At 30.0% G+C, this 72089-nt stretch overlaps 6 protein-coding genes and 1 pseudogene across 6 annotated transcripts; 3 read left to right on the top strand and 4 right to left on the bottom strand.

Moving 5' to 3' along the window:
- The first annotated feature begins 5698 nt into the window (after positions 1 to 5698).
- Positions 5699 to 7001, top strand: LOC149054131 (uncharacterized). The gene is made up of 4 exons (XM_089230639.1): positions 5699 to 6559; positions 6629 to 6727; positions 6786 to 6875; positions 6930 to 7001. The coding sequence occupies exons 1-4, from the start codon at positions 5864 to 5866 to the stop codon at positions 6999 to 7001; spliced, it is 957 nt and encodes a 318-aa protein (XP_089086765.1). The 5' UTR covers positions 5699 to 5863.
- Positions 6859 to 8052, top strand: LOC149054132 (uncharacterized; annotated as a pseudogene).
- A 122-nt stretch (positions 8053 to 8174) lies between these two features.
- On the bottom strand, positions 8175 to 9446 carry LOC149054133 (uncharacterized). Its single transcript, XM_089230640.1, has one exon. It carries the CDS (start codon positions 9444 to 9446, stop codon positions 8175 to 8177), a length of 1272 nt encoding a protein of 423 aa, XP_089086766.1.
- Positions 9447 to 10635: 1189 nt separating this feature from the next.
- Positions 10636 to 11493, bottom strand: LOC149054134 (uncharacterized). Its single transcript, XM_089230625.1, has one exon. The coding sequence runs from the start codon at positions 11491 to 11493 to the stop codon at positions 10636 to 10638; it is 858 nt and encodes a 285-aa protein (XP_089086751.1).
- A 748-nt stretch (positions 11494 to 12241) lies between these two features.
- Positions 12242 to 14497, top strand: LOC149054135 (uncharacterized). The gene is made up of 3 exons (XM_089230641.1): positions 12242 to 12791; positions 12952 to 13263; positions 13797 to 14497. The coding sequence occupies exons 1-3, from the start codon at positions 12242 to 12244 to the stop codon at positions 14408 to 14410; spliced, it is 1476 nt and encodes a 491-aa protein (XP_089086767.1). The 3' UTR covers positions 14411 to 14497.
- A 759-nt stretch (positions 14498 to 15256) lies between these two features.
- On the bottom strand, positions 15257 to 18293 carry LOC149054136 (uncharacterized). The gene is made up of 7 exons (XM_089230643.1): positions 16928 to 18293; positions 16757 to 16867; positions 16391 to 16701; positions 16199 to 16330; positions 15957 to 16134; positions 15791 to 15895; positions 15257 to 15735 (listed from the first exon to the last, which is right to left on the bottom strand). The coding sequence occupies exons 1-7, from the start codon at positions 18291 to 18293 to the stop codon at positions 15257 to 15259; spliced, it is 2682 nt and encodes an 893-aa protein (XP_089086769.1).
- Positions 18294 to 18310: 17 nt separating this feature from the next.
- Positions 18311 to 21203, bottom strand: LOC149054137 (uncharacterized). The gene is made up of 2 exons (XM_089230642.1): positions 19277 to 21203; positions 18311 to 19158 (listed from the first exon to the last, which is right to left on the bottom strand). The coding sequence occupies exons 1-2, from the start codon at positions 19320 to 19322 to the stop codon at positions 18311 to 18313; spliced, it is 894 nt and encodes a 297-aa protein (XP_089086768.1). The 5' UTR covers positions 19323 to 21203.
- Between the last annotated feature and the right edge of the window lie 50886 nt (positions 21204 to 72089).

A 72089-nucleotide genomic window follows, 5' to 3' on the forward strand; every position in this document is an offset into this window, starting at 1 on the left:
CGGACCCGAGAAATTACGGAGTTTTCCGAATTTCGGGCCCGAATAGTGGATCTGGAGGTAAGCTTCAGGGCGGCAGTGTTAGACGATCTCATTGGAGATGTCTTCCTGGGCCATGATTTCCTCGTGGAGCAACAAGTCGCATGGGACTACAGTGGTTGCATAATCCATCTGGGGAAAGAAAGACGTGTGTAACATCTCGCACGGGGCCATACCCAGATTCGGCGTGGAGTGCACATTGACGAGGCTAGCATAGGTCGCCAACCCACAGCCGAGATTCGGAAACCGGAGCATATGGGATTTTTTTTTACATATAAAATGAATAAGTGACTCGGAAAAGGGGAAAAAGTTAAAAAAAAAAAAAAAAAAAAAAACATAGATATGGGGAGTGATTATTTAAAGTATATTAGGAATAAAATTTTAATTTATGACCAAGAAAAGCCATACGGCATAAAAACTTGGCCGCCACTGAAGGTCACCGATCAGATACAATAGATCAATATAAAATATAAATACATAATAGAATAAAATATGGAATTTGACTGTATGTCAATTTCAAGCATGGCTCCGGATATCGGTCACCAGCGTATAAATAAATCAATAATAACATATCCACATAAAACATAGTATACGTATACGGATCATCAGAATATTATAATATATAATTTCAAAGAACACCAAAGGTGTCAAAACCTATTTAATTTTTATTAATACAAATTCACCGGCCAAGGTGTGGGTGTGTGTGTGTTGTATTCACAACATTAATAAAATTATACTACCATCATTGTTCAGGGCCGTTGAGCGTCGTCCCGAAGACGCACTCGGCGACTTTCTTCTTCTTTACTCCGACATGCTGTGGTCCGTAGAAGCGAAGAAAATATACTAATACGAAATGGCCGTGACCGGGCGGGTTGTTCACCGGACAGCGTTGCATAATAATGTTGCGTAATAATCATCAAATATGTTTGGCCGGTGAACTTTACATTTTTACATTATTATTACCTATGCCGTTAATGAGGTGTTAATAATACGATACAGTGTCGGCCAGTCATCCGAACCACGGGTACTAGGTAGGTATACGTGACAGTGTGTGTGTGTTGTTTGGTGTTACCTATGAGCGGAGGCAAGAGGGGACCGTGGGACGGAGAGCATTATCGCATCATGGTTCATAATAATTAATAAATGACAAATATAATTTCGATCGTTACACGTGTTTCCGTGAGTTGGAGAAATCCAGTAACTCCGGTCACCGTAGGAGTGGACTTTACAACCGCAGGTTTACCCGAAGGAGAGTACGGTATGCGGGTCAAGGAAGTCCTATGCCGATATCCGGAGGTTTTCTCCGGAGAAGTAGGCAGAACTCGGGTCATAGAGCACCAGATCCGTCTCAAGGATCCAAATCCGGTGGCTCTAAACGCTTACGGGTACTCCCGAGAGAAAAACGAGGTGATTGCCGAAATGGTGCGAGACATGGAGGAACAGGGTTTTGTTGAACCTAGCATATCTCCATGGGCTGCACCGGTGGTACTGGTGAAGAAAAAGGATGGTTCACGTAGATTCTGCGTTGACTATCGCCGTCTGAACATGCAGACGGATTCGGACGCTCACCCGATGCCGGATCTCCATGACATGGTCCGAGGAATGGGTGGAGCGAAGATTTACAGCACCATGGATTTGAAATCAGGATACTGGCAGGTGGGTCTCTCACCAGAGACACGTCCACTCACGACGTTTAGGACCCAAAGAGGATTATTCCAGTTCAGAGTAATGCCTTTTGGACTTAAAAACGCCCCCGCCACATTCTGTCGCTTGGTAAGCGAAATCTTCCGTGGGTTAGTTGGTAAATTTGTCTTGGTTTATTTGGATGATATTGTGGTATACTCCGAGAGTCCCGATCAACATCTAAACCACTTACAGAGAGTCTTGGAGCGACTCCAGTCTTACGGTCTCACGTGCCAACCGAAAAAATGTACATTCGGTGTGGCCCAAATCAAATTCCTAGGACACGTCGTGGACGGTGAAGGAATAGACCGGGAGCCGGAAAAACTGACGGCAATACAGGAATTACCGGTCCCAAAGAAGACAAAAGACGTGTTGCGGGTGCTAGGCGTTTGTGGTTGGAACAGCCAGTTCGTGCCGCACTACGCCGAAATCACAGCACCGCTCACGAGTCTGTTGGCCAAAGGCCAAATTGAGCAAGAGGCGTTCCGGAAGTTTAAGGAGTCTTTGGTGTCCGCACCACGGCTCTGTCCTCCTCTTCCGGGTAAGCCATTCAATCTTCAGACCGACGCAAGCGAGGTCGGAGTCGGTGCCGTGCTTTTCCAGCGGGGGGAGAGTGGTGACAGGAAAATCATTTCCTACGCCAGCAAGAAACTGAATCCAGCTCAGGGAAGATATTCAGCAGTCGAACGTGAATGTCTAGCCATAGTTTGGGCGGTTGACAGGTTCAGGCCGTATCTTGAGTCCGGTAAGTTTATGCTATTTACCGATAACGCGGCACTCCGATGGTTACAGCAGGCTCGCTGTACCAACAGCAAACTAACGCGATGGGCGTTACAACTCGGGGCTTTTGATTTTGAAATCCGGCACGTGCCCGGGTAGAAAATGAAGCAGCCGACGCGCTATCCCGTTGTCCGGCGGGACCGGATACCGTGGACGAAGGGGCGCTGGAGAATAATATCCACGACCCCCTGTGATTCGGCCCGGAGTGTCCGGAGAAATTTCCGGAGTCTTCGGTGATCTGTCCGGCGTCTCCGGAGGATCCGGTGTGGGTGTCACCCAGTGTGGAGCAATCCAACCGAAAAAGGACGACGGAAACGTAACGTTGCAAGATGTCCGAGAGTGGCAACAGAACGACCCGAACATACGGGAGATAGTTGCTAAACTCTCCGGAGACGGTGCAAGGTTTGGTCGCCTCCGGAAATTGTACGTCATTCGGGACAATGTGTTGCACCGTCACCCCCGATCCATCGCGCATGGAGAAGAGGGGGTGGTCGTCCCGGTAGACAAGGCTCCGATTATGCTACAAAGGTTCCACGACCACGAAGTAGCAAATCACCCAGGGTGGAAAGAAACGTACAGAAGCATAAAGAGTCGTTTCTTTTGGGCCGGTATGCGAGAAGCAGTGCGTAACTACGTGCGGGCGTGCCACGTCTGTGCATCTGTAAAACCACTGAATCGCAAACCAGAAGATCGGAGGTGCACCCGAGTCCCACGTCAACCTTGGGAGGTGCTGAGCATCGATCTAATGGGTCCATACCCACGAACGCAGCGGGGTAAGACAACGATTTTGGTAGTAACTGACTGTTACAGTCGCTGGGTAGAGGCGTACCCTTTAGGAAAGGCGACAACTAAATCGATTGTTGATACATTCGAACGGGAGTTGTTCCCACGGTTCGGATACCCGAAGGCATGATTGTCAGATAATGGCCCGCAGTTCGTGTCAAAGGCAATGGGTGATGCACTAAAGAGGTGGGGAGTGGTAGGATGGACGACTCCAATATACCACCCACGTGCCAACCCGGTAGAAAGGCAAAATCAAGAGTTGAAGAAAGGGTTACGAACCTTACTCGTTGATAAGCCTCACCATCTGTGGGATGTTTACCTGCCACGCGTGTTGTTCTCCGTGAGAAGCCGAGAAAACCGAAACACCGGACAGTCACCCGCAAAAATGATGTTTGGCCGTGAGATCAAGGCCCCCGGAGATTGGCAGCTCGAGCTAGCCGAAGGATCTCCGGAGTTGTCCGGAGCAGTACGGAACCCTCCGGTAGAAAACGAAGATTCTTCGGTGGAACCCGATGATGTTCCGGTGGTGGAGGGGGGTGACCCGGTGGTTCCCGGTCCCAAATCTCCCAGTACCCATATACCCTCAGAATCCCCGGGAAGAGCATGTCTGTCGGTTGGGGATTGGGTATACTACAAAGCGCATCCGCAGTCAAGTGCGGAGAAGCGTTTTCACGCTGGGTTCGCCCCGAAATGGTTAGGTCCGGTTAAGTTGGGTAAGCCACTAGGAACCGGAGTGTTCTTGACGGAGGGTAAACACCCTACTAAGTTACATGTCTCAGCGATGAAGCGAGCTGTAGGACCGTCAGAGAACATTAGCTAACCATACCTTTGTTTTAGATGGCAGAACGAGCAAACCATCCGCCACCAACCCGCAACAACCGGCCATCCCGTGGCATGATCGCCACTCATGTGGAAAAGCTCCGGGCGATGGCCGCGCAGTTGTTGCGGGAAGCCAGGAGGCTGTCGGGCGATGGTCCAGAGGACACGGTTGGCGGTTTTTAGATATAAAAAGAAAATTTTTTATGAATTTCTAGCTTAAAATAATTTCTGTAATTTCGTGATTTTTACATAATATGTTGTCAAAACTCAAACTTTAAATGCTTAAAAAAAAAATTGTGACTATGTATTCCTTTTATTTTGCAACTGCTATTGTAAAAATATGTTAGGAGCCTTGTATTAAATTTTCAAATCTTAGAATTAAAAAGGAAAACTTTTATGAATTTCTATCTAAGATAATTTGAACATTACCGTAATAATTACGTATTTAGTCAAAATTTGAACTTTAAGTGCTTATTAAAATAAATCATGCCTACGTATTTTTAATATTTTTTAACTGCTATAGTAGTATAAAATATAGAATTCAATCACAAGATCCTCATCCTCCTCCTCATCATACGCCACCACCACCACCACCACCACCTCTCCTACTCACCGCTCGCCCATAGGTGCCGCCGTCCCACCACCACCACACCACCATATCCACACCATCACCACCACCTCCACCTCTCCTACTCACCGCCCGGCCATAGGTGCCGCCGTCCCACCACCACCACCACCACCCGCCCGGTCATAGGTGCCGCAACCGGTACACCACTCTCCGCCCCACCACAACATCCAACTACTCGATGCCGCCGCCGCCGCCGTTGTGACGTATAATATTATTATTATCAGTGGAAATAACGCAAAAATTTATTTCGATTGTCCAGGACTCGACCTCGAATCTCTTGCCTCACAGACGACTGCTATAATACCACTGGTCCACCAGACCAATTATGTGCATATTATTAGCCATTTAAGTGAAGTATATTTAATTATAGGTACGCTATCACATTCCTGCGAGCATTTCTATACCCTAAACAGATATCACTTAACACATTACTGTGAACAAAATACCGTGAACTTAATATTATACAGTTTACGAGTAGGTACTATCTGTAATTTAATATTACATGAATATAACACAGCGGTTACAAGTCCGATCTTTGGGTACTAACTGTTATATTTTCTAGTAATGTACATCTATATACGCATACTCATCAGACTTATAATACCTTTATACCTATATTGTTACACGCACACACACACACACACACATTATCATGTGCATTATAAGACATTATATTTACTACTTATTATATATACTAGTATACCGGCCATAGATGCCACTACTGGAACCACTACAGCCACCGCCACCACCGCCACCACATCCCACCGCTTCCCGCCCACCCATAGGTGCCGCCGTCGGTACACCGCTCCCCGCCTCGCCACCACATCCCACCACCACCACATCCCACCGCTCCCTGCCCAGCCATAGGTGCCGCCGTCGGACGTGACGTGTGATATATGGAAATAATGCAAAAATTCATTTCGATCGTCCGGGATTCGAATTGCCACGGTATACATATATAAAACACTCATATTAGGTATACTTGATATAGTCTCCCACTACAGAACCGTTTCCCCACTATAAGTTATTATCCTCACCATACTCGAAACAATTAGTTAATAATTCAGTGTATGAACATTCAGTCTTAGTTTTGTTTTAACAGTGTCAAGTCGCGAGTTTTATAACAGTGTTATTATGGGTGGATCAATCAGTGAAATGAATCGGATGTACAAATATGTTGCGCCTACATCTCCGACTGAACTTATCGATTGCACTAATTTTACAATCGATTTTGAAAACCGTAAATTTTTAAACGTTGGTTTCGATTCAAAAGATGAGTTCAATATCGTCGTGCAAATAATTACACCGTCACGCTATGTAAATATTTCTCCAGACTTCTTGAGGCGTATTTACTCAGTGATGGGCCATGTTTTATCTTACATTCTGGATACTACTGTACGTTATAAAAAAATTATTTTTTTGGAAGATGAATTCGTATTGCTCACGAGTATGGTATATAAGGGAGAGCATGTTTTGGTCATGGAGTCTAAAAAAATAGACGGATGTAGAACTATATTAAATCGAAGAGATCTTATGACAATTCAAGATTTAGAGAGCACAATTCTTGAAACCATAACAATGAAAATCGCCATCACACGACCTATTATTTTAAATCAAATCGATCAAATAACCGACTACCTTAAAACCGATTTTAATGTTGATAAAGCAGCGAAACTTGAAGAAGTAGTTTCAATAACAAAAGGAATTCATGCCGAATTAATCACAAGCCATATACCGAAAAACAAACAGAGTTTCATACATCAGATAAAATTACTCGCAACTGAACAGCTGGCAATCAAATGGATGGAAAAGCTGAATAACTCTATAAATGTATGAAAATTTATTTAAATATTTCGATAGTTAAAATTTTCGTATCATGATTACTTATTTTTATTACAGAATAAAACGGAAGCTTTTAACGTTGACATATCGCCACCAAGATACTCAATTTTGTCACCGTCGATTATACATGACGAAAACGATTTATCGCAGTCACGGGTAATTTAAAAATTAAAAAAAAATATTTTTCTCGAGTTAACCGTTATTTTATTTTTAGGGTGCTGACGAGGAAAGGGGGTTTCGAGAATACTTTTCAACACGTTCGAGTTTACCAACGAGGGAACCAATTCGGAAAATCAAACCTATGGTAATACACACATTATTTACTTGATAAACGGATATTGATAAATTTTTATTACAGGCTGTTGACGAGAACGATGGGCCGACTTACTTTAACAGATTTTCACCATCCCCACCATCTTTGTTTGACTAAACAGACGGCAAGTCTCAATCAACTCAGAGGAATACGAAATTAATTTTTTATTTAATAATATCTTATTAATGATGATAATAAATATTCTTTATATCATAACATGTGTGTTATTCATTTCGTTATACATATCCCCACCATAAAGGATAGAGTAGGGATTAATCCCCGCTCCACACGGCAGCACTGCATAAAACGTGTGACACGAGCATAGGACAAGTCAGTCGTAACCCGCTCTTCAAGAAGTGACAATTTGTGCGTTTGATCCATCATAATGGCTAGTCAACTTATCGACTGTTCGACTTTTTTCGTGGACGATAATATTTTTATAAATATAGGTCTAGATCCGGATTTTTTGTTAAATTGTGTTGTATGTATTACAAGTAACATGCAATGTGTAAAAATGAGTGTGGACTTATATAAATCGCTTAATGTATTACTTAAAAACATCAATTTTTCACTACCATCACATTTACTGTTAGAGGAGTTTAAATTGATGTCAATCGAAGAATGCAACGGCAACAACATACTGTCAATCAAATGTTTGCTTCAAGACCAGAATGTGCAGTTGACAAAAGGGAATGTTGCAAGGATCTTACAGTTAAGTGGTGCCATTGAAGAAGTTATTCAGATGAAAACAATGTACACACGGCCCACTGCATTGGATCAGGCATGTAAGATTTCAATGTTTCTGGGAAAGGAAATGCCGTTATCTAAAGATACAGCTATAACCGATGTTTAAGATTATTTGAACCGCATCGAAGTTAGGAAACTGAAAGAATGTATTCCAGTCGCAGGTACTTGCTTAATAGCAGATTTGAAAATCAAAGCACTCAAACAATTAGCAAGAGGCTGGTTATCTTATTCGGCAAAAATTGAGGTAATACAAACATATTTTTGCATATTATTTTATACTAAACAAAAACATTTTTTTTTTTTTAGCCTGAAGTCAGCAGACCTAAGACAAGAGCATTCGTAGCACGTGAAAGGGAAATAGCAAGCCGTAGATTGAGTTTTGGAAAATAATTAATTATGTAATATTTTATTGTGACTTTGGTACATTAATAAAAAAAAAAAAAAAAATGTAATATTTTATACTTACATTTTTATTGTGGCTTTGGTCGATGATAATAAAAAACAACTTGATGTTTAAAAAAAGTATTTTTATTTACAAACTATTTACAATTTCCTTACATCGCCATTAAAAGGGTTATAAGTTATAATTTGATCGTGTAAAATGAGACAATAAGCTGCAGTCTTCGCTGGAATGGCTTTGCCTGTTTCGAACTCAATGCGTAAATCAACAGTCGACGATTTTACGTTGTCGTTTTGTCGTGATAAATCTACGACTATGATTGGTACGTATTGTTCAAAAATGGTTTTTGACAGTAGAGGCTCACTATATTCTCTATCGTAGTATGATTTTTGGAAATCTGTATATGCTTTATATAAAATGGCCGTAACGTTGTTTGTGAAATCTGAACGGAAATCTTCGTATGGATACACTTCAGAATTTAGATGTATTTTAAGGTTTTTCAGGTAACAGTGATTGAATCGTCCAGACGGATTAAATAAATTATTTTTTCGATCTGTTTGAAAGCCAATTAATGCAAATCTGGGTTTCTCGAGCAAACTGCTCGATTTAACCGTCCACGAATGAGAAGTGTTCTGAGGGAGAACCGGATATTCGCACAAGTCCCAATTTCTGAACGCACACGAGAGTTGTTTACGAGAGTATAATACTTTTAATAGTTTTATTTTTTCTTTGTCACTCACCCTGATAACCGGCATCTTCCAAATAATTTTACTCAGCTCAATCACTACTTTTTTGAGTTTTTCTTTATTGTCATTCGCAGTGGTCTCGGAAACGTACAACGCATCAGAGTCCGTAGACGATCTGTTTAAAATGATTTGTTGGTTGCAGTTGAGTAGTATTTTTTTATAATCTTCACAAAATCCTAACAAGTGTTTGAGCGGGATACAACCAGCAAATTTGTTATTTAACGTGAAATTTTTATTTTCACTGATATTCATTTCTACGTCCCAAGCAGCATTTTTTAGATTGTTCAATTCATTCGGTGTGTGTGAGCAAAACCCTTTAAGACTCGATGATATTCCAGGAGATTTTAATTTTTGTATTTCAACACCGTTAATTTCATACCGGATTTCAGAAAACAAAAACGCCAAACCATTATTTGTAAAATTAATTTCGTTCGCATTAATTTCGTTCGCATGCGATGCAATATCTGCCGGTATATTTAATTTACCTTCAATATAGAGATAGCTCTCGCAGGGGAGAGTGTAAGCGTCCATATTTTGAATGGATTTTCTAATTTCGTCGTTATTGGATAAAGCTGTTGAAGAATGGGGGAGGAAAGAGTGGTACTGCATTTGAGTTATTTTGCATTCATCTTCATATCCGCCGGCCACGTCCAAATACATGTCATCCATGATTATAGAACTTTTAAAGACCGTAGAAATGATAGATTGTTCTTTGTTAGTTTCTTTACAATCGGCGTACGTCTCGACGTATTAATCTTGTTAGTAGAACTGTAGCGACTCTTGATAGCATTTCTTTTTATATAGCTGTTGAACTTAATAGCCATTTTAATGTTTAATTTGTATACGAACTGTGATTGGCTCCCCTCTTAAATTGATCAAATTATTATCTTGATCTCTTAGTACTATATTCACTTTACTTATAGACGAAGAATTAAGCCGGTAGAAAACTAAATGTTTTGGGACTTCTATGATTTTATGTCCAGGCGGCGAAGAAGGGAAAAACTCGTGTATAGTCTGGCTCGGTATACCATTACTGAATGAACCAGAAATTAGATTGCAATCTATTTTTATACAGTTAACTTTCATTATGTTGACTATCCGTTCAGATTCGTGTAGTGTCTTGGCAGAATAAACTTTATTCTCAAACCCTAATATTTTCGATATATTATGTTCAATAGTGAAATCAACATCATGACTACACGTCATTGAGCATTTCAATGTGCTACCATCGGCCTTGAGTTGAAACAAAGTAACATGATTCGGTAATAGTTTTTGAATCATCGACTCCAAGTTAATTATTTCGTACGATCCCGTAGGTATAGTCACAGTCACACATTTTCCGAGTGAATCGTGAAAACCTATTGTATTGCAATCCGGTTCTACGTTTGGTATAGAATTATGTGTTTGCAGGCTTAAAAGACACAGCTGAGAGGTATTTTGTACTTCTAACGGCGGGAAAATATCACAAGACATTTCGCTGGAATTACCGTTTAATGTTATCGTGTACATGATAAAAATTTCAAACACAAATGACCACAATTATATGTGTTATAACGTTGATGCCTAGTGTAATTATATTGTATTTTACATCCCCTGAGGTACGATTGTAGTTCCAGTGGTGGTGGTAGATTTCTAAAACTGTCGTAATATTCTACTTGTTTTCCGATTTTCTTATACGCTACCCAATGAGTTCCGGTACTTTTTTCAACGTCCAAATTGATTACAGCTGATTCTTTATGCTTAGCACGTTTAGGTAACCTATCTCTGGAAAACACTCCGATGAAATGAGGTATTTTCATTATGTGCGCGTGTTTTATAATTTCATAATCGTACAAAGCTCTTTTGGGTAACGTAGTAATTAGTTTTTTTTCCTTTTTACGGTTTTCTTCACAGATTTATGGACTCCCTTTCTTTTATACGAACTACCTCCTTGTGAAGAGAGATATAGTCCTTTACCTTTCTCGATCTTATACGAGCCACCTTTATTAGGGGCGAGGTATAAACCTCTGCCCAAATGTGTAGGTTCATTTCTATTGAATTCGCTAACGGTCTTTACGACGTTAGCAATACCCCCCGTCAGCGCTCCGAGTGCGGATAAACCGGCAAAAATTGGTATCAGTGGTAACATTCCTCCAGTTTTCGGTAAAGGTATAACACGAGGTACCCGAGCTTTCTTGCTGTTTTTAAGAAATATTTTTTTAGCTGCCACAAAACATTTTTTTGTTAATTTCATCATATTTTTTTCTTTCATATTTTTTTTTAATACATTTTTAGCTGCCTTGACTCCTGCATTGAATCCACATCCAGCACCCATTTTTCGTTTTGCCTTCATGCCAGTAGTGACCAACCACACTGCTGCCTTTTCTTTTAAATTAGAGTCTTTTGACTTGAATCTATTCCAAGCCTGGTTTTCTAATATATAATCTGCTTTTTGACGATCAGTCAAAGAGTTGCTGTGATCATAAGCGATATCGTGTTCTTTACACAACGAGTCTAGGGGGTTGATACCTTTATCGCCGCGATCTAATCGTTTTTTCAATTTTGTACCTGGGCCGCAGTACTGATAAACTAAAATTATGAGTCGATTATATTGAATGTTATGTGTGTTGTATGGTTTATAATTACCCGGTAAATGAAGTTCAAATGGTAATTTGTTTATAATAGTGTTCACGATACCTCCGCCTTTATTCTTGTTGTTTCTTCGAACGGGTGACATCGTGTAATGATTAGATTACAGAGATTACCCAAGTATTTATAATGAAGTTTGTAGATCAAGAAATAAAACTCACAGTGGAAAATGTCGACCCGCCTACGAGTCTCCAATCGAGGCATGGGAAGCTTTTACCGAATACTTGTCTTGCTTTAGTTGTCGGGCCTTCCGGATGCGGCAAGACAAATTTGATTTATGCTTTATTGACTAACATCAATGGTATACGTTTTCACAACGTTTATATATATTCGAAAACACTCGATCAACCTAAATATAAAATGCTTTGTGAAATTTTAAAAGATGTAGAGGGCGTTCAGTTATTCACTTTTCACGAAAACGACGAGGTTATCCCACCAGAAAAAGCATTACCAGATTCTGTTTTTATATTTGACGATATTTTATGTGAAAATCAAAATATCGTACGTTCTTACTACACGCGTTGTAGACACAACAATATCGACGTGTTCTATCTAGCACAATCATTCGCTCGCATACCCAAACAACTTATTCGAGATAATAGCAACATGATTATATTATTCAAGCAAGACGAGACTAATTTAAAACACGTTTATATGGAACACTGTTCGGGTGATATGAACTATTCTGAATTTAAAGAGTTTTGTACTTTGTGTTGGAGTAGGGGGAGATTTAATTTCGTCGTGATAAGTAAAGACTGTGAACGTGACAACGGATGGTATCGACACGGTTTCGACACATTTGTCGTTGTATAAAACAATGTAGTTCATTCTCAACCATGGAAGACAGAAGTGCAGTGTTGAACGAATTAGTTATTGCCAAGAAAAACATTAAACGTAAATTTGAAGCATTGAAAAGAGGTGAAGCTGATATTCAATCTTATGTAACGCAAACATTTAAACCAATAATCGAACCGTTGAACAAATTACAAAATTCCGAAGCCGGTAATAATGAAATTATAGCTGAAGGTACCCCATATATAGCATCCGATAGCCAGTCTGAAATTTTTCGTACATTAGAAGAAGAGGAAAAAGATAAAATATATGGTCCAAAAAAATATTCTAATGGAAAAAGCAAGTTAGGTCAAGAAGAAGTAAAATTCAAAAACAACGCAATAATTATCAAAGATACGTCTTATCAGCTAACGCCTGGACTTGTTGAGTTATTATGTTTCAGATATCCAATGCAATATACTGATAATAATTTAAATACATATAAAGAAATACTAATACAAACTTCAGCACATTTGACACAGGACGGTGCAAAAATTAAGAAAGGTGGTACAAAATATACGCAAATTATTCGCAAGCTATTTCCATCGGGAATGGGTGTGAAATTACAAACACATGATTTAGTATATTAGAATGACCCAAATGAGCTGGTTGATAGGTTGCGACTTCTTTTAGCCTCTCAATCTGCTGGAAACACTGGGGTTTCAAACGAAATATTATCTATTTTTGAAGAACTGTACGAATCTGGTATAACAAGGAAAATACCAAATATATAAACGCAACATAGCTATCGAACTTCACAGACCGGCTAGGAAAAATTATACGAGGCGAAGAGTAAATGTGTATGGAAAAAACGATTTGTGGCATGCTGACTTGGTCGAGATGATTCCACTTTCAAAGAAAAACAAAGGATATAATTATATTCTCTGTGTGATTGATTGTTTTACGAAATTCGCCTGGGCCGTACCATTGAAAACAAAAACAGGGTGTGAAGTGACCAAAGCCATGTCTACAATACTTGTAGATAGGTCGCCCAAACTGTTGCAGGTAGATAATGGCAAAGAATTTGGCTGAAACACGATTGAGCATAAAACACCTTTTTTGCGACACGATTGAGCAAAATTGTCGGCGTATCAAAGGAAATTAAAATACAAAAGAAAACTTACACGATTGAGCATAAAAAACTCTGCAACGTTGCCATTTTCAATTTAAAAAAAGTAAAAATAAATAATTTAAATTTAAAAATAATTATTCAAATAATTATAATAATAATAACACTGATATTATTTCTATAATAATTTTGGAATCGTATCTTAATTATCTTATAATTTCCCCAATACTATAAATGTTTAAAACGCCGTAGAAATTTATTGCTCCGGACCTAATTTATTAATCGATAATATTGTCGATAAAGTTGGACTCGGCTCATTGCTCGCATCTGATATCATAATAATCGTGTTTAATAATAATACGTCAAAATAATAAATTACAAAATTTTGGCAACATGAATGTGGCAACATCGCATAAAATATTCTATGCTCAATCGTGTTGCTAAAAAGGTATATGCTCAATCGTTTTATGCTCAATCGTGCTTTACCGAAGAATTTTATAATTCAAAGTTTGACATGTTAATGACTAAGCATAATATAAAAAAGTATAGCACATATTCCACGACAAAAGCCTGTTTTGTGGAAAGGTTTAATCGAACTTTAAAAACAAACATGTATAGAGAATTTACTGCTCTGGGTTCACAAGAATGGATATCAATTTTACCTGACCTAATCAATAATTACAACAATGCGAAACACAGAACGATTGGGATGACACCATTGCAGGCAGACGAAAATCCTTCACTAGTTACTTTGAAACAACGTACAATCACTAATAGAAAAGTAAAATTTCATGTCGGCGATAAAGTTCGAATAAGCATTCACAAAGGAGTTTTCACAAAAGGGTATTTACCCAATTGGTCAACAGAAATATTTACAATAGTAAAAATAAATAAAACAATACCACCAACTTATCAGTTACACGATTATAATGATGGTCCAATAGCCGGCTGTTTTTACACCGAAGAATTATCTAAAACCAATTATCCAAATGATTATTTAATTGAAAAAATTGTACGAAAGAAGGGGGACCAGATATATGTCAAGTGGGTGGGGTTTGACGATTCTCACAATTCATGGATCAATAAGAATGATATTAAAAATTAGTTTCAGTGGTAGTTCAGAAGTGAATCTGTTCGGTACAACAAATTATTATAAAAACTAATTCATCTAAAAATATGTCGTCGGCTATCTTGGACGTCCAGTGCATTCTAGGAGTCAACAACAAGTACTTTATCAAAGAAATGTCTATAGTAGATACTGAAACATGGTCCAACCAACACTGGATATTTAAAAATACATCTTTAAAACAAGATGCAAAAAGTCGAAGCGTAAACAGTTGGCTGAAGCGTTTATATCACGGTTTAACGTTGGAATATGGTGATGTAGAGTATGGAGAAATACAGAAAATATTTCAATCGTTAAAATTCGATAGAATTTACGTTAAGGGCTCTCAAAAACAACAGATTATCAACGAGTTTATGCCACATGCCACAGTATTCAATTTTGAAAATTTGGAATGTCCACGGCTTTGTCAATTGAACGGAGAAACACTACCATGCTGTATTTTTCATAAGGATTTCAATCCAAAACAATGTACATTGTATAAAGTATTTGCATTAAAAAAATGGTATGTTAATAATGTTTAAGATTATAACTTTTTTCTATCATGTATAAATTAAATGTGTATTCAGTTTCAATCGATTTACATTATATACAGTTTATATATATATAGATTAAATTATTTTTTACATAATATACAGTTTTAATTGATTTACATATAGTTTACATTATATACAATTTTAAAAAATAAAAAGTATTTTTACTACAATTATACGCATAAAATTTAATATCAAATCTCATCCATCCGTACTCCTAAGTGTTCATCTGTTTCAGCCTCCCTATAAACATTTTTTAAATAAAATAACTATAAACAATATTTTTTATTATAACTTACTTAATACGATAGTGACCATGGGCCAGTGTATGTACTTTATCCTCAAGTATAACTCTCTTGTCGTCAAAGCTTTTATACGTTAGTTTGCTTGATTTAATTGTTTTCAATTTATGTTTGAACGAGCGGATAGAGACATTATCTGTCTTTACCTTCAAGCTTTTATCACCAAACAGACATCGATAATGATCATTAAAGTTCATATGGTTCTTTACTACATGTCTTCGAATTCCTTTAGCCTTGATCTTCTCCTTTTCATTGATCTTATACGCGTAAGACTTTGCGCGCAGTGCACAAAACTCTGTCATAACCGCGCCCTTTGTCTCATCAGAAAACAGTCCAGGAATTTTTTTTCGTTCGGCAATATGGCATGGATGGTCTATCGGTAAATCCGAAGTATCCATCCGGTCAAGTAAGAAGGAATTATTCATTAAGTCTTCATAAAAATCATCGGTTTGAACATAGTATACCAGTGAATCTAAAATAACACAAATTAATATGCATGAACACGATATTACTTTAAAAATATTCACCTGTATCCGTATACATGAGCTCGATCTTATCACCATAATGTACCTGCATTACGCTATAATGATAATCATACATTAAGGTCTTGGAAATTTCCAACACTGCAAAACCTGTTTAAAATTATACATATTAAAATATAGTTATTGATACTAAATTAAAAGTGTTTATTACCTATATAAATAGGCTTGCAAAATTCAATAATTTTATTCTCTAGCGAGACAGCGTTCAAGTTTTCGGAATACGTGGTGCAATATTTAAACGTCGATCGATTTATTAATTTCTGCAAACGGCGTTCACTAGACACAAGCTTTATATTTAAATGCTTACGTACGTTTTCCATCGTTTTTCCTAGATGATAGCAAAAAGAAAATTAATAAAAATAGTTAGAATTAGAATTTTTTAATAAAATACCAAAACACAGCATTGTTCAAAAGTTTAAAGAAATCCTTCTCAAAATCATTCTTAGCGTTCTTTCTCATTTCAGTATTTAAAGCTATATACGTCTCAAGCCATGGCGATTGCTTGAATTGAACTACTCTATGCACCTGGAATATATAAAAGTTAAACGTTTATAATATAATATAAAATTGAAATACGCAGTTTACTTTTTCAACTATGAGACCATTGCTTAAGGCTTGCTGGAGATTACGATAGTGAACAATATAATTTTTCTTAGGTTCGAATGTGGCCATGAGTTTGCGAACTTTTGAACCTGGTGGTTTGCTATTTTGCGGAAGAAATGGCAAGTCATTATGTTTATCGTGCAGTTCTTTTGGATAAACAATATCAACCTCGTACATCCGCCCTATGGGAGAATTCTCGGTCAAATCGTTTAATCCGTCGAGTGATGGTTTAACCCACTTGAAGTCGCCATAAGGCATGAATCTTCTCATTGCCCAGCCATAAAGATTGTTACCTAAAGTTTAAAAAGTGTATTTAACTGAATAATTATTATTTATAAATAAACTTACAGTCCTGATAAACAAGCCATGATTTGGGGTCTGATGGGTTATAAACTGGTGTTTTTTCATTATTTGGTTTTGCATACCGCATGCTGGCTTGTGTAAGTCCACCTCGAATACCTATAACAAACGTAATTATATTTTATGTATATAGAAATAACACAAGTCCAATATACTAACCATTATCAAACATGAGAAGCATGTCATAATCTGTTAGTAAATCCAGTTTTATCGCTGTGTATTTCAACATGGCATCAAAGGAAAATGCTGGAGCTGTATAGTAGTACGCTGGGTCTAAACAGTAAGTGTTTAAGCATAGATCTCGAAAATTTTCGAAAACGTCAGCCAGAAGTAAAACATCAATTTTTAAATATAAATCTGAATAATCGCCCAGCGTTTGACAATTGAAATGGTTCCAGACCTTTGTTGCAAACTGATATTCAGTATCTTCAACCTGTTCTTCTGACAGAACGATATAAAAATCTTCTATTGGTGGTAAAGAGGTTTGTTCGAGCTTAGACCAATCATCAGTAAAGTCGTAAGGATAGACACCTTTACGGGTTACCAGTGGCATATCGTTATTGGAAAAATGTTTTTCGGTTTCTCGGAATTTCTTCAAGTCTGGTGTAACCAGGTTTGTGGCTAGAGTAGACAAACGCGTGGCCATGAATCTAAATGTATCAACGAACCGGATACTGAATTTATTACTGATATATTTGGAAAACGAAATAAACTTTTCTTCGCTGTTGGGGATTACATTTATTCTATTCGAATTATAATCAAGTTCTGTAATTATGAAGTGCGCATCGTAGTTGGAGAGGTTGTGGAGAAAAACTGGTACGTACTTTGGTCGTACAAGGCTTAAATTACATTTATTGCACAAAGTCTGTCTGAATTTCCCGGTCAAATGATCGTGATCGCGGACACGGGTATGGATATTAACATCACATTTGCATAAATTACATTTAAAACAGGATTTATGCTTAGCCATGTCTTCATCGGTCATGATTAAAGTTATGTTTGTCTCCAGCAACTTTTCTATTTTAGCGGCCACATCAGTGATATTCTCCATAAAATGCTTTGCCACGTCTTGGCTGCTTTCACTTCCTCGATAAATAACTGGTTCAATTGGTATGTTAAATTTTCTCAACAACTCTATTGGAACATTTTCAGACGCCTTAACTAAAAATCCATAACTCATTGGACAATGTTTTTGAATGATTGTTGTGTTTTCCCCTTTTTTCTCGTCTGTTTTTATAAGCAGTGCCTCGAAATCAGCGTAAATAACTATAAGATGTCTCTGTGCATTTTGCCATGCGGTGAATTGTAGAACATCACCCTCTTTTAGCATTATTGGCCGTACGGGTTTATGTGGTCCACATATTAGCATGTGATGTTCAAGTGCCGCCTGTCCACTTAATTTATACTTTAAATTCTGTTTGTCAAACGATGTAAAGCATCGCTTGCAGAATATAACTTGACCTTTATGACAAGTTTTTTGTGAACGAAGTAGTCTTGAAAAATTTGAGATGTACGTATAATGCATATTGTCATTATCCGTCACTAATAATAGATCAAAGTGATCTTGCTTCTCATTATCCACGACTTTGAGTGGGAAAACCTCGTATGATGGGAACTTTTGGGCGGCTGCAAACGTTTTTCAAGTCCGTAAACATTCACAGAAACGTTATGATTATTTTTTTCAAACTTGCAAATATCAGTCAGCGGTGTTGGGAAGGAAATGCCTTCAAAACTATATCTATTCTCATTATCAGTATAATTTTTATCGACTCGGAATTTATTTTGTACTGTCACATGTTTTGCTAATATAGCCCATTTAAAACATTGTTGGTCTATATTTTTAGGATTGATTATAGCTCGTTTGTCTGCGATCGATTTAGGTAGTTCTATATACGACGAACCAGACATTGGTGTATATTTATAAATGCCTAGCAGTAAACCGTCAATAGATTGTAACGTAAACCCACTTCCGCGTGAAGAATAAGTTTCTTCTTCAGCTAATAATTTCTTAAACGATTCGTCAACTAAAGTTTCGATACTTGAAGCCTCATAAATTTCTCTAGCTGAAGTTTTAAATGCTCGATTTTCGGATGAATTTTCTACGTTTGGGCGATTATATTTTGATTCAAGTTTTAAATTAAATTTAATTGGCATATTATGTTTATTAATAGTTTCTAGCAATGCTGATCCGACGGACTCGAAGAACTCTGGATAATTCTGTATGTTATTCAAATTTTTATAATAATACCATACAACTTTACGGTTGTGGGCTGATTGAATTTCTATAAATCCTAATGTGTTTACACTTTGTAGTCTTACTTTTTTTGCTTTTACGGCGGTATAAGTATTTTCAGTATGTTTACGTTTATTACCCATGTTCGTATAATAACCTGAAATTGCAAATATATCTGAATTATTTATAATACTAACATGTCGTATAATAACATAAAATTGTATACATATCTAAATTAATTATAACATGATGTTTAATAAGAGTTTAAAACTAACCTTGTGCAGTATCCCGTTCATTTTCAAATGCATCCAAGGCAGCCATACATATATGATCATCGCGTTCTAAATCATCGGTTATCGCATTAGAGCATTCATTATTTTGATTTGATGGTCCAGCATGTTCATTAGGTACGTGAATTTGAGAAACTACTTCAATTATATTATTTGTGGAGTTGATTCCTTTGTAAAATAATTAAATTATTGTAAAAATATTTAATTAAATATATTATATACTTACGATGAATATTTTTCATATGACGAGTACGATTTGATTTGTTGGTAAATATCGCAGTACACATAGTGCACGAAAATCGTATGCCCGCATGTTTCTTTTTATGTCTATTTAAATTATCTTTTCGCGTAAAAGACGCTGAACATGTTTCGCAATTAAACATTATGACAATATATATATATATATATATATAATATTAAACACACTCGGAAATATTAAAATAACGTGTTAAAAACAAAGATGTTTGTAGAACGTTTTCAATCGCGCTATATTCTACGCTACGTGATTAATGCGTTAAATAATATACATGAATAATATAATATGAACCAATGATATCGTTATAGAACGGCTGGAGATCTACTGTTAGAAAATCGCGAGGTGTTATTCTACTATATAATGTAATATAAGAAAATGCAATTTTGCAGAAAAATGTCATAAAGGTGGGATTTATGAGAGTCACACGCTACGACAATATAATGCATGATAATATTAATAATAATATATAATAAATTTGTCATTATATATATATTAATGATTTAAATGTATATGTTGCAAATATTAAATGCTCTATGGATACGTATATAATGCACATGATAATGTGTGTGTGTGTGTGTGTGTGTGTGTGTGTGTGTGTGTGTGCGCGCGCGCGCGCGCGTGTGCGTGTAACAATATAGGTATAAAGGTATTATAAGTCTGATGAGTATACGTATATAGATGTACATTACTAGAAAATATAACAGTTAGTACCCAAAGATCGGACTTGTAACCGCTGTGTTATATTCATGTAATATTAAATTACAGATAGTACCTACTCGTAAACTGTATAATATTAAGTTCACGGTATTTTGTTCACAGTAATGTGTTAAGTGATATCTGTTTAGGGTATAGAACTACTCGCAGGAATGTGATAGCGTACCTATAATTAAATATACTTCACTTAAATGGCTAATAATATGCACATAATTGGTCTGGTGGACCAGTGGTATTATAGCAGTCGTCTGTGAGGCAAGAGATTCGAGGTCGAGTCCTGGACAATCGAAATAAATTTTTGCATTATTTCCACTGATAATAATAATATTATACGTCACAACGGCGGCGGCGGCGGCATCGAGTAGTTGGATGTTGTTGTGGGGCGGAGAGTGGTGTACCGGTTGCGGCACCTATGACCGGGCGGGTGGTGGTGGTGGTGGGACGGCGGCACCTATGGCCGGGCGGTGAGTAGGAGAGGTGGTGGTGCTGGTGTATGATGAGGATGAGGAGCGGTGTACCGGTTGCGGCACCTATGGCCGGGCGGGTGGTGGTGGTGGGACGGCGGCAACTATGGCCGGGCGGCGAGTAGGAGAGGTGGTGGTGGTGGTGATGGTGGGGGATATGGTGGTGTGGTGGTGGTGGGACGGCGGCACCTATGGGCGAGCGGTGAGTAGGAGAGGTGGTGGTGGCGTATGATGAGGAGGAGGATGAGGATGAGGATGAGGATGAGGATCTTGTGATTGAATTCTCTATTTTATACTACTTGCTATTGTTACAATGTAGCCTTGTATTAAATTTTCAAGCTTTTCTACAGAACAAATAAATTTTTATCGATATTTATAGAAGAAAAAAACTAAAAAAGTTGAAAAATTAAAATGTCAGTAAACAGCTTAAAACAAATCTAAATATTTTGAAAATTATATCAAATATATAAAATGCCTATATAAACATTCAGTGAAAATTTCAAGTGTCTGCGGTAATTTTTTTTAGAGTTACACCAAAATAAGGAAATCGCTAAAAGTGATAATCCAATGTTGTAAAAATTTAATTTTAAATGCTTATAAAAATTTAATTTGAATTTCCGGTGGACATTTTATTTGTGATAAAGATTGAAAAACTTGTAAGGAATCTTGTATGAAATTTTTAAATCTTAGATTTAAAAAGAAAATTTTTATGAATTTCTAGTTTGAAATAATTTGCGAATTTTCGTGATTTTCGTGATTTTTTTATGTTGTCAAAATTCAAACTTTGAATGCTTGTAAAAAAAAATTGTGACTATGAATTTATTTTATTTTTCAACTGATATTGTAACAATATGTTAAGAGTCTTGTATTAAATTTTCAAGCTTTTCTGCCTATCAAATAAATTTTTATCAATATTAATTTAAAAAAACTAATAATGATCGAAAATTTCAAATGTTTATGAATAGTTCAATTAAGTTGAAAATTTTTGAATATTGCATGGTGGATAGAATATACCTATATAAACATTTTGTGAAAATTTCATGTATCTATGGTCATTTGTTTCAATATTACATCAAAAACCAAAATCAATTTTGTCATAAAATGAGTGTGCGTAAAATTTCCCGTTTTTTCCTTAATTTTTAGTTTGTTTTTCTTGATCATTTAGAAAATTATTAAGAATTTTTTACTTTTCCCAAAGTACCAACTAACTTCACTTTCTGATCGAACGAGATACTGAAGCACTTTTACTGCCCCAAAACGTGATGACAGACACAAAAAAAAACACTCACATCATGGTAAAATCAATACATTCATCGCTCCGTTCAGAATCTAAAAATAGTTATTCAATAATAATAATAAAAAAAATTATGAAAGTAACCCCTGTTCTATAAGTTCAAAGCAAATGGCAACAGTGCTTCAAAGCTGCAGATAAAAATCGTACGCAATTGTGTTTTACCGGAATTTTCGTGTTATAAAACTGTATAATGATAGTATAATGATAAGTATAATATTATAATATAATATAAGTATAATGATTATTTTAAATTAATTTAGGAGGAAATTATGCTTATAAGTGGTACTCATCACTCATTATGCTTATTGAAGAAGGTGAAGTATTAAAAGTGTTCGCTACCCCAAACATTTGCTGTTAGTTACGCCACTGTTCGACGGTATAGATGCGCTGTGATAAAAACGATATTTGACGCACCTGTCGATCTACGTATTTCTCGCTTTTGTGAGTAAACACATATGTAAGTGGCTTGTGGTCCGTGAAAAGGGTGGTGAAGCGGTCTTCGATTAAGTGGATGAAGTAATGGGTGCTGCTATACGCCGCGAGCTACTCGCGGTCGTAGGTGCTATACCGCGTCTCCGCGTCGGTCAGCTTTCTTTAGAAGAAGCCCAGGGGCTGTCAACCGTCACCGTCTTTTTGTTCAATTACGGCACCAACCGATGTACAGGATGCGTCTGTGCAGAGACTTAATTCGGCGTTTGGTTTAGGGTGCGCTAGGTTTTCCTTGGCGGCGAGGGCCGTTCGGCAAGCGTCGAATGCGACACAGGTGCTATCGTCCCACTGCAAGGTTAGGTTAGGTCCGTATTTTTTCGTGATTGAAGCTGCTAAGTCATACAGCGTAGTTTGTATTTATGCGGCCTTCGGTAGAAATCCGCGGTAGAAATTCACCGAGCCGTTGCAAGCCCTTCTTTGTCGTCGGAAGTGACCACCGGCGGACAGCGTTAACGCGGTCTGGGTTGAGTTGACAAGCATCCTTATTGATAACGTGACCCAGGAGAGGTGGTGGCAAAAATACACTTTGCGGTTAATCGACATACCGTAATCTTGTAGGTGCTTCAAAATAGCGCGGAAGTGATGGATCGTGTTCGAGTTCACCGTGAGACGCGATGAGGACGTCATCAATGTACGCGAAAGCATAATTGAGATCTCTGAGCATCTCGTTGACCACGCGCTGGAATGTTTGTGCCGCGTTCTTCAGGCCAAAGCACATCACGGGAAACTCTAACAACCTAAAAGCCGTGGTAACTGCTGTCTTGGGTATGTCCTGTTCGGCTATTAAAACTTGGTGGTATGCTTTGACTAAGTCCAACTTGGTGAAGATTGTTCGACCTGCCAAGTGTGCCGTAAAATCATGGAGATGTGGTAATGGGTAACGGTCGGGATGGGTTACAGCGTTTAAACGTCGGTAGTCGCCACATGGTCGGCAAGCGCTGTCTTTCTTTGGTACTAGCTGTTGGAGCCGAAGATTAATAGACACCGACAGCAAACACACACACACAAGATATCACAATTTATTTTTATGTTATTATTTCTGTTATTATTTCTACACGTCAGCATAATAAGTAACGAAAAAGCTGACCTAAAAACAAAAGTAACAAAAGGTACCTCCGCTTTCGAAGTATGCCCCCAAATATTATCTGACCAAGACTTGATAAAATCAACCAAATTCTAGTACATGGATGAATAGCAAAACTTCTGGGCTAAATGCAACAATAATAAGCTCAGAGAGATACAAAATTCTATATAATATATTCTATATATTCTACCTAACCTAACCTAACCATGGCACAAACCATTCGAGATGTCCAGAAGGGACGAGGTAATTCTCATCCACCTATGTATAGGCCACACTCGCATGACTCACGGATACCTCATGACCAAAGAAGACTCACCATTATTCCCGACGTGCGGAACAAGCATATACCGACAGAATGTCGACAATTCATTGAAAGGCGTATTGAACTGAAACTTCCGGAGACACTATACGAGATGCTAGCACCTACTCCCGAGATGTCCAAAGACTTTAATTTTATCAACACAACAGTACTGCGTCAACTGATTTAAATAAGTAGAACTTAAGGTAAAAATTTACTTATGTTAATATAGATAATAAGTAAAAATTAAGGAACGTATGTAAGCAATTAATGTAAATTCAAAAAAAATGTAACGATGGCTAATAACCTCGTTATTGATGGCGAATACAATTAATAAAAAAAAATACTAAGTATGAATTGACAATATAGAAGAATTTTTAAATATTGTAGGTCATTACTTAATAAAACCAAACTTATTTTAAATTATTAACGATCGATGTTTCTACTAATAATAAGGAAATATAATGTTATGTTTTGACATTTTGACTTTTTAAACTTGACAATTGTAATTTTATAGGCATAAGAAATAATTATCAAATGAAATAAGTATTTAATAAGGAAATAAATAAATAATTATTTAAAAATGTTTTTGTTTTTATAAATAAAAATTTATATTTTTGGACTTTTAATCTGACAATAAAAATGTGTATTGCAATTTTTTTTAAATATAATTTTTGTCCTCTGAGTTTTCGTCCGAGATTTCACACAAATATGTAATGCTATGTAAAAAAAAAAAAACACAAAAATAACGTACTTATGAAAGATTGTTTAGATACTTCATCTATAAAATATTAGAAATAATATTTAGTTGACGGTATATTAATATGCGGTATATAAATAGGTAGAAAGATAACGCAGATATCTATGCAACAACCATACTATTCTACGAAAACAACTTCATGAAAGAAATATTATTTTATTTTGTTATAACGACCTTAAGTTATTACAGGGTCGTCATTTCAGGTTTTTTTCGGGTGTGCGAAGTTTCAAGCAGGCCATTTTGAAATTTAACCAGGCCATATAAAAATAGATATACATACGTATATGTATATTGTCCTGCATTCAATTATTTCCATACATTATAGACCAGGTATTACAATTTGATTTTAATCATATAAATAATTATGCATTCGTGGCTCGTGCATTATTTTAGGCTTCAGCAAGGCGCAGGCCAATTGTAACATTCTAAAAGTAAGGGGTGCAACCGCACAACCTGACCCCCCCCCCCCCAAAAAAAAAAAAATGACGGCCCTGAGTTATAATCAGATTAATAAACTTATTTTTTCAACACTTTATGTAAGAATAGCAGTAATGCTTCTTATTTTATATAAGCAGGTCACGACACCATTGGTTTTTTTGTTTTTTATGGGTATTTTCTGTGATGGTTGGACGACAAGGGAAGTTAGATTATGGATTAGCTTACTATTGAATCGTTTATAGTGAAGCTTGACTAATTCAGTGGAGATGGATAAATTAAGGTCAGAGTGAAGGGTTATTATTGGAAACACAGAACGGATCTTTAGAGATGGCGCGAAAAAATATAAGATGTAACCTGAAAAAATGTATGTTTTGTAAGGACCGTGGTATAGATTTCAGTACCTGGTTGAGCAAGCGTAACACGCTTAGCACTTTTTGGGATTTACACATTACCACTAGGTACTTTTTGAAATTTCCACTTTACCACCCGTCACTTTGGGGTTTTATGCACTTTAACACCCGGTGGACGGAAAAAGCTTGCTTATCAACGTTTTAAGGGTTATGGAAAACTTAAATTTAGATGCTGGCGTTATAGACATATTTTACTAACAATATAATATTGTAGGAACTTTAATGTTTCTGAACTTCGATTTTAATACGTGCCAATTGATCAAAAAATACTTGCTCGCAAACGAAAATTAATCGAAAAACTAACATCTACGACGATACACGTTCATTAGCTCCACCGATTTTTATGCAATAATACACAGTTACAACCTAACCTAACCTATGGTATTTAGTATATATTTATTTATAAATTAAATTGACATTGGAGCTAATTTATGAAATTATTAATACAAATACAATATTTAAATCTCAAACAGAAAAAAATATTAATAATCAAAACAAAATATACGTACCTAAAATGACTAGAAAAATATATATAATAATAATAAATTAGTTACAATAGAAAACTGTATTCAACAATTTCATTGTTGGACTTTCATTTTAAAATTAATTAATAAAAACAACCATTTCTTTCTAATATTAATGACGATATTGCAACATTTACTAATACTTTAATTATCACCACTCACTCATCAATAGGTAAAAAACAGATGTGTTACCTTGGCACCCCAAGGTCAAAATTTTGACTTGAAAACTGTTTGGTATTATGTAATTTATTATATAATATTTTGTAACCACATCAGTACTCCGGCAAACGGCGTTACAAGTTCTGGGTGCCAGTGTAACGTTACCCCAGCACCCCAAACATTAAATAATTAAAATTTCGACTTGAAAACTGTTTGGTAATATGTTATTTATTATGTAACATTTTGTAACCGCAAAAAAAATTTTGTAACCACATCGGAGCCACGGAAAACGGCATTACAAATTCCAATAAACCACAAAAAAATGTTTAACGTCACTGGTACCTTAAAAAATTGTGATTTAATTAATTAAAATATTTAAGTATACAAAATATCTTTAAACCCTCAGGGGGGTACTATTTAGTTAGTGCTACGGGCTTAGCGGACCCGGGGCCCCGAGCTACGGGCTGACTTTAATTAGTTGGTCCAAACTGGTATGATTGATGAAATTACAAGATATAAAATCCCCATAGTAGCCATATAGGAGGTTCGATGGCTCAATATTGGTAGTATACAAAGTGGCAACTCAATAATTTTCTACAGCGGTCTACAAACAGGTAGACATGAGAAGGGAGTCGGTTTTGTGATTGACAAAGCCATGATGAATCAAGTTAAAAAATTTGTGCCAGTGAATGAACGTATTTGCTACATACGAATCGCGCAACAGAAACTAGATCTAATAATATTGAACTGCATAGCACCGACTGAAAATGCAGACGATGAGGAAAAAAATAGTTTCTATAATACGTTAGAAGCAACTTTTGACGTTTTGCCTAAAAACTTTATAAGGCTAATTGTCGGAGATTTAAATGCTCAAGTTGGTAGAGAAACGTCCTTTGGACAAACAATTGGAAAAGAAAGCTGGCATCTTACGACAAATAACAATGGTCAAAAAATAATTGACTTTTGCTCTTCAAAAGACCTCATAATTAGCAGCACCTATTTCCCAAGAAAAAACATTTATAAACATACATGGTCTGCCCCAGATGGAAAAACGAAAAGTCAAATTGACCATATCATAATAGACAAGAGGCACAAAACATCAATTCGTAAAGTTAGAAGTTACAGAGGAGCTGATGGAGATACTGACCATTATTTAGTTGTTGCAACGTTTGTATTAAAGCAGTCAGTAAAATGGAGGAGTAAGAAACAAACAGGAAAGAATAATAAACTTTATATAGAAAAAGTTAGGAATCCGAAGGAGATAGACACATACCAAAGAGAAATTTCGGAAAATCTCAGGAAATATAATCTTGCAGAACATGAATCGGATAAAGTTACACTGTGGTCAAAGACAAAAGAATCTATAACAAAAGCCGCTGAAAGACTACGAGGTAAGCGCACTAAACAAAACGAAAATCATTGGTTTAATCTGGAATGCCAAGCTGCTATTAACAAGCGAATTTTAGCTAGAATAAATATGATGCTAAATCCAACAGAAGAGAACATAAGTGAATACTCTAAACTCAGAACCCCAGCAAACAAGGTGATTAGACAACAGAAACGCGCAGTGGAAAAAAGAGCTATAGAAGATATCGAATATTATAAGAAAGAACCTAGATTGTTTTTTAAGAAGTGCAGATCGATTAAAGAGGGTTTCAAGGCACGTACTAATTCCATCACAGACACGAATGGTCATATAATATTGGAACCTTGCGAGATCGTAAACAAATTTCAAGAATATTTTGAAGAACTGTTAAATAACAAAAATTCCCGCACTGGAAATAACAACAATGGAAAGTACGAAGAAATACTATATCACACAGCAGAACCTGAACTGCCAGCACCAAATATCGAGGAAATTGAAATTATTATTAAATCACTAAAGAATAATAAATATCCAGGGGAAGATAATATAAATCCTGAACTACTAAAAATTGCAGGAAAAGAAATTTTAATTAACATACACCACATTATAGCAAATATATGGAACAGCGAACAAGTAGAACAGGAGTGGTCGTCATCAGTTATCTGTCCTATTTTCAAGAAAGGGGATCCAACTAAAGTTAGTAATTATCGAGGTATATCGCTTTTAGACACAGCGTACAAGGTGCTCTCAATAGCTATCTTACGAAGAATAGAAGCAATAGCAATAGACATTGTAGGAAAATATCAGTGTGGTTTCTCAAAAGGAAGATCTACCAGTGACCACATCTTCACGCTCAGACAAACAATGGAAAAGTATTATGAGTACGACAAAGACCTACACATGATATTTATAGATTTTAGACAAGCGTACGATAGCATCGACAGAGAACAGCTATGAACAGTACTTCAAAATTTTGGTTTGCCCAGGAAACGGTAAACTTGGTTAAAGGTTGCAATTCCAATACTACATGCAAAGTGCATTTCATGGGAATGGAGTCAGGGAATTTTGAAGTCAAGTCAGGCCTGAGACAAGGGGATGCGCTATCCCCCATTCTTTTTAATATCGCTTTGGAAAAAGTAGTCAGAGATATGCATGAAACGCGAGAAATGGATCTAACTGGTAGTGGCATATTGTTTGCATATGCTGACGACATTGTCATTCTTGGAGACTCTCAAACCGAAATAGAAGAAAGTACAAATTAATTAATTAATTCTAGTAAAGGGCCTCAATATAAACGAGAATAAGACAAAGTATATGATCATGAGTAGGCGACCAAGACTATTACAGAATCTCATCGTAAATGGATATACATTCGAACAAGTAGAAGATTTTAAATATTTGGGAGTCAATTTGAATAATAGGAATGATATGCATAACGAAATTAGATTGAGACTAAATACGGCAAATCGTGGCTATTATGCTATGAGTAAATTATTCAGATCTAAGCTTCTTTCCAGAGAAACTAAGAAAAAGCTTTATATTTTTTCTTCTTACGGCCCATAGTAATGTATGGGTGCGAAACGTGGTCCACCACTAAAGGGGACGAGACAAAGCTTTTAATATTTGAAAGAAAGATCCTCAGAAGAATATATGGTCCCATGTATAATACGGAAACAGGGGAGTACGAAAGGAGAACAAATGCAAATATTGAAAGAATCTTTAATGGACCAAATATCCAAAAATATCTTGTCTCAAAGAGACTGGAATGGGCTGGTCACATATGGCGAGATAAGGACAGCCAAATGAGACAAGTTGTGATATCTAAACCAAATAAAACACGCCCCAGAGGAAGACCACGTCAGCGTTGGATGGACCGGGTAAAGAAAGACTTAATGCAAGTAGATGAAACTGAAATAATTGAGGATGCAGACACCAGAGACCGATGGAGAGGCATAGTAGAAGCAGCGAAGGGCCTAAATGGCCTGTAGAACCTAAAAAAAAAAAAAAAAAATACAAAATACAAAATATCTAGCATGGCTTTATCGTTTATATTATTTATTATTATTATTTTTTTAATACGTTCCACATTAAACGTGAAATAAACATGAAGTGTAATGTAAGTCTTATAAACAAATATCAACTGTCAACTGGCTTACTTATGAATCAAAAATAAATTTTAACGAAGCACTGTGAAAGCTCCATGCACTGTATCGATGCACAGTGTGTACGTTTATGAAGATAATAAAAAAATTTATCGTTTAAAAATAATAAGTATACAGTAGGTATACACTACAAACCTTAAGAATTACAATATGCATTTATTTATGCCTTAAAGGATTACAAAATATGCTTTTAAAATATGCATTTAAAAAAGCATATTTGTAATAAATAAGACTATTTGAAGATATGATACAGAAATAAATGAATTTGATTATATGTATAAATTAATTTGATTAATTATCTAAGATAATTATTTTATTTATTCAGGTTTGTGTTCATCATACATTGAGTTTTATTATAAAATAAAAATGGTTACATTTTTTTAATAATCAACTTAAATTGAATATATTTATATATTTTTAATATAGTACTAATTACCTTGAGCATTACACTGAACTTTTTGATATTATCTCAAGTTGGAAATTAAAAACTTACTCATTCATATAAATAATTTACCCAGCTAATTAATTAAAAATAATTTACCTTATTAAAGTTCTAAGTGTCTATAATAAAAAATGTATATCAACCAGAATATAAAAATATTTATTTTTTTTCGATTTTTATCGATATTAATCGATTTCAAGCCCTGCTATTATCGATATTTGTATTATTATTTATATTATATTTTTATTTTTATTTTTATCTGCTAGAGGGCGCCACCAGTGTAACTCAATTTTTGTCTCTAAATCTCTAGCTCACAGGAGTTAGGTCCATAATTTATGCTATAAATGCTCCCCGACATTCTCTATCATTTAAAAAAAATTTGAGCCAAATCCGCCCAGCCGTTCTCAACTGATGAAATTCCGAATTTTTTGTCTCCATTTTTATATATATATATATAGATAAATATATTAGGTATTGCAATTTATAACATAAAAAAACGCAATTAATAAAAAAATTGTATAAAATGATAGGTAAAATTTATAAAAATAATATGAATAGGTAGATATAATAAAATAATGAAAACAATAATTATAAATAATTACACTTACACACATCTAAAATTAAGCACTCTGTTAAAATATTCTCTTTGTGCCAGTTGCGCTATTATTTTTATACTTTGATTATTATTTACCTATTTACCTCCTCCATTTTACGGGTTGGTATTATAAACCTGAATTTAAAATATGTCAGAGTATCCGCCACCGGTATATTAGTTTGTGAGCAAATGATAAATGGTACATTTGGTTGAGGGTATAATAAATGGTATATTTTAAAATGCAAAAAACAGCCGTTGATGGAAACTAGTCAACAAGCGGCCTGTATGCCTATATAATATATTTACAATGTATTTTATGATAATATTGTAATTAAAGTAATTTAGTATAGTATTATAGGTAGATTGCAATCATTTTTCCCTAAAAACTTGCATTAAAATTTAAAATATAATACAATTATAAAATATGAAAATACATGTATGCAAAATGTTTCAAGTATCACCACACAAATAGTATTGTGAAAAAAAATTGTACCTATGCAGCATTTGCAGTCTAAGTATTTACATATTTTTAAATTTCAACAATAACAACTTATGGAGGAACTTGTATAAAATTGTCAAGCTTTTTAACCTACCAACATTTTGAGCTGTTCTCTTATACATCTAATAAAGTAATGCGCTGCTTACGAATTGCGTCCCGTATAAAAAGTTATAAAAAGGTATAATACTAATTGCGTCCCGGGTTTTTCTTGAGACATAATACCAAACAGTTTTCAAGTCGAAACTTTGACCTTGGGGTGCCAGGGTAACACACCTGTAAAAAACAACACAATGGAAAATGATCACCCGTTCTTTGGTTGAACGCAGAATGAGACAATATAGCGAAAAAAAAATATGAAGACATTTAGAAAATTTAAAAAATAATAATTACATATGCGATCTATTAAGATTCAAAAAAATCGGAGCCAAACCTAAAAATATATTTAATACCAGCAAAACAAATTCATGGTGTAATTTCACTACATCTAATTCATTTCAGTCCAGCTTCAATGAGTCATGGACCAATTAATCGTTAACATAACCATTACAAGTTAGAAATAATATTTAGTTGACTGCATATTAATATTCGATAACCTTTTACGATTCACAACTACAAGTATACCTATGATTTCATTTTGGTAAAATTATTTATCTTAGTTATCCATTACTCTTAACTTAGATTAAACTTTCACAAGATTTTATTACCATTTTGTAACGAAATGTAACTACGTTTCACAATAATTAATATGTAGCTTGTAACTTTTAACATTATAGTTACTACAATAATATCACAATAGTATTGACTATAGACTATATATTGACCTACATATTATAAATATATAATAATAAAGTAATATACCTTCTTAGAAATACTACATACGAATATTTCAGATAGGTACTAATTTCTATTGTATTGATATATATTTTTGTCATGTTGGTTTTTATTTATATTAATGAGATTATTCTGATATAAATTATTTAATCTCCACTGCTAGAAATAATTTTTTAGTACCTATTGACAAAAAGCTAGAAAAGAAATGGGTGAGCTCATACTTATTACTACATTTTTCGGATTATCTGCAGTATAAAATTAAGGAAATTATGATAAGATTATTTGGATAACGTTCAACATTTAGTGTTAAAATCCAACTGTTATATGAATTCATATATTATGTAGATATAATTATATTTATTAGTCAGTTTCAAATACATACTATTGCATTCATTTATATTGTAATCTCTATTATTATCTGAAATTTTATTATTTTAGTATTATACTATTATATAATACATATTAAACACTAATATAATATCTGCTATATTTATAGCATTATTTTTTCAATAAACTACTAACTAGTAAAAGATACGTACAATGAAATATATTGCTTTTTTTTATAAGTTGTTACAGTGATGCGGTAGGAATTTCGTTTGAATAGGGATAGTATTATTTGGTTAAGTGGGATTCATAACATAAGGTTAGGTTTAATTAGTATACATATTCAATATTTCGTAAATACATAACAAGATAACTATTATAACATAGACATGTTTTGGTCACGAAAGAACTCGCAACTAAATAAATACTAAATGTAGTTAGTAAAATGTATATATATTCTAATGATAAATATATTTCCAGATCTTTAGTAAAATTGAATGACCAAAATAATTTATCTTTAAAATCAATTAAACAATAGACAATGATTATTAATATCTTACAATTTTTTTTTTAAATAATGTAATATAAATTAAATCACTTATTAGTCTGTTAATTAAATAAATAATCTTACTCTGAAATCCACAATAAAATATTAGAAAATCTATAAAATTTTAAAATTTTCCAAATAACAATATGGTCGAGTAATATAAACAGTCAGTTTATTTAATGAGTCATCAATCTTTATAATGAATCAATTGCATGGGCAACTAAACATTGTTTGAAGAACAATAGTTCTAACAATAGTTTATATTATGTTTACAATCCGATATTAAACTATAATTTAAGAATATAAATAACACATAATATATCAACCTTTTGATTGTTTTAATCATGTAGAATATCATATAAATTAATTAATAATTACAAAACTTACTAGAACAAACATCTAAAAATAAAATTATAATACATTTGTATTAGCCAATTTTATATTATTTATTTTCTACAAATTAATACTATTTAATAATTATTACATACTAAAAAACTATTCATTTCAACCATATCGATAATTTTATATGCGTTATTCTACGTTTTAACAACTATACTATAACAATTCATTTGAATAATGTACCGGAATTAGTTTATATGAATATGATGTACAGAAGATTTTTATGTTTCCTCTAAAATCAATGAAATGTTGCAAAAATTTGCAATCCAATGCGGATAAATGTAAAAACAATAAAAAATAATCAAAATAAAATCATAACATTGTATCAAAAAATAATCCTTACTTTTTCCGTTCGTTATCATATCTATAACACCTGAAGTAGGTGGTATAGTAACTGAAATTGCAATAACTATAATTGTGATCGTTATTAAATTATGCATTTTGATTTAATACAAGAAAAGAATGTGAACGTTTAACAATGATTAAAATAAAATAATGTTTCTCGATGTCTTTTATAAGCGACTTTCACCTAGCCAACCCCCCCCCCCCACTTAGCATAAACGAATTACGAAATAATGTTCACAATAAATAATTCATTTTTTGTTTATCATAAAAAATAGTGATATTTTTTTTTATTCGTTGGTTAATACTATATTTATTTTTTAACACCTGGGTAAATAAGTTGTATTTTTCCTAGAATACAATACAACAGACTAACTCACAACGACTAACAGCGGAGTGCACTTCGAGATTTAAGACTATTGAGATACACCCTTTATCGGAAGTACACAGCTGCCTTCAATTTTATATCGTAATATATATCTTGTACTTAAGATTACATAATTTTGGAAGAAAATTATTCTCTGGATTGAATGACTGGGACATTTCGACTTCCCAATCGCTCTTCTAGTTCTATGTGGCATCCTCTCTCATGGTTAAATAATTATTTGTGTGGGTAAAAACTATCTAACTATTGTTGGTTATCTTCTTTAGTATTTCGAATATATTTTTTCGTATTTATTCAAACGTGTTTCATAACAAGTTGAAAATTCACATAGCTATTGTTATATTTACACTTGGTATATTAATTGTACAAACTCCTAAACAATGTCTTCACTGAACCCTCTTTGCACAACACAATCCACGGCACGTCAATGGCAGACCGACGACATAGTGACACCACCTACTCAATAAAAGAATTTCATAAAATTAAATGTGCATTTGAAATTTTGAACCATCTATAATAGTGAAAGTGCGGGGGATGGTGTGTAGCAAAAATTACGAGTATTAACCCGGATAATTGCTGAAGATAGTTCTTACGCAATTACAAGTTACGTATAATAACACTTTTAAACATTTACCATATTATTAATAGTCAACATAAGTATCACCTGTGCTAATGAAAATAAGAAGAAATAAAAAATACTAAAACGAAAATTGATGATAGTGTAATTATTCTTATACAAGTTACGGACATAACTATAATGGTTTAGTTATGGGTAAAAGATTTCTTGCCAATTGTTTGTGGCGGATTGCATATTATAACACTTGATATAAATCGAACGTGGATCAAACTACTCTCTATAATTTCTCGATATCTCCAAAAAATATTTATAATTCTCACAAAACTGGTGAAGTAGTAACTTTTGGACAAAGCCAATAAAAACTAATCTATTATGAATTACTTAAAAAGAAAAAGAAATTAAAACTATTTCATTGCTAATAATAGTTTTCGATGACAAATAATCGAATAAATACCAACAATTCTACTTGAAATTATAATAACATAATATTATCGATAACTAATTTTTTGCTGTGTCAAAAAACTGGAAAACACAACACAACTTTCCACAATTCTTATAATAACATCAAAAAACTAATGCAAAACATATCGGTATTATAAAATATGTTAATTTACGTTGTTATATTATTTTTATTTATATTTCATTTTTGATATCAAACCGTCAATATTCTAACATTGAAATGTTAGTATTACTAATTGGACAGCACGATTCAAAAATTGATAGTTGAAATTCATACAATTTAAGAGGAATTTTGAATTTAGTCTCAAAAGAGTAATATTATCGAGACCATGTATTCAATGTATTGTATAGAAATACTAACATAAAAATATTTATGAAAATTTAAATTATTTAGTGGATATTCAACGTTTTGATAGAAAATAATTTTTTTCTATACCTTATATTCTCCTAGGCCACGTATACAATGTCGATTGTACATCTGTATTTAATGTAACAACGGGCAAAGAGTGGCATATTTAATTTGCAATACCTATTATTTAAACAGTTGATATTGTATTACCTACTAAATTGTTTTTCTTCTTAAAAACATTTAAAAATATTCTAAACTATAACAATTTTATATTATGAGACCTTCTTGAAACTCTAATAACATATTTATCCATCTAGTTTTAATGTTTTGCTTGATCAAAAACTTGAAAACTTAATACAAGGTCCTGCAGTTCTAATGATATAAAATCAAAATATTACTATAAATTTATAATTCTCAAAAAATTTGGCAAAGTAAAGATGTTTATTAGGCATCTTTTTTTGTATTGGTATACAAACTACAAAACTTTACGTAAAAAAATATGTCCATTTACTTATAATACCTAAAATCTAATTTTTTTTTGGTTTTAAATATTTTTGTTTGCCTGTGTTTTAACTTTTTCGTTCAGAATTAAATTAATGTTTGTTAACAAATCGTTACCAACCTCAATATGTATGCCAAAAAACGTAGCATCGGTATTCCATCGAATTCTCGGATTATTTAGAATTCAAAATTATCATTCAATTAGACGTTAATCATTTTTTTAATACTCACAGCCTCCCCCCCCCCCCCTAATTTTTGTGGTATAGTTCTGCCAGCGAATATTGGCAAGTGACCGTCGCTTGCAGTTAAATGTATTTAACAAAGAGGTCCCATAAAACATATATAATATTATATTTTATTGAAGTAGCGAGTGTATTAATTTTATTTAAAATCATAAAAATTACAATATAAATTTACAAGTTTCACAGTAATATTTATTCAAATATAAATTGATAAATACAGTTTCGAATAAAAATATTCTAACCTAGTTACGTATATCATCAATTTTAGATTCTGAGCCGAGCGATTTTAAAATGATGTGTTTTTTTTATTTATTCATTTATTTTTTGTGTCTTTTTACACGACAAATTGTCGAAGTAATAATGCTTTGATTTTAAACTTCAGTAGGTTTTCTGGTTAGATAGTGAATCTAGTTAGTGCACTGGTGAGTTTATTTTTTTTCGTTCCTGGACGTTTTCAAAACCATCGAGGAAAACAGAAAAGAAATTAAGTTGTAATTTTGATTTTTTTAGTTTTTTTTTTTTTATAAATGACAGTAAAAAAATATTAAAAATACATAGCAAAAATGTTTTTAATAATTTCGAATTTTGACAAAGTAGGTAAAAATCAATAACATTTGAAATTTATTTTGAGTTGGAAATTTATAAAAATGTATCTTTTTAAATCTAAGATTTGAAAATTAAATACAAGAATCTTCATGAGTTTGTATACTTTTATCAAATAATAAAATTCCTACCGAAAAGTCAAATTAATTAATGTTTATCAGTTTATGATGACCATTTGAATTACAACATTGGATATTCACTCAATTTCTCGTGTACCTTCCGATATTCTTATTTTAAAGTTATTCAAAAACGAATGATTGTAATAACCTGAAATTTACACCATATGTTTATTTTATTAATTCCTCTAATGGATAAAATTATTTTTACTATTAAAGACGTGATTCAAAAATTGATTATTGGAATTCTTGTATTTAAGAGGAAATTTGAATTTAGTCTCAAAAGAGTAATATTATCGAGAACATGTATTCAATGTATTGTATATATATACTAACATAAAAATATTTATGAAAATTTAAATTATTTAGTGGATATTTAACATTTTGAAAAAAAAGTATTGATGACTTTTTTCAAAATATTTTTTTACATAGTTTCAAGTTGTTGAAAAACCAACGCTTTTATTAAAAAATTATATTTTTAAATATTTTTTAAGTTTTTTACTTTTTTGAATGACAACATAGTTTTTAATTTCATATTCCAAAGCAGAATATTATTCTAAGTATTTTGATTCATAAAAATCAAATTTAGGACGAGTAGTTTATGAGTTATAAGTATTTTATGTTTAGACAAGCAGAGTAGTGGACAAACATTTTACGGGGTAACCCCGTACCACTCCATTCCACCAATCTAAACTTTAAATACCTATAACTCATAAACTACTAGCGCTAAATTCGAAATTTTAACGTAATAATTAATAAAAAAAAATAGCTTTATTAATTTATGAAATTTTAAGTATAGGTTACCATTTGAAAATTAAAAGTTGATAGTGGTTTACCTAATAATTACAAGGGTGAAAATATAAAAAATATATACAATTCAAGGAGATCTACAATTTTGAAAAAAATATTTGAAAAAAGTCAATAATTTTTGAAAAAATTAGTGTTGTTTGATAAATCAAATACCCTGTATATAAAAAAATAAATACATTTTAATGGTTAATAATTAATTAATAGTAAATAAAAAGTTAATTTTAAACTTAATCCATTACTTTTACATCTTACACATTTTGATAATAGACGAAAAAAAAAATAATAAACAATTAAGCACTAGTTTACATAGCAAGTAAAGAATTCTTACTATATGTATATATATATATATATATATATATATATAAGAAAAAATAATACAATCAACATCATATTAGAAACATCCTGGTTCTTTAAATTTAAGTCTGTAGGAGGAACTACGTTTTGTATTTTAAGCATAAAATTGAATTACGTACCTATACAAACATACATAATTACAATATTGCCTCACAGTATATACAAATTAGTGTAGATATGGTAAACAAAAAGGACCAACGTAGTATAAAGTAATCACATTTTATAATCCTCATGCCATCTCGGTGGTCGCATTATCCTAGTTGTTTTTGCTACATCTGGTGAGAGTACAGCAATAGACTTTGATAACTGTTCTGCAGTTTCTTCTTGTGGTCTGTCTGGGTCAGCCTCTCCTGCTAAACATTGTTGTTCTGAGGTTGTACTAGATTGCTTGTCATCCTCATCCTCATCTGAGTTAGACAAATAATATGATTTCATCTGAGATACGTAGACAGTAGTCGCATATTGTCTCCCTTCTCCTGCTCGCAATGCTGACACACTGTATACATCATTAGGTAGCCCTTGTGTCACAATGAGTGGTCCACGATACTTAGGTTATAGTTTCGCTTATTCACCCATTGCTTCAGGGGGTCTCTTTATGTGGACAATGTCTCCATCCCTGTAAACGATTGGCCTGGAGTGCTTTAAATCATACCTAAGTTTCCACATTTTATGCACTATTGCTATACGTTCGAGTTCCCTCTTCTGAAGTCTTGTAGAATCATCCCATACGGCCATACATCATTTTTAAACAAATGTCGCAATACGTCATCCTTGAAACTGGGAAAATAGCCATACAATACATGGAAAGGTGTGTCTCCCATAGTTTTATTATATGTGATGTTAAGGTCACACTCCACTTCAGTAATATGCTTAGCTATAATATTTAGCGGACTCATCACCATTTTTTACCGAATTTTTTCCCAAATTTATTTACGATCTTTTAAATTCACCCAAATGTAATGTACAGACGTGTTTTAGAAGTCAAAGAATGTGAACTTAACGAAAAAAATATAAAAAGTATGATATGTTCAATACAAATGACTTTAGACAACATTTAGCGGATTCATCACCATTTTTTACCAAATTTTTTTTCTATTTTTTGTATTCACCCAAATGTATTGAACAGACGTGTTTTAAATGTACTAAATGTGAACTTAACGATAAAAATATAAAAAGTATGATTAGTTTAATAGAAATGAATTAAGACGATATTTAGCGGATTCATCACCTGTTTTTCAAAATTTTTTTACGACCTTTTATTTTCACCAAATGTATTGTAAAGATGTGTTTTAGATGAAAAATAATGTGAACTTAACGATAAAAATATAAAAAGTATGATTAGTTTAATAGAAATAACTTAAGACGATATTTAGCGGATTCATCACCTGTTTATCAAAATTTTTTTACGACCATTTATATTCACCAAAATGTATTGTAAAGATGTGTTTTAGATGTAAAATAATGTGAACTATACGTTAAAAATATAAAAAGTATGATTAGTTCAATACGAATGACTTTAGACGATATTTAGCGGAAATATCACCTGTTTTAAAAAAATTTTTTACGACCTTTTATATTCACCAAAATGTATTTTAAAGACGTGTTTTAGATGTAAAATAATGTAAACTCAACGATAAAAATATAAAAAGTATGATTAGTTTAACAGAAATGACTTAAGATGATAATTAGCGGACTCAACACAATTTTTAATCAAATTTTTTCAGAAATTTTTTTACGATATTTTATATTCAATCAAATGTATTGTAGAGACGTGTTTTAGATGTCAAAGAATGTCAAATTAACGTTAAAAATATAAAAAGTATGATTATTTTAATAGAAATGACTTAAGACGATATTTAGCGGATTCATCATCTGTTTTACAAAATTGTATTACGACCTTTTAAATTCACCCAACTGTATTGTAAAGAAGTCTTTTAGATGTAAAATAATGTGAACTTAACGATAAAAATATAAAAAGTATGATTATTTCAATAGAAATGACTTAAGACGACATTTAGCGGATTAATCACCTGTTTTTCAAAATTTTTTTACGACCTTTTATATTCTCCCAAATGTATTGTAAAGACGTTTTTTTGATGTAAAATAATGTGAACTAAACGTTAAAAATATAAAAAGTATGATTAGTTTAATAGAAATAACTTAAGACGATATTTAGCGGATTCATCACCTGTTTATCAAAATTTTTTGACGACCCTTTATATTCACCAAAATGTATTTTAATGCCGTGTTTTAGATGTAAAATAATGTGAACTTAACGACAAAAATATAAAAAGTATGATTAGTTCAATACAAATGACCTTAGACGATATTCAGCGGAATTATCACCATTTTTTACCAAATTTTTTCCCAAATTTTTTTTCTATTTTTTGTATTCACCCAAATGTATTGTAAATAAGTGTTTTAGATGTAAAATAATGTGAACTTAACGTTAAAAATATCAAAAGTATGATTAGTTCAATACAAATGACTTAAGACGATATTTAGCGGATTCATCACCTGTTTTTCAAAAATTTTTTACGACCCTTTATATTCACCAAAATGTATTTTAATGCCGTGTTTTAGATGTAAAATAATGTGAACTTAACGAAAAAAATATAAAAAGTATGATATGTTCAATACAAATGACTTTAGACAACATTTAGTGGATTCATCACCATTTTTTACCAAATTTTTTTTCTATTTTTTGTATTCACCCAAATGTATTGAACAGACGTGTTTTAGAAGAAAAATAATGTGAACTTAACGATAAAAATATAAAAAGTATGATTAGTTTAATAGAAATGACTTTAGAAGAGATATTTAGCGGATTTATCACCATTTTTTACCAAATTTTTTTTCTATTTTTTTTATTCACCAAAATGTATTGTACAGACTTGTTTTAAATGTACTAAATGTGAACTTAACGATAAAAATATAAAAAGTATGATTAGTTTAATAGAAATGAATTAAGACGATATTTAGCGGATTCATCACCTGTTTTTCAAAATTTTTTTACGACCTTTTATTTTCACCAAATGTATTGTAAAGATGTGTTTTAGATGAAAAATAATGTGAACTTAACGATAAAAATATAAAAAGTATGATTAGTTTAATAGAAATAACTTAAGACGATATTTAGCGGATTCATCACCTGTTTATCAAAATTTTTTTACGACCTTTTATATTCTCCCAAATGTATTGTAAAGACGTTTTTTAGATGTAAAATAATGTGAACTTAACGTTAAAAATATCAAAAGTATGATTAGTTCAATACAAATGACTTAAGACGATATTTAGCGGATTCATCACCTGTTTTTCAAAAATTTTTTACGACCCTTTATATTCACCAAAATGTATTTTAATGCCGAGTTTTAGATGTAAAATAATGTGAACTTAACGAAAAAAATATAAAAAGTATGATATGTTCAATACAAATGACTTTAGACAACACTTAGTGGATTCATCACCATTTTTTACCAAATTTTTTTTCTATTTTTTGTATTCACCCAAATGTATTGAACAGACGTGTTTTAGAAGTAAAATAATGTGAACTTAACGATAAAAATATAAAAAGTATGATTAGTTTAATAGAAATGACTTTAGAAGAGATATTTAGCGGATTTATCACCATTTTTTACCAAATTTTTTTTCTATTTTTTTTATTCACCAAAATGTATTGTACAGACTTGTTTTAAATGTACTAAATGTGAACTTAACGATAAAAATATAAAAAGTATGATTAGTTTAATAGAAATGAATTAAGACGATATTTAGCGGATTCATCACCTGTTTTTCAAAATTTTTTTACGACCTTTTATTTTCACCAAATGTATTGTAAAGATGTGTTTTAGATGAAAAATAATGTGAACTTAACGATAAAAATATAAAAAGTATGATTAGTTTAATAGAAATAACTTAAGACGATATTTAGCGGATTCATCACCTGTTTATCAAAATTTTTTTACGACCATTTATATTCACCAAAATGTATTGTAAAGATGTGTTTTAGATGTAAAATAATGTGAACTATACGTTAAAAATATAAAAAGTATGATTAGTTCAATACGAATGACTTTAGACGATATTTAGCGGAAATATCACCTGTTTTAAAAAAATTTTTTACGACCTTTTATATTCACCAAAATGTATTTTAAAGACGTGTTTTAGATGTAAAATAATGTAAACTCAACGATAAAAATATAAAAAGTATGATTAGTTTAACAGAAATGACTTAAGATGATAATTAGCGGACTCAACACAATTTTTAATCAAATTTTTTCAGAAATTTTTTTACGATATTTTATATTCAATCAAATGTATTGTAGAGACGTGTTTTAGATGTCAAAGAATGTCAAATTAACGTTAAAAATATAAAAAGTATGATTATTTTAATAGAAATGACTTAAGACGATATTTAGCGGATTCATCATCTGTTTTTCAAAATTGTATTACGACCTTTTAAATTCACCCAACTGTATTGTAAAGAAGTGTTTTAGATGTAAAATAATGTGAACTTAACGATAAAAATATAAAAAGTATGATTATTTCAATACAAATGACTTTAGACAACATTTAGCGGATTCATCACCATTTTTTACCAAATTTTTTTTCTATTTTTTGTATTCACCCAAATGTATTGAACAGACGTGTTTTAGAAGTAAAATAATGTGAACTTAACGATAAAAATATAAAAAGTATGATTAGTTTAATAGAAATGACTTTAGAAGAGATATTTAGCGGATTTATCACCATTTTTTACCAAATTTTTTTTCTATTTTTTTTATTCACCAAAATGTATTGTACAGACTTGTTTTAAATGTACTAAATGTGAACTTAACGATAAAAATATAAAAAGTATGATTAGTTTAATAGAAATGAATTAAGACGATATTTAGCGGATTCATCACCTGTTTTTCAAAATTTTTTTACGACCTTTTATTTTCACCAAATGTATTGTAAAGATGTGTTTTAGATGAAAAATAATGTGAACTTAACGATAAAAATATAAAAAGTATGATTAGTTTAATAGAAATGACTTAAGACGATATTTAGTGGATTCATCACCTGTTTTTCAAAATTTATTTACGACCTTATATATTCAACCAAATGTATTGTAGAGACGTGATTTAGATGTCAAAGAATGTGAAATTAACGTTAAAAATATAAAAAGTATGATTATTTTAATAGAAATGACTTAAGACGATATTTAGCGGATTCATCACCTGTTTATCAAAATTTTTTGACGACCTTTTATATTCACCAAAATGTATTGTAAAGATGTGTTTTAGATGTAAAATAATGTGAACTATACGTTAAAAATATAAAAAGTATGATTAGTTTAATAGAAATAACTTAAGACGATATTTAGCGTATTCATCACCTGTTTATCAAAATTTTTTTGATGCATTCTAAAGACGTGTTTAAGAAGTAAAATTATGTGAACTTAACGTAAAAATATAAAAAGTATGATTAGTTTAATAGAAATAACTTAAGACGATATTTAGCGGATTCATCACCTGTTTTTCAAAATTTTTTTACGACCTTTTATATTCACCAAAATGTATTTTAAAGACGTGTTTTAGATGTAAAATAATGTAAACTCAACGATAAAAATATAAAAAGTATGATTAGTTTAACAGAAATGACTTAAGATGATATTTAGCCGACTCAACACAATTTTTAATCAAATTTTTTCACAAATTTTTTTACGATATTTTATATTCAATCAAATGTATTGTAGAGACGTGTTTTAGATGTCAAAGAATGTCAAATTAACGTTAAAAATATAAAAAGTATGATTATTTTAATAGAAATAACTTAAGACGATATTTAGCGGATTCATCATCTGTTTTTCAAAATTGTATTACGACCTTTTAAATTCACCCAACTGTATTGTAAAGAAGTGTTTTAGATGTAAAACAATGTGAACTTAACGATAAAAATATAAAAAGTATGATTATTTTAATAGAAATGACTTAAGACGACATTTAGCGGATTAATCACCTGTTTTTCAAAATTTTTTTACGACCTTTTATATTCTCCCAAATGTATTGTAAAGACGTTTTTTTGATGTAAAATAATGTGAACTAAACGTTAAAAATATAAAAAGTATGATTAGTTTAATAGAAATAACTTAAGACGATATTTAGCGGATTCATCACCTGTTTATTAAAATTTTTTGACGACCCTTTATATTCACCAAAATGTATTTTAATGCCGTGTTTTAGATGTAAAATAATGTGAACTTAACGACAAAAATATAAAAAGTATGATTAGTTCAATACAAATGACCTTAGACGATATTAAGCGGAATTATCACCATTTTTTACCAAATTTTTTCCCAAATTTTTTCCCAAATTTTTTTACGATATTTTATATTCAACCAAATGTATTGTAGAGACGTGTTTTAAATGTCAAAGAATGTGAAATTAATGTTAAAAATATAAAAAGTATGATTAGTTTAATAGAAATGACTTAAGACGATATTTAGCGTATTCATCACCTGTTTATCAAAATTTTTTTACGACCTTTTATATTCACTAAAATGTATTGTAAAGCTGTGATTTAGATGTAAAATAATGTGAACTATACGTTAAAAATATAAAAAGTATGATTAGTTTAATAGAAATGACTTAAGACGATATTTAGTGGATTCATCACCTGTTTTTCAAAATTTATTTACGACCTTTTATATTCAACCAAATGTATTGTAGAGACGTGATTTAGATGTAAAATAATGTGAACTATACGTTAAAAATATAAAAAGTATGATTAGTTTAATAGAAATAACTTAAGACGATATTTAGCGTATTCATCACCTGTTTATCAAAATTTTTTTGATGCATTCTAAAGACGTGTTTAAGATGTAAAATTATGTGAACTTAACGTAAAAATATAAAAAGTATGATTATTTTAATAGAAATGACTTAAGACGATGTTTAGCGGATTCATCACCTGTTTATCAAAATTTTTTGACGACCTTTTATATTCACCAAAATGTATTGTAAATACGTGTTTTAGATGTAAAATTATGTGAACTTAACGATAAAAATATAAAAAGTATGATTAGTTCAATACAAATGACCTTAGACGATATTAAGCGGAATTATCACCATTTTTTACCAAATTTTTTCCCAAATTTTTTTTCTATTTTTTTATTCACCCAAATCTATTGTAAAGACGTTTTTTTGATGTAAAATAATGTGAACTAAACGTTAAAAATATAAAAAGTATGTTTAGTTTAATAGAATTAACTTAAGACAATATTTAGCGGATTTATCACCTGTTTATCAAAATTTTTTGACGACCTTTTATATTCACCAAAATGTATTGTAAAGATGTGTTTTAGATGTAAAATTATGTGAACTTAACGTAAAAATATAAAAAGTATGATTAGTTTAATAGAAATAACTTAAGACGATATTTAGCGGATTCATCACCTGTTTTTCAAAATTTTTTTACTACCTTTTAAATTCATCCAAATGTATTTTAAAGATGTGTTTTAGATGTAAAATAATGTAAACTCAACGATAAAAATATAAAAAGTATGATTAGTTTAAAGAAATGACTTAAGACGATATTTAGCGGACTCAACACAATTTTTAATCAAATTTTTTCACAAATTTTTTTACGATATTTTATATTCAACCAAATGTATTGTAGAGACGTGTTTTAAATGTCAAAGAATGTGAAATTAATGTTAAAAATATAAAAAGTATGATTAGTTTAATAGAAATGACTTAAGACGATATTTAGCGTATTCATCACCTGTTTATCAAAATTTTTTTACGATCTTTTATATTCACCAAAATGTATTGTAAAGATGTGATTTAGATGTAAAATAATGTGAACTATACGTTAAAAATATAAAAAGTATGATTAGTTTAATAGAAATGACTTAAGACGATATTTAGTGGATTCATCACCTGTTTTTCAAAATTTATTTACGACCTTTTATATTTAACCAAATGTATTGTAGAGACGTGATTTAGATGTCAAAGAATGTGAAATTAACGTTAAAAATATAAAAAGTATGATTATTTTAATAGAAATGACTTAAGACGATATTTAGCGGATTCATCACCTGTTTATCAAAATTTTTTGACGACCTTTTATATTCAACCAAATGTATTGTAGAGACGTGATTTAGATGTAAAATAATGTGAACTATACGTTAAAAATATAAAAAGTATGATTAGTTTAATAGAAATAACTTAAGACGATATTTAGCGTATTCATCACCTGTTTATCAAAATTTTTTTGATGCATTCTAAAGACGTGTTTAAGATGTAAAATTATGTGAACTTAACGTAAAAATATAAAAAGTATGATTAGTTTAATAGAAATAACTTAAGACGATATTTAGCGGATTCATCACCTGTTTATCAAAATTTTTTTACGACCTTTTATATTCACCAAAATGTATTGTAAAGACGTGTTTTAGATGTCAAATTATGTGCAGTTAACGATAAAAATATAAAAAGTATGATTAGTTTAATAGAAATGACTTAAGACGATATTTAGCGGATTCACCATCTGTTTTTCAAAATTGTATTACGACCTTTTAAATTCACCCAACTGTATTGTAAAGAAGTGTTTTTGATGTAAAATAATGTGAACTAAACGTTAAAAATATAAAAAGTATGTTTAGTTTAATAGAATTAACTTAAGACAATATTTAGCGGATTTATCACCTGTTTATCAAAATTTTTTGACGACCTTTTATATTCACCAAAATGTATTGTAAAGATGTGTTTTAGATGTAAAATTATGTGAACTTAACGTAAAAATATAAAAAGTATGATTAGTTTAATAGAAATAACTTAAGACGATATTTAGCGGATTCATCACCTGTTTTTCAAAATTTTTTTACTACCTTTTAAATTCATCCAAATGTATTTTAAAGATGTGTTTTAGATGTAAAATAATGTAAACTCAACGATAAAAATATAAAAAGTATGATTAGTTTAAAGAAATGACTTAAGACGATATTTAGCGGACTCAACACAATTTTTAATCAAATTTTTTCACAAATTTTTTTACGATATTTTATATTCAACCAAATGTATTGTAGAGACGTGTTTTAAATGTCAAAGAATGTGAAATTAATGTTAAAAATATAAAAAGTATGATTAGTTTAATAGAAATGACTTAAGACGATATTTAGCGTATTCATCACCTGTTTATCAAAATTTTTTTACGATCTTTTATATTCACCAAAATGTATTGTAAAGATGTGATTTAGATGTAAAATAATGTGAACTATACGTTAAAAATATAAAAAGTATGATTAGTTTAATAGAAATGACTTAAGACGATATTTAGTGGATTCATCACCTGTTTTTCAAAATTTATTTACGACCTTTTATATTCAACCAAATGTATTGTAGAGACGTGATTTAGATGTCAAAGAATGTGAAATTAACGTTAAAAATATAAAAAGTATGATTATTTTAATAGAAATGACTTAAGACGATATTTAGCGGATTCATCACCTGTTTATCAAAATTTTTTGACGACCTTTTATATTCACCAAAATGTATTGTAAAGATGTGTTTTAGATGTAAAATAATGTGAACTATACGTTAAAAATATAAAAAGTATGATTAGTTTAATAGAAATAACTTAAGACGATATTTAGCGTATTCATCACCTGTTTATCAAAATTTTTTTGATGCATTCTAAAGACGTGTTTAAGATGTAAAATTATGTGAACTTAACGTAAAAATATAAAAAGTATGATTAGTTTAATAGAAATAACTTAAGACGATATTTAGCGGATTCATCACCTGTTTTTCAAAATTTTTTTACTACCTTTTAAATTCATCCAAATGTATTTTAAAGATGTGTTTTAGATGTAAAATAATGTAAACTCAACGATAAAAATATAAAAAGTATGATTAGTTTAAAGAAATGACTTAAGACGATATTTAGCGGACTCAACACAATTTTTAATCAAATTTTTTCACAAATTTTTTTACGATATTTTATATTCAACCAAATGTATTGTAGAGACGTGTTTTAAATGTCAAAGAATGTGAAATTAATGTTAAAAATATAAAAAGTATGATTAGTTTAATAGAAATGACTTAAGACGATATTTAGCGTATTCATCACCTGTTTATCAAAATTTTTTTACGATCTTTTATATTCACCAAAATGTATTGTAAAGATGTGATTTAGATGTAAAATAATGTGAACTATACGTTAAAAATATAAAAAGTATGATTAGTTTAATAGAAATGACTTAAGACGATATTTAGTGGATTCATCACCTGTTTTTCAAAATTTATTTACGACCTTTTATATTCAACCAAATGTATTGTAGAGACGTGATTTAGATGTCAAAGAATGTGAAATTAACGTTAAAAATATAAAAAGTATGATTATTTTAATAGAAATGACTTAAGACGATATTTAGCGGATTCATCACCTGTTTATCAAAATTTTTTGACGACCTTTTATATTCACCAAAATGTATTGTAAAGATGTGTTTTAGATGTAAAATAATGTGAACTATACGTTAAAAATATAAAAAGTATGATTAGTTTAATAGAAATAACTTAAGACGATATTTAGCGTATTCATCACCTGTTTATCAAAATTTTTTTGATGCATTCTAAAGACGTGTTTAAGATGTAAAATTATGTGAACTTAACGTAAAAATATAAAAAGTATGATTAGTTTAATAGAAATAACTTAAGACGATATTTAGCGGATTCATCACCTGTTTATCAAAATTTTTTTACGACCTTTTATATTCACCAAAATGTATTGTAAAGACGTGTTTTAGATGTCAAATTATGTGCAGTTAACGATAAAAATATAAAAAGTATGATTAGTTTAATAGAAATGACTTAAGACGATATTTAGCGGATTCATCATCTGTTTTTCAAAATTGTATTACGACCTTTTAAATTCACCCAACTGTATTGTAAAGAAGTGTTTTAGATGTAAAATAATGTGAACTTAACGATAAAAATTTAAAAAATATGAATATTTTAATAGAAATGACTTAAGACGACATTTAGCGGATTCATCACCTGTTTTTCAAAATTTTTTTCGACCTTTTATATTCTCCCAAATGTATTGTAAAGACGTTTTTTTGGTGTAAAATAATGTGAACTAAACGTTAAAAATATAAAAAGTATGATTAGTTTAATAGAAATAACTTAAGATAATATTTAGCGGATTCATCACCTGTTTATCAAAATTTTTTGACGACCTTTTATATTCAACAAAATGTATTGTAAAGATGTGCTTTAGATGTAATATAATGTGAACTATACGTTAAAAATATAAAAAGTATGATTAGTTTAATAGAAATAACTTAAGACGATATTTAGCGGATTCATCACCTGTTTATCAAAATTTTTTTACGACCTTTTATATTCACCAAAATGTATTGTAAAGATGTGTTTTAAATGTAAAATAATGTGAACTATACGTTAAAAAAATAAAAAGTATGATTAGTTTAATAGAAATGACTTAAGACGATATTTAGTGGATTCATCACCTGTTTTTCAAAATTTATTTACGACCTTTTATATTCAACCAAATGTATTGTAGAGACGTGATTTAGATGTCAAAGAATGTGAAATTAACGTTAAAAATATAAAAAGTATGATTATTTTAATAGAAATGACTTAAGACGATATTTAGCGGATTCATCACCTGTTTATCAAAATTTTTTGACGACCTTTTATATTCACCAAAATGTATTGTAAAGATGTGTTTTAGATGTAAAATAATGTGAACTATACGTTAAAAATATAAAAAGTATGATTAGTTTAATAGAAATAACTTAAGACGATATTTAGCGTATTCATCACCTGTTTATCAAAATTTTTTTGATGCATTCTAAAGACGTGTTTAAGATGTAAAATTATGTGAACTTAACGTAAAAATATAAAAAGTATGATTAGTTTAATAGAAATAACTTAAGACGATATTTAGCGGATTCATCACCTGCAATTCAAAATTTTTTTATACAAATTTTTATACAAATTTTTTTATACAAATAATCGAATAAATACCAACAATTCTACTTGAAATTATAATAACATAATATTATCGATAACTAATTTTTTGCTGTGTCAAAAAACTGGAAAACACAACACAACTTTCCACAATTCTTATAATAACATCAAAAAACTAATGCAAAACATATCGGTATTATAAAATATGTTAATTTACGTTGTTATATTATTTTTATTTATATTTCATTTTTGATATCAAACCGTCAATATTCTAACATTGAAATGTTAGTATTACTAATTGGACAGCACGATTCAAAAATTGATAGTTGAAATTCATACAATTTAAGAGGAATTTTGAATTTAGTCTCAAAAGAGTAATATTATCGAGACCATGTATTCAATGTATTGTATAGAAATACTAACATAAAAATATTTATGAAAATTTAAATTATTTAGTGGATATTCAACGTTTTGATAGAAAATAATTTTTTTCTATACCTTATATTCTCCTAGGCCACGTATACAATGTCGATTGTACATCTGTATTTAATGTAACAACGGGCAAAGAGTGGCATATTTAATTTGCAATACCTATTATTTAAACAGTTGATATTGTATTACCTACTAAATTGTTTTTCTTCTTAAAAACATTTAAAAATATTCTAAACTATAACAATTTTATATTATGAGACCTTCTTGAAACTCTAATAACATATTTATCCATCTAGTTTTAATGTTTTGCTTGATCAAAAACTTGAAAACTTAATACAAGGTCCTGCAGTTCTAATGATATAAAATCAAAATATTACTATAAATTTATAATTCTCAAAAAATTTGGCAAAGTAAAGATGTTTATTAGGCATCTTTTTTTGTATTGGTATACAAACTACAAAACTTTACGTAAAAAAATATGTCCATTTACTTATAATACCTAAAATCTAATTTTTTTTTGGTTTTAAATATTTTTGTTTGCCTGTGTTTTAACTTTTTCGTTCAGAATTAAATTAATGTTTGTTAACAAATCGTTACCAACCTCAATATGTATGCCAAAAAACGTAGCATCGGTATTCCATCGAATTCTCGGATTATTTAGAATTCAAAATTATCATTCAATTAGACGTTAATCATTTTTTTAATACTCACAGCCTCCCCCCCCCCCCCTAATTTTTGTGGTATAGTTCTGCCAGCGAATATTGGCAAGTGACCGTCGCTTGCAGTTAAATGTATTTAACAAAGAGGTCCCATAAAACATATATAATATTATATTTTATTGAAGTAGCGAGTGTATTAATTTTATTTAAAATCATAAAAATTACAATATAAATTTACAAGTTTCACAGTAATATTTATTCAAATATAAATTGATAAATACAGTTTCGAATAAAAATATTCTAACCTAGTTACGTATATCATCAATTTTAGATTCTGAGCCGAGCGATTTTAAAATGATGTGTTTTTTTTATTTATTCATTTATTTTTTGTGTCTTTTTACACGACAAATTGTCGAAGTAATAATGCTTTGATTTTAAACTTCAGTAGGTTTTCTGGTTAGATAGTGAATCTAGTTAGTGCACTGGTGAGTTTATTTTTTTTCGTTCCTGGACGTTTTCAAAACCATCGAGGAAAACAGAAAAGAAATTAAGTTGTAATTTTGATTTTTTTAGTTTTTTTTTTTTTATAAATGACAGTAAAAAAATATTAAAAATACATAGCAAAAATGTTTTTAATAATTTCGAATTTTGACAAAGTAGGTAAAAATCAATAACATTTGAAATTTATTTTGAGTTGGAAATTTATAAAAATGTATCTTTTTAAATCTAAGATTTGAAAATTAAATACAAGAATCTTCATGAGTTTGTATACTTTTATCAAATAATAAAATTCCTACCGAAAAGTCAAATTAATTAATGTTTATCAGTTTATGATGACCATTTGAATTACAACATTGGATATTCACTCAATTTCTCGTGTACCTTCCGATATTCTTATTTTAAAGTTATTCAAAAACGAATGATTGTAATAACCTGAAATTTACACCATATGTTTATTTTATTAATTCCTCTAATGGATAAAATTATTTTTACTATTAAAGACGTGATTCAAAAATTGATTATTGGAATTCTTGTATTTAAGAGGAAATTTGAATTTAGTCTCAAAAGAGTAATATTATCGAGAACATGTATTCAATGTATTGTATATATATACTAACATAAAAATATTTATGAAAATTTAAATTATTTAGTGGATATTTAACATTTTGAAAAAAAAGTATTGATGACTTTTTTCAAAATATTTTTTTACATAGTTTCAAGTTGTTGAAAAACCAACGCTTTTATTAAAAAATTATATTTTTAAATATTTTTTAAGTTTTTTACTTTTTTGAATGACAACATAGTTTTTAATTTCATATTCCAAAGCAGAATATTATTCTAAGTATTTTGATTCATAAAAATCAAATTTAGGACGAGTAGTTTATGAGTTATAAGTATTTTATGTTTAGACAAGCAGAGTAGTGGACAAACATTTTACGGGGTAACCCCGTACCACTCCATTCCACCAATCTAAACTTTAAATACCTATAACTCATAAACTACTAGCGCTAAATTCGAAATTTTAACGTAATAATTAATAAAAAAAAATAGCTTTATTAATTTATGAAATTTTAAGTATAGGTTACCATTTGAAAATTAAAAGTTGATAGTGGTTTACCTAATAATTACAAGGGTGAAAATATAAAAAATATATACAATTCAAGGAGATCTACAATTTTGAAAAAAATATTTGAAAAAAGTCAATAATTTTTGAAAAAATTAGTGTTGTTTGATAAATCAAATACCCTGTATATAAAAAAATAAATACATTTTAATGGTTAATAATTAATTAATAGTAAATAAAAAGTTAATTTTAAACTTAATCCATTACTTTTACATCTTACACATTTTGATAATAGACGAAAAAAAAAATAATAAACAATTAAGCACTAGTTTACATAGCAAGTAAAGAATTCTTACTATATGTATATATATATATATATATATATATATATAAGAAAAAATAATACAATCAACATCATATTAGAAACATCCTGGTTCTTTAAATTTAAGTCTGTAGGAGGAACTACGTTTTGTATTTTAAGCATAAAATTGAATTACGTACCTATACAAACATACATAATTACAATATTGCCTCACAGTATATACAAATTAGTGTAGATATGGTAAACAAAAAGGACCAACGTAGTATAAAGTAATCACATTTTATAATCCTCATGCCATCTCGGTGGTCGCATTATCCTAGTTGTTTTTGCTACATCTGGTGAGAGTACAGCAATAGACTTTGATAACTGTTCTGCAGTTTCTTCTTGTGGTCTGTCTGGGTCAGCCTCTCCTGCTAAACATTGTTGTTCTGAGGTTGTACTAGATTGCTTGTCATCCTCATCCTCATCTGAGTTAGACAAATAATATGATTTCATCTGAGATACGTAGACAGTAGTCGCATATTGTCTCCCTTCTCCTGCTCGCAATGCTGACACACTGTATACATCATTAGGTAGCCCTTGTGTCACAATGAGTGGTCCACGATACTTAGGTTATAGTTTCGCTTATTCACCCATTGCTTCAGGGGGTCTCTTTATGTGGACAATGTCTCCATCCCTGTAAACGATTGGCCTGGAGTGCTTTAAATCATACCTAAGTTTCCACATTTCATGCACTATTGCTATACGTTCGAGTTCCCTCTTCTGAAGTCTTGTAGAATCATCCCATACGGCCATACATCATTTTTAAACAAATGTCGCAATACGTCATCCTTGAAACTGGGAAAATAGCCATACAATACATGGAAAGGTGTGTCTCCCATAGTTTTATTATATGTGATGTTAAGGTCACACTCCACTTCAGTAATATGCTTAGCTATAATATTTAGCGGACTCATCACCATTTTTTACCGAATTTTTTCCCAAATTTATTTACGATCTTTTAAATTCACCCAAATGTAATGTACAGACGTGTTTTAGAAGTCAAAGAATGTGAACTTAACGAAAAAAATATAAAAAGTATGATATGTTCAATACAAATGACTTTAGACAACATTTAGCGGATTCATCACCATTTTTTACCAAATTTTTTTTCTATTTTTTGTATTCACCCAAATGTATTGAACAGACGTGTTTTAAATGTACTAAATGTGAACTTAACGATAAAAATATAAAAAGTATGAAATTTTTTTACGATATTTTATATTCAATCAAATGTATTGTAGAGACGTGTTTTAGATGTCAAAGAATGTCAAATTAACGTTAAAAATATAAAAAGTATGATTATTTTAATAGAAATGACTTAAGACGATATTTAGCGGATTCATCATCTGTTTTACAAAATTGTATTACGACCTTTTAAATTCACCCAACTGTATTGTAAAGAAGTGTTTTAGATGTAAAATAATGTGAACTTAACGTTAAAAATATAAAAAGTATGATTAGTTTAATAGAAATAACTTAAGACGATATTTAGCGGATTCATCACCTGTTTATCAAAATTTTTTTACGACCATTTATATTCACCAAAATGTATTGTAAAGATGTGTTTTAGATGTAAAATAATGTGAACTATACGTTAAAAATATAAAAAGTATGATTAGTTCAATACGAATGACTTTAGACGATATTTAGCGGAAATATCACCTGTTTTAAAAAAATTTTTTACGACCTTTTATATTCACCAAAATGTATTTTAAAGACGTGTTTTAGATGTAAAATAATGTAAACTCAACGATAAAAATATAAAAAGTATGATTAGTTTAACAGAAATGACTTAAGATGATAATTAGCGGACTCAACACAATTTTTAATCAAATTTTTTCAGAAATTTTTTTACGATATTTTATATTCAATCAAATGTATTGTAGAGACGTGTTTTAGATGTCAAAGAATGTCAAATTAACGTTAAAAATATAAAAAGTATGATTATTTTAATAGAAATGACTTAAGACGATATTTAGCGGATTCATCATCTGTTTTTCAAAATTGTATTACGACCTTTTAAATTCACCCAACTGTATTGTAAAGAAGTGTTTTAGATGTAAAATAATGTGAACTTAACGATAAAAATATAAAAAGTATGATTATTTCAATAGAAATGACTTAAGACGACATTTAGCGGATTAATCACCTGTTTTTCAAAATTTTTTTACGACCTTTTATATTCTCCCAAATGTATTGTAAAGACGTTTTTTTGATGTAAAATAATGTGAACTAAACGTTAAAAATATAAAAAGTATGATTAGTTTAATAGAAATAACTTAAGACGATATTTAGCGGATTCATCACCTGTTTATCAAAATTTTTTGACGACCCTTTATATTCACCAAAATGTAATTTAATGCCGTGTTTTAGATGTAAAATAATGTGAACTTAACGACAAAAATATAAAAAGTATGATTAGTTCAATACAAATGACCTTAGACGATATTCAGCGGAATTATCACCATTTTTTACCAAATTTTTTCCCAAATTTTTTTTCTATTTTTTGTATTCACCCAAATGTATTGTAAATAAGTGTTTTAGATGTAAAATAATGTGAACTTAACGTTAAAAATATCAAAAGTATGATTAGTTCAATACAAATGACTTAAGACGATATTTAGCGGATTCATCACCTGTTTTTCAAAAAATTTTTACGACCCTTTATATTCACCAAAATGTATTTTAATGCCGTGTTTTAGATGTAAAATAATGTGAACTTAACGAAAAAAATATAAAAAGTATGATATGTTCAATACAAATGACTTTAGACAACATTTAGCGGATTCATCACCATTTTTTACCAAATTTTTTTTCTATTTTTTGTATTCACCCAAATGTATTGAACAGACGTGTTTTAGAAGTAAAATAATGTGAACTTAACGATAAAAATATAAAAAGTATGATTAGTTTAATAGAAATGACTTTAGAAGAGATATTTAGCGGATTTATCACCATTTTTTACCAAATTTTTTTTCTATTTTTTTTATTCACCAAAATGTATTGTACAGACTTGTTTTAAATGTACTAAATGTGAACTTAACGATAAAAATATAAAAAGTATGATTAGTTTAATAGAAATGAATTAAGACGATATTTAGCGGATTCATCACCTGTTTTTCAAAATTTTTTTACGACCTTTTATTTTCACCAAATGTATTGTAAAGATGTGTTTTAGATGAAAAATAATGTGAACTTAACGATAAAAATATAAAAAGTATGATTAGTTTAATAGAAATAACTTAAGACGATATTTAGCGGATTCATCACCTGTTTATCAAAATTTTTTTACGACCATTTATATTCACCAAAATGTATTGTAAAGATGTGTTTTAGATGTAAAATAATGTGAACTATACGTTAAAAATATAAAAAGTATGATTAGTTCAATACGAATGACTTTAGACGATATTTAGCGGAAATATCACCTGTTTTAAAAAAAATTTTTACGACCTTTTATATTCACCAAAATGTATTTTAAAGACGTGTTTTAGATGTAAAATAATGTAAACTCAACGATAAAAATATAAAAAGTATGATTAGTTTAACAGAAATGACTTAAGATGATAATTAGCGGACTCAACACAATTTTTAATCAAATTTTTTCAGAAATTTTTTTACGATATTTTATATTCAATCAAATGTATTGTAGAGACGTGTTTTAGATGTCAAAGAATGTCAAATTAACGTTAAAAATATAAAAAGTATGATTATTTTAATAGAAATGACTTAAGACGATATTTAGCGGATTCATCATCTGTTTTTCAAAATTGTATTACGACCTTTTAAATTCACCCAACTGTATTGTAAAGAAGTGTTTTAGATGTAAAATAATGTGAACTTAACGATAAAAATATAAAAAGTATGATTATTTTAATAGAAATGACTTAAGACGACATTTAGCGGATTAATCACCTGTTTTTCAAAATTTTTTTACGACCTTTTATATTCTCCCAAATGTATTGTAAAGACGTTTTTTTGATGTAAAATAATGTGAACTAAACGTTAAAAATATAAAAAGTATGATTAGTTTAATAGAAATAACTTAAGACGATATTTAGCGGATTCATCACCTGTTTATCAAAATTTTTTGACGACCCTTTATATTCACCAAAATGTATTTTAATGCCGTGTTTTAGACGTCCGTCAAGTTGGCACCGGCACTTTCTCCAAACAACTCAAAATTGGTATCAAAATTTTGCTACGAATTTGCTACATTTTGCTACGCTATTTTTAGAATTTGCTACTATTTGGTTTTTCCGGAAATCCGGAAACAAACATGCCAGTGCTATCTTGACGTAGCACCGGCACTTTCTCCAAACTACTCAAAACAGGTATCAAAATTTTGCTACGAATTTGCTACATTTTGCTACGCTATTTTTAGAATTTGCTACAATTTGGTTTTTCCAGAATCCCGGAAAATCGAAAATTTCCCAGCACCGGCACTTTCTCCAAACAACTCAAAATTGGTATCAAAATTTTGCTACGAATTTGCTACATTTTGCTACGCTATTTTTAGAATTTGCTACTATTTGGTTTTTCCGGAAATCCGGAAACAAACATGCCAGTGCTATCTTGACGTAGCACCGGCACTTTCTCCAAACAACTCAAAATTGGTATCAAAATTTTGCTACGAATTTGCTACATTTTGCTACGCTATTTTTAGAATTTGCTACAATTTGGTTTTCCCAGAATCCCGGAAAACAGAAAATTTCCCAGCACCGGCACTTTGATGTTAAAAGAGCTGATGGCCTGTGGAATATTCACGACGACTTGGTAAACAAAATAACAACATATAAAAACACCGAAAAAATTGAAGTTCAACCCCATATTTTATTTTATGTAAAAGAGTAAAATAAAAGTAAAATTATATTAATTTGGAGAATAGATGATAATAATTGAAATAAATTTAAAGTACTTATATTTCAGTTTATTAATTTTTGTATATATTTTGTTTTATGATATGTTTTGTATATTTCGTTAGAATTATTATTGAATTCGTACAACTATTATACCTTTTGATGCCCATTTAAGCTTTTGTATGACTAAAGTTTTTGATTGATATTAATTATTTGCTAAACAATCCGGTTACTTATTATTATTACTATATTCTTTATTGAGTCAAATAAATGGTAAAACTAAAATGATTTTCTACAGTTCATTTATTTATAATATATACTATACTTAGACAACGATTGTCCAGTACTATAATATTAACATGTTGAAAATAGGTTTAAACATATATTGACTGGAATATGTTTAATTTGGAAATTTAAAATGTTGATAACATCTATTTAAATTCAATTTAATTTTTTGTTGTTCATACCCCGTGCTATAGGCTATAAAAATGTATAATAAGTGCTGGCGCTAAAAGTATTTCAAGATTCTATACTTCCAACGCAGAAGAAAGTTCTGAATTTTATATATCTCATTAGTTGTGAAACGCATTATAGCACATGAATGGAACAATAATCTATGAAAATAAAAAATGTTAATACCTATTATATCATGGTATTTGGTCAAAGTGCCGGTGCTGGGAAATTTTCTGTTTTCCGGGATTCCGGGAAAACCAGGAGGTAGCAAATTCCAAAAACAGCGTAGCAAAATGTAGCAAATTCATAGCAAAATGTGGATACCAATTTTGAGTTGTTTGGAGAAAGTGCCGGCGCTACGTCAAGATAGCATCGGCATGTCTGTTTCCGGATTTCCGGAAAAACCAAATAGTAGCAAATTCTAAAAATAGCGTAGCAAAATGTAGCAAATTCGTAGCAAAATTTTGATAAAAATTTTGAGTTGTTTGGAGAAAGTGCCGGTGCTGGGAAATTTTCGATTTTCCGGGATTCTGGGAAAACCAAATTGTAGCAAATTCTAAAAATAGCGTAGCAAAATGTAGCAAATTTGTAGCAAAATTTTGATACCAATTTTGAGTTGTTTGGAGAAAGTGCCGGTGCTGGGAAATTTTCGATTTTCCGGGATTCTGGAAAAACCAAATTGTAGCAAATTCTAAAAATAGCGTAGCAAAATGTAGCAAATTCGTAGAAAAATTTTGATACCCGTTTTGAATTGTTTGGAGAAAGTGCCGGTGCTACGTCAAGATAGCACTGGCATGTTTGTTTCCGGATTTCCGGAAAAACCAAATAGTAGCAAATTCTAAAAATAGCGTAGCAAAATGTAGCAAATTCGTAGCAAAATTTTGATACCAATTTTGAGTTGTTTGGAGAAAGTGCCGGTGCCAACTTGACGGACGTGTGTTTTAGATGTAAAATAATGTGAACTTAACGACAAAAATATAAAAAGTATGATTAGTTCAATACAAATGACCTTAGACGATATTAAGCGGAATTATAACCATTTTTTACCAAATTTTTTCCCAAATTTTTTTTCTATTTTTTGTATTCACCCAAATGTATTGTTTATACGTGTTTTAGATGTAAAATAACGTGAACTTAACGTTAAAAATATAAAAAGTATGATTAGTTTAATAGAAATAACTTAAGACGATATTTAGCGGATTCATCACCTGTTTTTCAAAATTTTTTTACGACCTTTAAATTCACCCAAATGTATTGTAAAGAAGTGTTTTAGATGTAAAATAATGTGAACTTAACGATTAAAATATAAAAAGTATGATTAGTTCAATACAAATGACCTTAGACGATATTCAGCGGAATTATCACCATTTTTTACCAAATTTTTTCCCAAATTTTTTTTCTATTTTTTGTATTCACCCAAATGTATTGTAAATAAGTGTTTTAGATGTAAAATAATGTGAACTTAACGTTAAAAATATCAAAAGTATGATTAGTTTAATAGAAATGACTTAAGACGATATTTAGCGGAATTATCACCTGTTTTTCAAAAATTTTTTACGACCTTTTATATTCATCCAAATGAATTCTAAAGACGTGTTTAAGATGTAAAATAATGTGAACTTAACGAAAAAAATATAAAAAGTATGATATGTTCAATACAAATGACTTTAGACAACATTTAGCGGATTCATCACCATTTTTTACCAAATTTTTTTTCTATTTTTTGTATTCACCCAAATGTATTGAACAGACGTGTTTTAGAAGTAAAATAATGTGAACTTAACGATAAAAATATAAAAAGTATGATTAGTTTAATAGAAATGACTTTAGAAGAGATATTTAGCGGATTTATCACCATTTTTTACCAAATTTTTTTTCTATTTTTTTTATTCACCAAAATGTATTGTACAGACTTGTTTTAAATGTACTAAATGTGAACTTAACGATAAAAATATAAAAAGTATGATTAGTTTAATAGAAATGAATTAAGACGATATTTAGCGGATTCATCACCTGTTTTTCAAAATTTTTTTACGACCTTTTATTTTCACCAAATGTATTGTAAAGATGTGTTTTAGATGAAAAATAATGTGAACTTAACGATAAAAATATAAAAAGTATGATTAGTTTAATAGAAATAACTTAAGACGATATTTAGCGGATTCATCACCTGTTTATCAAAATTTTTTTACGACCATTTATATTCACCAAAATGTATTGTAAAGATGTGTTTTAGATGTAAAATAATGTGAACTATACGTTAAAAATATAAAAAGTATGATTAGTTCAATACGAATGACTTTAGACGATATTTAGCGGAAATATCACCTGTTTTAAAAAAAATTTTTACGACCTTTTATATTCACCAAAATGTATTTTAAAGACGTGTTTTAGATGTAAAATAATGTAAACTCAACGATAAAAATATAAAAAGTATGATTAGTTTAACAGAAATGACTTAAGATGATAATTAGCGGACTCAACACAATTTTTAATCAAATTTTTTCAGAAATTTTTTTACGATATTTTATATTCAATCAAATGTATTGTAGAGACGTGTTTTAGATGTCAAAGAATGTCAAATTAACGTTAAAAATATAAAAAGTATGATTATTTTAATAGAAATGACTTAAGACGATATTTAGCGGATTCATCATCTGTTTTTCAAAATTGTATTACGACCTTTTAAATTCACCCAACTGTATTGTAAAGAAGTGTTTTAGATGTAAAATAATGTGAACTTAACGATAAAAATATAAAAAGTATGATTATTTTAATAGAAATGACTTAAGACGACATTTAGCGGATTAATCACCTGTTTTTCAAAATTTTTTTACGACCTTTTATATTCTCCCAAATGTATTGTAAAGACGTTTTTTTGATGTAAAATAATGTGAACTAAACGTTAAAAATATAAAAAGTATGATTAGTTTAATAGAAATAACTTAAGACGATATTTAGCGGATTCATCACCTGTTTATCAAAATTTTTTGACGACCCTTTATATTCACCAAAATGTATTTTAATGCCGTGTTTTAGACGTCCGTCAAGTTGGCACCGGCACTTTCTCCAAACAACTCAAAATTGGTATCAAAATTTTGCTACGAATTTGCTACATTTTGCTACGCTATTTTTAGAATTTGCTACTATTTGGTTTTTCCGGAAATCCGGAAACAAACATGCCAGTGCTATCTTGACGTAGCACCGGCACTTTCTCCAAACTACTCAAAACAGGTATCAAAATTTTGCTACGAATTTGCTACATTTTGCTACGCTATTTTTAGAATTTGCTACAATTTGGTTTTTCCAGAATCCCGGAAAATCGAAAATTTCCCAGCACCGGCACTTTCTCCAAACAACTCAAAATTGGTATCAAAATTTTGCTACGAATTTGCTACATTTTGCTACGCTATTTTTAGAATTTGCTACTATTTGGTTTTTCCGGAAATCCGGAAACAAACATGCCAGTGCTATCTTGACGTAGCACCGGCACTTTCTCCAAACAACTCAAAATTGGTATCAAAATTTTGCTACGAATTTGCTACATTTTGCTACGCTATTTTTAGAATTTGCTACAATTTGGTTTTCCCAGAATCCCGGAAAACAGAAAATTTCCCAGCACCGGCACTTTGATGTTAAAAGAGCTGATGGCCTGTGGAATATTCACGACGACTTGGTAAACAAAATAACAACATATAAAAACACCGAAAAAATTGAAGTTCAACCCCATATTTTATTTTATGTAAAAGAGTAAAATAAAAGTAAAATTATATTAATTTGGAGAATAGATGATAATAATTGAAATAAATTTAAAGTACTTATATTTCAGTTTATTAATTTTTGTATATATTTTGTTTTATGATATGTTTTGTATATTTCGTTAGAATTATTATTGAATTCGTACAACTATTATACCTTTTGATGCCCATTTAAGCTTTTGTATGACTAAAGTTTTTGATTGATATTAATTATTTGCTAAACAATCCGGTTACTTATTATTATTACTATATTCTTTATTGAGTCAAATAAATGGTAAAACTAAAATGATTTTCTACAGTTCATTTATTTATAATATATACTATACTTAGACAACGATTGTCCAGTACTATAATATTAACATGTTGAAAATAGGTTTAAACATATATTGACTGGAATATGTTTAATTTGGAAATTTAAAATGTTGATAACATCTATTTAAATTCAATTTAATTTTTTGTTGTTCATACCCCGTGCTATAGGCTATAAAAATGTATAATAAGTGCTGGCGCTAAAAGTATTTCAAGATTCTATACTTCCAACGCAGAAGAAAGTTCTGAATTTTATATATCTCATTAGTTGTGAAACGCATTATAGCACATGAATGGAACAATAATCTATGAAAATAAAAAATGTTAATACCTATTATATCATGGTATTTGGTCAAAGTGCCGGTGCTGGGAAATTTTCTGTTTTCCGGGATTCCGGGAAAACCAGGAGGTAGCAAATTCCAAAAACAGCGTAGCAAAATGTAGCAAATTCATAGCAAAATGTGGATACCAATTTTGAGTTGTTTGGAGAAAGTGCCGGCGCTACGTCAAGATAGCATCGGCATGTCTGTTTCCGGATTTCCGGAAAAACCAAATAGTAGCAAATTCTAAAAATAGCGTAGCAAAATGTAGCAAATTCGTAGCAAAATTTTGATAAAAATTTTGAGTTGTTTGGAGAAAGTGCCGGTGCTGGGAAATTTTCGATTTTCCGGGATTCTGGGAAAACCAAATTGTAGCAAATTCTAAAAATAGCGTAGCAAAATGTAGCAAATTTGTAGCAAAATTTTGATACCAATTTTGAGTTGTTTGGAGAAAGTGCCGGTGCTGGGAAATTTTCGATTTTCCGGGATTCTGGAAAAACCAAATTGTAGCAAATTCTAAAAATAGCGTAGCAAAATGTAGCAAATTCGTAGAAAAATTTTGATACCCGTTTTGAATTGTTTGGAGAAAGTGCCGGTGCTACGTCAAGATAGCACTGGCATGTTTGTTTCCGGATTTCCGGAAAAACCAAATAGTAGCAAATTCTAAAAATAGCGTAGCAAAATGTAGCAAATTCGTAGCAAAATTTTGATACCAATTTTGAGTTGTTTGGAGAAAGTGCCGGTGCCAACTTGACGGACGTGTGTTTTAGATGTAAAATAATGTGAACTTAACGACAAAAATATAAAAAGTATGATTAGTTCAATACAAATGACCTTAGACGATATTAAGCGGAATTATAACCATTTTTTACCAAATTTTTTCCCAAATTTTTTTTCTATTTTTTGTATTCACCCAAATGTATTGTTTATACGTGTTTTAGATGTAAAATAACGTGAACTTAACGTTAAAAATATAAAAAGTATGATTAGTTTAATAGAAATAACTTAAGACGATATTTAGCGGATTCATCACCTGTTTTTCAAAATTTTTTTACGACCTTTAAATTCACCCAAATGTATTGTAAAGAAGTGTTTTAGATGTAAAATAATGTGAACTTAACGATTAAAATATAAAAAGTATGATTAGTTCAATACAAATGACCTTAGACGATATTCAGCGGAATTATCACCATTTTTTACCAAATTTTTTCCCAAATTTTTTTTCTATTTTTTGTATTCACCCAAATGTATTGTAAATAAGTGTTTTAGATGTAAAATAATGTGAACTTAACGTTAAAAATATCAAAAGTATGATTAGTTTAATAGAAATGACTTAAGACGATATTTAGCGGAATTATCACCTGTTTTTCAAAAATTTTTTACGACCTTTTATATTCATCCAAATGAATTCTAAAGACGTGTTTAAGATGTAAAATTATGTGAACTTAACGATAAAAATATAAAAAGTATGATTAGTTCAATACAAATGACTTAAGACGATATTTAGCGGATTCATCACCTGTTTTTCAAAAATTTTTTACGACCCTTTATATTCACCAAAATGTATTTTAATGCCGTGTTTTAGATGTAAAATAATGTGAACTTAACGACAAATATATAAAAAGTATGATTAGTTCAATACAAATGACCTTAGACGATATTAAGCGGAATTATCACCATTTTTTACCAAATTTTTTCCCAAATTTTTTTTCTATTTTTTTATTCACCCAAATGTATTGTAAAGACGTTTTTTTGATGTAAAATAATGTGAACTAAACGTTAAAAATATAAAAAGTATGTTTAGTTTAATAGAATTAACTTAAGACAACATTTAGCGGATTTATCACCTGTTTATCAAAATTTTTTGACGACCTTTTATATTCACCAAAATGTATTGTAAAGATGTGTTTTAGATGTAAAATTATGTGAACTTAACGTAAAAATATAAAAAGTATGATTAGTTTAATAGAAATAACTTAAGACGATATTTAGCGGATTCATCACCTGTTTTTCAAAATTTTTTTACTACCTTTTAAATTCACCCAAATGTATTTTAAAGATGTGTTTTAGATGTAAAATAATGTAAACTCAACGATAAAAATATAAAAAGTATGATTAGTTTAAAGAAATGACTTAAGACGATATTTAGCGGACTCAACACAATTTTTAATCAAATTTTTTCACAAATTTTTTTACGATATTTTATATTCAACCAAATGTATTGTAGAGACGTGTTTTAAATGTCAAAGAATGTGAAATTAATGTTAAAAATATAAAAAGTATGATTAGTTTAATAGAAATGACTTAAGACGATATTTAGCGTATTCATCAACTGTTTATCAAAATTTTTTTACGACCTTTTATATTCACCAAAATGTATTGTAAAGATGTGATTTAGATGTAAAATAATGTGAACTATACGTTAAAAATATAAAAAGTATGATTAGTTTAATAGAAATGACTTAAGACGATATTTAGTGGATTCATCACCTGTTTTTCAAAATTTATTTACGACCTTTTATATTCAACCAAATGTATTGTAGAGACGTGATTTAGATGTCAAAGAATGTGAAATTAACGTTAAAAATATAAAAAGTATGATTATTTTAATAGAAATGACTTAAGCGATATTTAGCGGATTCATCACCTGTTTATCAAAATTTTTTGACGACCTTTTATATTCACCAAAATGTATTGTAAAGATGTGTTTTAGATGTAAAATAATGTGAACTATACGTTAAAAATATAAAAAGTATGATTAGTTTAATAGAAATAACTTAAGACGATATTTAGCGTATTCATCACCTGTTTATCAAAATTTTTTTGATGCATTCTAAAGACGTGTTTAAGATGTAAAATTATGTGAACTTAACGTAAAAATATAAAAAGTATGATTAGTTTAATAGAAATAACTTAAGACGATATTTAGCGGATTCATCACCTGGTTTTCAAAATTTTTTTACTACCTTTTATATTCACCAAAATGTATTTTAAAGACGTGTTTTAGATGTAAAATAATGTAAACTCAACGATAAAAATATAAAAAGTATGATTAGTTTAACAGAAATGACTTAAGATGATATTTAGCCGACTCAACACAATTTTTAATCAAATTTTTTCACAAATTTTTTTACGATATTTTATATTCAATCAAATGTATTGTAGAGACGTGTTTTAGATGTCAAAGAATGTCAAATTAACGTTAAAAATATAAAAAGTATGATTATTTTAATAGAAATGACTTAAGACGATATTTAGCGGATTCATCATCTGTTTTTCAAAATTGTATTACGACCTTTTAAATTCACCCAACTGTATTGTAAAGAAGTGTTTTAGATGTAAAACAATGTGAACTTAACGATAAAAATATAAAAAGTATGATTATTTTAATAGAAATGACTTAAGACGACATTTAGCGGATTAATCACCTGTTTTTCAAAATTTTTTTACGACCTTTTATATTCTCCCAAATGTATTGTAAAGACGTTTTTTTGATGTAAAATAATGTGAACTAAACGTTAAAAATATAAAAAGTATGATTAGTTTAATAGAAATAACTTAAGACGATATTTAGCGGATTCATCACCTGTTTATCAAAATTTTTTGACGACCCTTTTTATTCACCAAAATGTATTTTAATGCCGTGTTTTAGATGTAAAATAATGTGAACTTAACGACAAAAATATAAAAAGTATGATTAGTTCAATACAAATGACCTTAGACGATATTAAGCGGAATTATCACCATTTTTTACCAAATTTTTTCCCAAATTTTTTTTCTATTTTTTTATTCACCCAAATGTATTGTAAAGACGTTTTATTGATGTAAAATAATGTGAACTAGACGTTAAAAATATAAAAAGTATGTTTAGTTTAATAGAATTAACTTAAGACGATATTTAGCGGACTCAACACAATTTTTAATCAAATTTTTTCACAAATTTTTTTACGATATTTTATATTCAACCAAATGTATTGTAATGATGTGTTTTAGATGTAAAATTATGTGAACTTAACGTAAAAATATAAAAAGTATGATTAGTTTAATAGAAATAACTTAAGACGATATTTAGCGGATTCATCACCTGTATTTCAAAATTTTTTTACGACCTTTTATATTCACCAAAATGTATTGTAAAGATGTGATTTAGATGTAAAATAATGTGAACTATACGTTAAAAATATAAAAAGTATGATTAGTTTAAAGAAATGACTTAAGACGATATTTAGCGGACTCAACACAATTTTTAATCAAATTTTTTCACAAATTTTTTTACGATATTTTATATTCAACCAAATGTATTGTAGAGACGTGTTTTAAATGTCAAAGAATGTGAAATTAATGTTAAAAATATAAAAAGTATGATTAGTTTAATAGAAATGACTTAAGACGATATTTAGCGTATTCATCAACTGTTTATCAAAATTTTTTTACGACCTTTTATATTCACCAAAATGTATTGTAAAGATGTGATTTAGATGTAAAATAATGTGAACTATACGTTAAAAATATAAAAAGTATGATTAGTTTAATAGAAATGACTTAAGACGATATTTAGTGGATTCATCACCTGTTTTTCAAAATTTATTTACGACCTTTTATATTCAACCAAATGTATTGTAGAGACGTGATTTAGATGTCAAAGAATGTGAAATTAACGTTAAAAATATAAAAAGTATGATTATTTTAATAGAAATGACTTAAGACGATATTTAGCGGATTCATCACCTGTTTATCAAAATTTTTTGACGACCTTTTATATTCACCAAAATGTATTGTAAAGATGTGTTTTAGATGTAAAATAATGTGAACTATACGTTAAAAATATAAAAAGTATGATTAGTTTAATAGAAATAACTTAAGACGATATTTAGCGTATTCATCACCTGTTTATCAAAATTTTTTTGATGCATTCTAAAGACGTGTTTAAGATGTAAAATTATGTGAACTTAACGTAAAAATATAAAAAGTATGATTAGTTTAATAGAAATAACTTAAGACGATATTTAGCGGATTCATCACCTGGTTTTCAAAATTTTTTTACTACCTTTTATATTCACCAAAATGTATTTTAAAGACGTGTTTTAGATGTAAAATAATGTAAACTCAACGATAAAAATATAAAAAGTATGATTAGTTTAACAGAAATGACTTAAGATGATATTTAGCCGACTCAACACAATTTTTAATCAAATTTTTTCACAAATTTTTTTACGATATTTTATATTCAATCAAATGTATTGTAGAGACGTGTTTTAGATGTCAAAGAATGTCAAATTAACGTTAAAAATATAAAAAGTATGATTATTTTAATAGAAATGACTTAAGACGATATTTAGCGGATTCATCATCTGTTTTTCAAAATTGTATTACGACCTTTTAAATTCACCCAACTGTATTGTAAAGAAGTGTTTTAGATGTAAAACAATGTGAACTTAACGATAAAAATATAAAAAGTATGATTATTTTAATAGAAATGACTTAAGACGACATTTAGCGGATTAATCACCTGTTTTTCAAAATTTTTTTACGACCTTTTATATTCTCCCAAATGTATTGTAAAGACGTTTTTTTGATGTAAAATAATGTGAACTAAACGTTAAAAATATAAAAAGTATGATTAGTTTAATAGAAATAACTTAAGACGATATTTAGCGGATTCATCACCTGTTTATCAAAATTTTTTGACGACCCTTTTTATTCACCAAAATGTATTTTAATGCCGTGTTTTAGATGTAAAATAATGTGAACTTAACGACAAAAATATAAAAAGTATGATTAGTTCAATACAAATGACCTTAGACGATATTAAGCGGAATTATCACCATTTTTTACCAAATTTTTTCCCAAATTTTTTTTCTATTTTTTTATTCACCCAAATGTATTGTAAAGACGTTTTATTGATGTAAAATAATGTGAACTAAACGTTAAAAATATAAAAAGTATGTTTAGTTTAATAGAATTAACTTAAGACGATATTTAGCGGACTCAACACAATTTTTAATCAAATTTTTTCACAAATTTTTTTACGATATTTTATATTCAACCAAATGTATTGTAATGATGTGTTTTAGATGTAAAATTATGTGAACTTAACGTAAAAATATAAAAAGTATGATTAGTTTAATAGAAATAACTTAAGACGATATTTAGCGGATTCATCACCTGTATTTCAAAATTTTTTTACGACCTTTTATATTCACCAACATGTATTGTAAAGATGTGATTTAGATGTAAAATAATGTGAACTATACGTTAAAAATATAAAAAGTATGATTAGTTTAATAGAAATGACTTAAGACGATATTTAGTGGATTCATCATCTGTTTTTCAAAATTTATTTACGACCTTTTATATTCAACCAAATGTATTGTAGAGACGTGATTTAGATGTAAAATAATGTGAACTATACGTTAAAAATATAAAAAGTATGATTAGTTTAATAGAAATGACTTAAGACGATATTTAGCGTATTCATCAACTGTTTATCAAAATTTTTTTACGACCTTTTATATTCACCAAAATGTATTGTAAAGATGTGATTTAGATGTAAAATAATGTGAACTATACGTTAAAAATATAAAAAGTATGATTAGTTTAATAGAAATGACTTAAGACGATATTTAGTGGATTCATCACCTGTTTTTCAAAATTTATTTACGACCTTTTATATTCAACCAAATGTATTGTAGAGACGTGATTTAGATGTCAAAGAATGTGAAATTAACGTTAAAAATATAAAAAGTATGACTATTTTAATAGAAATGACTTAAGACGATATTTAGCGGATTCATCACCTGTTTATCAAAATTTTTTGACGACCTTTTATATTCACCAAAATGTATTGTAAAGATGTGTTTTAGATGTAAAATAATGTGAACTATACGTTAAAAATATAAAAAGTATGATTAGTTTAATAGAAATAACTTAAGACGATATTTAGCGTATTCATCACCTGTTTATCAAAATTTTTTTGATGCATTCTAAAGACGTGTTTAAGATGTAAAATTATGTGAACTTAACGTAAAAATATAAAAAGTATGATTAGTTTAATAGAAATAACTTAAGACGATATTTAGCGGATTCATCACCTGTTTTTCAAAATTTTTTTACGACCTTTTATATTCACCAAAATGTATTTTAAAGACGTGTTTTAGATGTAAAATAATGTAAACTCAACGATAAAAATATAAAAAGTATGATTAGTTTAACAGAAATGACTTAAGATGATATTTAGCCGACTCAACACAATTTTTAATCAAATTTTTTCAGAAATTTTTTTACGATATTTTATATTCAATCAAATGTATTGTAGAGACGTGTTTTAGATGTCAAAGAATGTCAAATTAACGTTAAAAATATAAAAAGTATGATTATTTTAATAGAAATGACTTAAGACGATATTTAGCGGATTCATCATCTGTTTTTCAAAATTGTATTACGACCTTTTAAATTCACCCAACTGTATTGTAAAGACGTTTTTTTGATGTAAAATAATGTGAACTAAACGTTAAAAATATAAAAAGTAGGTATGATTAGTTTAATAGAAATAACTTAAGACGATATTTAGCGGATTCATCAACTGTTTATCAAAATTTTTTGACGACCCTTTTTATTCACCAAAATGTATTGTAAAGACTTTTTTTTGATGTAAAATAATGTGAACTAAACGTTAAAAATATAAAAAGTATGTTAAGTTTAATAGAATTAACTTAAGACAATATTTAGCGGATTTATCACCTGTTTATCAAAATTTTTTGACGACCTTTTATATTCACCAAAATGTATTGTAAAGATGTGTTTTAGATGTAAAATTATGTGAACTTAACGTAAAAATATAAAAAGTATGATTAGTTTAATAGAAATAACTTAAGACGATATTTAGCGGATTCATCACCTGTTTTTCAAAATTTTTTTACTACCTTTTAAATTCACCCAAATGTATTTTAAAGATGTGTTTTAGATGTAAAATAATGTAAACTCAACGATAAAAATATAAAAAGTATGATTAGTTTAAAGAAATGACTTAAGACGATATTTAGCGGACTCAACACAGTTTTTAATCAAATTTTTTCACAAATTTTTTTACGATATTTTATATTCAACCAAATGTATTGTAAAGATGTGTTTTAGATGTAAAATTATGTGAACTTAACGTAAAAATATAAAAAGTTTGATTAGTTTAATAGAAATAACTTAAGACGATATTTAGCGGATTCATCACCTGTTTATCAAAATTTTTTTACGACCTTTTATATTCACCAAAATGTATTGTAAAGATGTGATTTAGATGTAAAATAATGTGAACTATACGTTAAAAATATAAAAAGTATGATTAGTTTAATAGAAATGACTTAAGACGATATTTAGTGGATTCATCACCTGTTTATCAAAATTTTTTTACGACCTTTTATATTCACCAAAATGTATTGTAAAGATGTGTTTTAGATGTAAAATACTGTGAACTATACGTTAAAAAAATAAAAAGTATGATTAGTTCAATACAAATGACTTTAGACGATATTTAGCGAATTCATCACCTATTTTTCAAAATTTTTTTACGACCTTTTATATTCACCAAAATGTATTTTAAAGATGTGTTTTAGATGTAAAATAATGTAAACTCAACGATAAAAATATAAAAAGTATGATTAGTTTAAAGAAATGACTTAAGACGATATTTAGCGGACTCAACACAATTTTTAATCAAATTTTTTCACAAATTTTTTTACGATATTTTATATTCAACCAAATGTATTGTAGAGACGTGTTTTAGATGTCAAAGAATGTGAAATTAATGTTCAAAATATAAAAAGTATGATTAGTTTAATAGAAATGACTTAAGACGACATTTAGCGGATTCATCACCTGTTTTTCAAAATTTTTTTCGACCTTTTATATTGTCCCAAATGTATTGTAAAGACGTTTTTTTGGTGTAAAATAATGTGAACTAAACGTTAAAAATATAAAAAGTATGATTAGTTTAATAGAAATAACTTAAGATAATATTTAGCGGATTCATCACCTGTTTATCAAAATTTTTTGACGACCTTTTATATTCAACCAAATGTATTGTAGAGACGTGATTTAGATGTAAAATAATGTGAACTATACGTTAAAAATATAAAAAGTATGATTAGTTTAATAGAAATGACTTAAGACGATATTTAGCGGATTCATCACCTGGTTTTCAAAATTTTTTTACTACCTTTTATATTCACCAAAATGTATTTTAAAGACGTGTTTTAGATGTAAAATAATGTAAACTCAACGATAAAAATATAAAAAGTATGATTAGTTTAACAGAAA

This window comes from Diuraphis noxia, unplaced genomic scaffold (genome assembly GCF_037042655.1).
Source record: "Diuraphis noxia isolate RWA-SAM2 unplaced genomic scaffold, SU_Dnox_SAM2 contig0011, whole genome shotgun sequence".
NCBI lineage: Eukaryota > Metazoa > Arthropoda > Insecta > Hemiptera > Aphididae > Diuraphis > Diuraphis noxia.

What these genes read in the sequence shown, in the direction of transcription:
- LOC149054135 (XM_089230641.1), top strand. Translation starts at nt 12,242, where the DNA reads ATGGAAGACAGAAGTGCAGTGTTGAACGAATTAGTTATTGCCAAGAAA. An exon ending in GCTATTTCCATCGGGAATGG is followed by an intron (nt 12,792 to 12,951) that starts GTGTGAAATTAC and finishes TGGTATAACAAG; the next exon opens with GAAAATACCAAATATATAAA. An exon ending in AGATAATGGCAAAGAATTTG is followed by an intron (nt 13,264 to 13,796) that starts GCTGAAACACGA and finishes GCTTTACCGAAG; the next exon opens with AATTTTATAATTCAAAGTTT.
- LOC149054136 (XM_089230643.1), bottom strand. Translation starts at nt 18,293, where the DNA reads ATGCATTATACGTACATCTCAAATTTTTCAAGACTACTTCGTTCACAA. An exon ending in ATGGTCTCATAGTTGAAAAA is followed by an intron (nt 16,331 to 16,390) that starts GTAAACTGCGTA and finishes TATATATTCCAG; the next exon opens with GTGCATAGAGTAGTTCAATT. An exon ending in GCTCATGTATACGGATACAG is followed by an intron (nt 15,736 to 15,790) that starts GTGAATATTTTT and finishes GTGTTATTTTAG; the next exon opens with ATTCACTGGTATACTATGTT.
- LOC149054131 (XM_089230639.1), top strand. Translation starts at nt 5,864, where the DNA reads ATGGGTGGATCAATCAGTGAAATGAATCGGATGTACAAATATGTTGCG. An exon ending in AGCTGAATAACTCTATAAAT is followed by an intron (nt 6,560 to 6,628) that starts GTATGAAAATTT and finishes TTTTTATTACAG; the next exon opens with AATAAAACGGAAGCTTTTAA. An exon ending in ACGATTTATCGCAGTCACGG is followed by an intron (nt 6,728 to 6,785) that starts GTAATTTAAAAA and finishes TTTTATTTTTAG; the next exon opens with GGTGCTGACGAGGAAAGGGG.
- LOC149054137 (XM_089230642.1), bottom strand. Translation starts at nt 19,322, where the DNA reads ATGGCTGCCTTGGATGCATTTGAAAATGAACGGGATACTGCACAAG. An exon ending in TGAACGGGATACTGCACAAG is followed by an intron (nt 19,159 to 19,276) that starts GTTAGTTTTAAA and finishes TTGCAATTTCAG; the next exon opens with GTTATTATACGAACATGGGT.
- LOC149054133 (XM_089230640.1), bottom strand. Translation starts at nt 9,446, where the DNA reads ATGGATGACATGTATTTGGACGTGGCCGGCGGATATGAAGATGAATGC.
- LOC149054134 (XM_089230625.1), bottom strand. Translation starts at nt 11,493, where the DNA reads ATGTCACCCGTTCGAAGAAACAACAAGAATAAAGGCGGAGGTATCGTG.